The 72,089-nt window shown below is 34.5% G+C and overlaps 4 protein-coding genes and 1 pseudogene across 4 annotated transcripts; 2 read left to right on the top strand and 3 right to left on the bottom strand.

Annotated features, from left to right (window-relative positions):
* Positions 1-17,716: 17,716 nt before the first annotated feature.
* On the bottom strand, positions 17,717-18,479 carry LOC112785699 (uncharacterized). The gene is made up of 2 exons (XM_025829141.1): positions 18,462-18,479; positions 17,717-18,379 (listed from the first exon to the last, which is right to left on the bottom strand). The coding sequence occupies exons 1-2, from the start codon at positions 18,477-18,479 to the stop codon at positions 17,717-17,719; spliced, it is 681 nt and encodes a 226-aa protein (XP_025684926.1).
* Positions 18,480-20,429: 1,950 nt separating this feature from the next.
* On the top strand, positions 20,430-23,297 carry LOC112783725 (ferritin-3, chloroplastic). The gene is made up of 7 exons (XM_025826770.3): positions 20,430-21,072; positions 21,304-21,387; positions 21,475-21,535; positions 21,647-21,734; positions 22,464-22,525; positions 22,664-22,729; positions 22,937-23,297. The coding sequence occupies exons 1-7, from the start codon at positions 20,762-20,764 to the stop codon at positions 23,051-23,053; spliced, it is 789 nt and encodes a 262-aa protein (XP_025682555.1). The 5' UTR covers positions 20,430-20,761; the 3' UTR covers positions 23,054-23,297.
* A 26,640-nt stretch (positions 23,298-49,937) lies between these two features.
* Positions 49,938-50,632, top strand: LOC112784466 (transcription elongation factor 1 homolog; annotated as a pseudogene).
* Positions 50,633-56,455: 5,823 nt separating this feature from the next.
* Positions 56,456-58,195, bottom strand: LOC140183018 (uncharacterized). The gene is made up of 2 exons (XM_072231015.1): positions 57,416-58,195; positions 56,456-57,124 (listed from the first exon to the last, which is right to left on the bottom strand). Exons 1-2 carry the CDS (start codon positions 58,193-58,195, stop codon positions 56,456-56,458), a joined length of 1,449 nt encoding a protein of 482 aa, XP_072087116.1.
* A 2,758-nt stretch (positions 58,196-60,953) lies between these two features.
* On the bottom strand, positions 60,954-62,792 carry LOC112785698 (uncharacterized). Its single transcript, XM_025829139.1, has one exon. The coding sequence runs from the start codon at positions 62,790-62,792 to the stop codon at positions 60,954-60,956; it is 1,839 nt and encodes a 612-aa protein (XP_025684924.1).
* Positions 62,793-72,089: the final 9,297 nt, after the last annotated feature.

Below are 72,089 nucleotides of genomic sequence, written 5' to 3'. Positions count from 1 at the left end.
CACTGCCCGGCCACTTGAATCCTAATTGCATTTTCTCTTTGATTAATTTTCAAGACTGGTTTTGTCTCCCTGATCTTTGGTTTTTTCACAATTTGTTACACATTATTAGATGTTCTTGTTGCTGGATTAATTTGTTGTTGTTTCATAAACTTATAGTATGCTTCACAATTTGTTGTTGTTGCATTAAATGCTGAAAATAATATTTTTGAACAAATTTGAACCAAAACGAACCGATTACACTCTTAGTCATTAGTCTTCTTGAAACATGGTCTATTTTTGAAACTAATAATTTTATTTATTTTACATTTAAATTAGTACTAATCAATTTTTTTTTATTAAAAGTGCTGATTTTTCATTTCACCCTGAAAAGGATGAAAAAATAAATGGAAGTAACTTTAGAAAAAAATAAAAAAATAATATTATTCTTATAGCAAATACTTTTGATATTTATGTTAAAATAAGATTATTATTAACTAATTATGTTTTAGCAAAATAAAAAGAGTTCATGGAATGATTATCACAAAATACTAATATCAAAATAATGTATATTATAGAAAATGCATACACATTAAAATTTAGAATGTTTTATATAAATAAAATAAATATTTATTTATCAAAATATATAATTTTCAAATACATCGATTATACATAATAAATGCACAAATTTTAGACAATGTGCATCTGAGATAAGTAAGATTTGAAATTGACCAAATTTCGATTTCACCTGTAATGTATAATTAGGACTATGAAGATACAGAGACATCAACTGACTGAACGAGATGTGACATGTAAGAACTGGATTTTTTACGAATAAAATAATTTAAATGTCCAAATTAAATTTCGAAAAGTTAGGATGAGAATTTGGGGATTTAAATATGATTTTTTAACTCAGTAGGTTTTTCAGAGTCAGAAAATGTATTTTCTGCAAAAAATCGTAAAAAACTACAAACCGGCAGTTGAACCGTTGAACCGATTCAAGTCTACCCGTTACTGTGTGAGAAAAAATGAAAACAGTTGAAAACCTTAGAAAAATATTAGAAGTAAAAAACCGGGCGTTAATTTTAAAGGTTTGGTCCAAAGTTGGGCCGAACGGGCTAAAATTGATAACGGGTTGGACGGGGCCCAAGTTGGGCCAAGTCCAACATATATAAGGGTTCATTATTGAACCCTCATCTCATAAACGCGCACACACACATCAGAACTTGAAAAGGGAGAAGAGGAAGAAGAAAATACTATTCACCCATCACTTTAACTTACGATATCTCGAGCTACGGTGCTCCGATTTGCGTTCCGTCAGCGGCTATGCGTTCCTTGTGAAGAGCTCTACAAAACCCATATAAAAAACTGGTAAGAAAAGCTCGAAATCTTCCCAGTTCTTCTCCTCAAAATTTTGGGTTTATTAGGGCTTTGGGTTAAATGAATTTTTATGATTTTGGATGTTTAGGTTTGTTCTGATCCTTGCTTAGCATTGGATTTTGGCTATCAAATCTGTTGGAAAAGGTAAGAGACATTAAACATTTGTCATATTATGTTTATATGGAACCCTAGGTTGATTTGTGATGGTTTATGCATATATAGTTTGATTATTGTGAGTTTGGGGCTTGTTGGTGTTTGTTGGAGTTGCATTGGTGGCTTGCTTTTGGTGGAGAACTCAACTTGTGCAATTTTGGAGTTTTGGTTCATATAGAAAATTGGCCAAGGTATGGTTTCTGTTTCTCTATGTAGTATATAATATTCATGGACACTTAGGCTAGTGACCCATAGGATAGGTTTGAATTAAAAGTGGTTGATGAGTGCTGAATGTTGTTGTACTTTGATTTATGATGAATTGATGGTTGTTGAGTTTGATTATGATGATTGATAATGACATGATGAGGATGAATGAGTTGTGAAGTTGACAGGTGAATTGTGTTGACATATATGACATTGATGTTGATGAATTGGTAATGTAGTTGGAAAATTGTTAATGAGGTTTGATGTATGTGATATATTGATGTTGAGGTTGTGGATGAGGAAAGGTGAAGGAAAATGTGGTAAGCTTGGTGTAATATGATATAGAGGGTTGATTTTGATGAAAAATGGAGTTTGGAATGGGTTGGTTTGGTTTTGGTTGTGTTTTACAAAGGAATTGTGAAAGTTGTGATTTTGGGTAAAAGTTAGTTTTTGGTGAACTTTGTCTGATATAACTTTTGCCTCGGTTTTCAAAATTGGTTGAAAACTATTTAGAATTAAAGCTTATGGAAAACCCTTTAATTTGATATAAAGTTTGCAAAATTTGGAATTTTGTAGAGGAAGTTATGGTCATTCAAAGTTGGTGTTAAAAATCTAAAATTTGGCAAAGTTGTAGAATTTTATGATTTGCTGATATGTGCGCACGCACAGCCTTGTGCGCACTCACAATCCTGTGAAAATCTTAATCTGTGCGGACACACAGACCTGTGCGCACGCACACAAAGGGAAAGGCTCCCTGCTCGCAGCGTTAGCACAGCTTGTGCGCGCACACACCAACGAAGAATTGCAACCTGTGCGTACGCACAGCCCTGTGTGCACACACACGTTGGGAAGGCCAGTCTGTTGGGGCGCTAGCACACCTTGTGCGAGCACACAGACCTTATAAAATTTGGTACCTGTGCGTACACTCACCCCTGTGCGTACGCACACTTTTAAAATCTTCCTGGGCGTGTGCGCGCTCACCTCTGTGCGTACGCACACGCCCTGTTTCACAAATTTAAACTTTGTTTTCAAATATTTCACCTTCTCAACAAGGTTGTAAGCTTTTATAACACTATTTTAGGGCTTTTGGGCTAAATTTTGAGTATGGGAATATGGGAAATAAGCTAAGGGTTTTAGTTGATGATTATTATGAAAAACTAGAAAACGGAGGTTTAGGTTTCTGGTGTACTAGGGCTGGGCTTGGTGGAGTAAGAAAGAGGAATGGAGAGGCTGGATTGACACTGGTTGAGATGAGTTGAGGACTCGGAATGAGATGATGGATCCATGGTATACTGAAAATATTTTCTGAAAACCACTGATATATCATTTGTATATTGAGATTTTGAGACGCTATGCGCCCAGCAGGGACGGCGGTTGGATCCCGCCTGTCGAGGTAGCGACGGTGGCGTAAGGGCAGTGGTTCGTCCTGCTTGCGTTGAGATGTGAGATCGGTGGCAATAGTATCCAACTCGCATCCCTTCGGATCTCTAGAGCGTACAGGCGCAAAATCCTGGATAGTGATCCGAGCACTGTATCTTGGGGGTTCCCAATGATGATTCTGAAGAGCGACATCTCCATGGAGATGTGTCGGGTTGGCAGTTGAACCGACAATGTGATATCATAGCCAATAGGGCAAGCATTCATCATGAGCATTTTCTATCTGTTGGTATGCTTTGCCGACCTGTAATTGTATGCCTAATTGAATAACATGTCTATTTGCTTACTTGAGCTACTTGCCTTATATGCTTATACTTGTGTTTTACTTGCATTGCTATTAATTGTGTATTCTATTGGGATTGAGGAGGTTCAGAAGGAAGTGGCGATGGGATCACATGGAGGATAGGTTGGTGAAGGCTGTGGGACAGCGGTGTTTGGTTAGAATAGAAATCCTTTAAGATAGAGTACCCTGTTTATCTATGATAAGATTGGTGTAAATTATGCTTTATGGTCTTAGAATGCTTTATGTTGGATTCTTGTGATGGATATGGAGTCTAGGATTGCCTTCGGCGTCTCGGGGTCTTATATCCTACATCACTGGGCACTGTTACCATACTGAGAACCTCCGGTTCTCATACCATATTTCTGTTGTATTTTCAGATGCATGTCGGAACCCACCTCGGTGAGTTGCTTTGGATGGTGACACCAGCGGAGGATCTGTTACTCTTGAAGTTTTTTTGATTTATTTTATTTATATATATCTCACTCTTGTATTTTTGGATTTGCCTAAAGGCTTGTATTTGAGAGAACAAAATTTGTATAAGCTGTTTTTACTGTCTGACTCCTTCTTGGTCTGTATATAGCTAGTCGGCTTAAACTCCGTGAGCCGTGGCTAGTTTCTTATGATATTATATACTTATCCATTGTTATCTTGTATCTGATTCTTGTGCCTTAAGCTAGTAGCTTCGCGAGTACGTTTTGCGCTTTTAAAATCCTGTCTTTGAGCTATATTCTTCATCACGCTTCTAGATTATAATAATTCTTTCTATATATTATATGTACGAGCCTTAGAACTGTCATAATCTCTGATTAACCTTTGCTTTAGGGAGCGAGGTAAGGCTTAGGCTAATTAGGGTGTTACATTTAGTGGTATCAGAGCGGTTCGTCCTCGTAAGCCTGAGGGATGGACCGATTGTGCTTCATTGCATACTCTGTGTGTCTTTTCCTTGATACTATTAGGTTATATACTTGATATTGAATAGCATGCTTGTTTGTGAGTGCCTGTTTGGAATAATTGAAACACTAGGCTTTTGATATTGAGACTGATCACCTCGATATCGATTGTTTGGTGTAGACAGGAAACCCAATGGCCACTCACGGACGAGGTCGAGCACGTTCACGAGAGAGTAGGAATTAGCAACCGGCTGATAACCATGCCGAGTTCATAGCGGCGATGGCAAATCTGGTGAACACCATGGAAGCGAATGCTGCTGCGACTCTGCAAGCTGTGCAGAGGTTAGCCCAACCGGCCGGTAGCAGAAATGAAAATGGAGAAGGTGCTGGAGACAGCTTAGATGGTGTTCTGAGAACTCTAGCTGCTTTCCAGAAAACTGACCCGCCGGTTTTCAATGGTTCAACACACCATACTAAAGCAAACAACTGGTTCCAAGCTGTGGAGCGTGCATTGCTAACTCAACATGTATCGTATGACCAGTTCGTGGAGCATGCGGCTTATCAACTAGTGGGAGAAGTCAGCAATGGTGGCAAGGAGAGTGCCGACTACTACACCAACAGAACATGAACATTACTTGGGCGTTATTCGAGGAAGCCTTCTACAAGAAGTATTTTCTTGAGTCAATAAAGGAGGCCAGAGAGTTGGAGTTCTTACAGCTGAAGCAAGTGTCCATGACTATAGCTGAATACACCAGTAAATTTGAGGAATTCTGTAGGTTCTCAAAGATAAGTTAGGGTACTCCTGAGTCTTATGAGGGATGGAAATGCGTCAAATACGAAGTAAGGCTGAGGGAAGATATCCGGCGTGTTGTGGCTCCATTGGAGATTAGGAGGCTCTCTGAATTGGTGGACAAGGTGAGGATTGTTAAAGAACATGCAAAGACAGTAGTCTCGTCAAGAGACACCCATGGAGGAAACAGTAGTAGGGAACGCAATGATTACCTTGGACCAAGGGGACAGAACTTCAAGAAAGATGGACATACTCCTCAGCATCTGCAAGGTCAAGAGAACTCTAGAAGGGACAACAAAGCCCAGTTTCATCAAGTGAAAGGAAATGGTCGATGCTATACTTGTGGGAAGCCTGGACATATATCTAAGTATTGTCGCCACAGGAGGAACCGAGATGAGGGTCAGAATCAACAGTCAGGCCGTGTGTGTACCTTGGATACACGTGATGCGACGGGGTCGGATCCTCCGACGAGAGGTAAGTGTATGCTTGAGTATTAAATTGCTTGGATATAAGGGTAGCCTAGTTCTATCTCTGCAAGGTCGCCGTTAGGATTACAAGGGATTAGATTTGTGTTGGGAGTAAACCATGGGGAAAAGAATGATTCTCGTGGCAGTAGCCGAGGATTTCAGACTTGTGATGATGAACGATCAGAGTGGACGTGCCAGAATGGTTACCAGGCATGACTAGAAGTCTTGTCGGTACCCTGTATGGATGATGGTGTGGTTTAGCACTAGTGGCAATGGAAGTATTAACTAATGCCTTTGCGGTTTTTAAACTATGATTTTTGCGGTTTTAAGGTTTAGAATGATTTTCAAATCTGGTTTGGAACTTTGGTTAAATAATTTGGTTTTGAAACTAGGACTGGAACTTTTGATCAAATGATACAATTTAAAAAGGAAAAGTGAGTCCTAAGATTTTGTTAACTTGTGACTTTGGTTGTAATTTTTTTTAACTTAACAAAAGGGATTCAAATTGAAAGGTTCTGATTCAAGGATTCTAATGAATATAGGAAAATTCGTACTTCAAAATGATTGATTTACAAATAAAAAGTTTTTAACCCTTTTGATAAGGTTTTAACAATGGACTTATTTAGATTGAACTTGTTTTAAAGGTTTTGAAAAATATTACAAAATCGGTATTTGGTTTAAGAAAAAATCTCGGAGTCTTAACAACGATAATCAGAGTGACGCAGCAGAAGGCGAGAGAGTTTTCAGACTTTGAAGCAGAAGTTAACTTCAGCACCTGTTTTAATCTTGCCAGAACCGCATAGACCATTCGAAATGTACTATGATGCTTCTCTGAAGGATTTGGGTTGCGTGTTGATGCAACACCGGAACGTGGTAGTAGACGCATTGAGTCGAAGGTCCTTGACAATTGCTTGGATGAGGATCAAGGAGGAGGAGTTAGTGGATAAGTTTGTGGATCTTAAGTTGGATATTGGTGAAGTCACCAGAAGAGCTTGTTTGAATCAGTTGCAGATTTCAAATACATTTAAGACGGAGATTCAAAAGGCTCAACAAGATGAACAGAAGCTTCAGCAATTGTTCCAACTAGTTGGTGAGCAGAGGCTTGGAGAATACACCAAGGATGATGAAGGGTTGTGGAGATATAAGGGGAGAATTTGCATACCGGATGTCGGGGGTTTGAGGCAAGACTTATTGTCAGAGTCTCACATCAGTGGGTTTTCTATTCATCCAGGAAGCACGAAGATGTATTAAGACTTGAAGAAGATATTCTAATGGTCTGGGATGAAAGGTGATGTAGCTTCAACGGTATCCAAGTGTTTGACGTGTCAGAAGGTAAAGGTAGAGCATCAAAAACCGTCGGGGATGCTACAGTCTCTTGAAATTCATCAATGGAAGTGGGAAGGAATTGCGATGGACCTTGTGACCGGTTTACCTAGGACTAGGTCGGGATTTGATGCGGTTTGGATGATCGTGGATCACTTAACCAAATCCGCTCATTTTCTGCCTATTCGAGTAAACTGTTCTATGGAGGTATTAGAGAGGTTGTATATAAAGGAAATAGTAAGGTTGCATGGTGTGCCGTCGAGCATAGTGTCGGATCGTGATCCCCGATTCACTTCAAGATTTTGGGGAGCTTTCCAAAGAGCTTTCGGTACGAATCTGTGTTTCAGTACCGCATATCATCCGCAAACAGATGGACAGTCGGAAGGGACTATTCAGACGTTGGAGGATAAGCTCAGAGCGTGTGTATTGAATAAACCCGGAAGTTGGGACCGACACATGCCATTGGTGGATGTTTGCGTACACCAATAGCTTTCATGCGAGCATAGGGATGGCTCCGTATGAAGCCTTGTATGGACGGAAGTGCCAATCTCCACTTTGTTGGTATGAACCTGGTGAAGCAAGTGTTTTGGGCCCAGATTTGATAGCAGAGACTATTGAGAATATTAAGAAGATTCGTGCAAGAATCCTGACTGCTTAGAGTTGACAGAAGAGTTATGCAGATCAGAGAAGGAAACCGTTAGAGTTTGAAGTGGGAGAATATGTATTTCCGTGGGTAACACCGATGACTAGGATTGGAAGAACGATTAAGACCAAGAAGTTGAATCCGAGGTATATAGGGCCGTTTGAGATTCTAAGGCAATTCGGGCCGGTGGCGTATCAAGTAGCCTTGTCACCTCACCTATCTAACCTACATGATGTATTCCACGTGTCACAACTCCGTAAGTACACGTCGGATGCGACTCATGTGTTAGAGCCTGAGTCGGTCGAGTTGAGAGAGAACTTGACATTCCAAGTGACATTAGTGAGAATCGACGACACCAATGTAAAGAAGCTGTGAGGGAAGGAAGTTTCATTGGTTAAGGTTGTTTGGAAAAGAGCTGGAGTCGAAGAACACACTTGGGAATTGGAGAACGAGATGCTTTGGCAACTTGTTGGGTTGGTAACATTGAAAGTAGGATGCTTCGTGGAGAATATGTAATATATATCTATTACATCGCGTGAATCGGATTTTCGAGGGCGAAAATCTTTTTAAGGAGGGGAGAATGTAAGAACCGGATTTTTCACGAATAAAATCATTTAAATGCCCAAATTAAATTTCGGAAAGTTAGGATGATAATTTGGGATTTAAATATGATTTTTGGACTCAGTAGGTATTTCAGAGTCAGAAAATGTATTTTCTACGAAAAACTATGAAAACCGCAAATCGGCAGTTGAACCGGTTGAACCGGTTCAAGTCTGCCCGGTACTGTGCGAGAAAAAGTGAAAACAGTCGACAACTGATTGCAAGGATTTATATCGGTTCGAAATTCCACAAAATAATTCCGTTGTTAGTATAGTCCAAACCAATAGACAATCCTCAAATTAAATTAAATTTCGGTTTTGTCACAAATACAAACCCCAATAAGAATTAACCGAAGTATTGAGACTCCAGGTCGTCTCACAAGGAATTGCAATGAAATGGTCAATTATTGGCTATGAAAGGGCAAAGGGGTTTTGTTTATAAAAGGGAAAGAAAAGTAAATGGCACGAAAAGTAAATCAAACAAGCAATTAAAGAGGACAAGTAATAAAGAGAAACAATTATTAAAGAGAGACATTCATGGCAAGGATTGAGATCATAAGCTTTCCATCCTAGTCACTAATAATAATAATTAACAAGAATTTATCTTATTACGTCATCCCCGATGATGGAAGAAGATATAGGTTATCTTCCATGAGAGAAAGTCTAACAAGACTAGCTAATCTCAATCCAAATGTCCTAATCAACTCACTAATTGGATTAGCAAGAGATTAGAGTCAATGGAAATCATATTAACTAACAACTCTATATCACCAACATAGGTTGGGTTTTCATGACTCAAGATTGCCTAATTACTCTTTTCAAGCCAATAATGCTCAAAATCTACTCTAACATCCAACCAAGCATTTTGTCAAACACTTGGAAGGCATAAAAGGAAAGCATAATAAATGACAAGAAATAGTAAAATCTACCAACTACAAATTGCAAGGAGACATGATCAACAACTCAAATTCACAATAAAAGACATCAAACATCAATTACATTAATAGAAAATCCAAATCCAACAAGTGTTCATCAATCCTAAACAAAGAGGCATAAAAAGTAAAATTAACAAGAGGGAACAAGAAGATTACATCACTAGAGTATGAAAATGTAGAAGAAACAAGATGAAAGTAAGGAATTAAACATGGATCTATGATGCAATTAATCCTAGGAACCCTAATTCTAGAGAGAAAATGGGGCTTCTCTCTCTAGAAACTAAGCTACATGATGCAAAAAATTCAAACAATTACTCTCCCTTGCCCAAGTTTGAATTATGCATGAAATAGCATTAGAAATGAGTTGGATTGGGCCCAGAATGTTCTACAAATTGCTGGCCACGAGTTGCTTTTAGTAAATCACGTGCACCAATCAGTGCGCACGCGTACAGTGCGCGTGCACATCCCTAGACATCAGGCAAATATGGCAAATTTTATATCATTGAAGCCCCGGATGTTAGCTTTCTACCGCAACTGAAACCGCCTCATTTGGACCTTTGTAGCTCAAGTTATGGTCGATTGAGTGCGAAGAGGTCAGGCTTGACAGCTTTGCAGTTCCTTCATTTCTTTATGAGTTCTCCCACTTTGCATGCTTTTCTCCTCACTTCTTCCATCTAATACTTGCTTTATGAACCTGAAATCACTCAACAAACACATCAAGGCATTGAATGGAATTAAAGTGAATTAAAATCACCAATTTAAGGGCCTAAAAAGCATGTTTTTACACTTAAGCACAATTCAAGGGAGAATTACAAAACCATGCTATTTCATTGAATAAATGTGGGAAAAGGTGATAAAATCCCCCAAATTAAGCACAAGATAAACCACAAAATTTGGGTTTATCAACAACCTTAGAAAAATATTAGAAGTCGAAAACCGGGCGTTAATTTTAAAGGTTTGGCCCAAAGTTGGGTCGAACGGGCTAAAAACGCTAACGGGTTGGATCGGGCCCAAGTTGGGGCCAAGTCTAACATATATAAGGGTTCATTAATGAATCCTCATCTCAGAAACACACACACACATCAAAACTTGAAAGGGGAGAAGAGGAAGAAGAAAACACTATTCACCCATCACTTTAACTTGCGATATCTCGAGCTACGGTGCTCCGATTTGCGTGCCATCAGCAGCTATGTGATGCACCACTATTTCGTGGTACATTTTGTACTTAATTGAGTGGATTTTATCCACTAAACTCACACTTATTCATATAATTCGCATGTTTTACATTTTCCTTCCTAACTTTGTGCTATGATTGAAAATATGCTTTCTTGGCTTTAAATTTGCTATGTTTAATCCCTTCTTATTACCATTCGATGTCGTGATATGTGTGTTAAGTGTTTTTAAGGTTTATAGGGCAGGAATAGCTTAGAGGATGGAAAAGGAAGCGTGCAAAGTGGAAGGAATACAAGAAACTGAAGGAATTGCTAAGTTGTCCAGACTGACCTCTTCGTACTAATTCGACCATAACTTGAGCTACAGAGGTCCAAATGAGGTGGTTTTAGTTGCGTTGGAAAGCTAACATACGGGGCTTCGAAATGATATATAATTTTCATAGTTTCCCTGAAGATAGGTAACACGCACGTATGCATTACGCGCACACGTGCATCTGCGAAAATTCAGCGTATCAGAATTCGCCCCCAGCGATTTTTGGGCTATTTTTGACCCAGTTCTCAGCCCAGAAAACAAAGATTAGAGGCTACAGAGTGGAGGAATGAGGGGACACTTCTCATTATTCCCAATTTAGGTTTTAGATGTAGTTTTCTAGATAGAGAGGCTCTCTCCTCTCTAGGTTTTAGGATTTAGGATTTCTTCATTCAATTTCTTCTCAAATCCAGGTTCAATGTTCCTTTAATTTAGTTTTCTTATACTTTTATTTATTCTATTACTTTAGTTTATCTTCTTCTCTTGTTAATTTATTAATATAAAGAGTATTTTTCTATTTCATTTCTTTATTTGCTTGATTATCTCAATTCAATTCCAATTATTATGCCTTCTTTCTACCCCTTGTATGTGTATGTGAAATTGGCATCCATGTCAATGGAGTAGACTTCCAACTTGGCTTTGGAGTTGATTAATATTTAGTAGGAGACCCTTGAGTTGGAATACTCAAGAGTTAATTGGTAATTAGAAGTTGTTGGCTGGCTCTCTAGTTGATAACGCTAATCCTTCCCAAGGGAGAGGATTAGGACTTGTGAATAGAAGTTGGCTTAATTACTTGACTTTCCTTTATTCGGTAAGGGTTAACTAAGTAGAAACAACAACCTATTACTATTAATCTTAGAAAATCCAACAAGAATAGAACTTCCGATTAATCTTCTCCTAGTCAAGGCTTTTTATTGTTGTTATTTTATTTTCTCTGCAATTTACTTTCCCTGTTTCCTATTAAAAAAACCCAAAAAGATACTTTTCCACAACTAATAATAACTACACCTCCCTGAAATTCCTTGAGAGACGACCCGAGGTTTGAATACTTCGGTTTATTTTTATTGGGTTTGCTTTAGTGACAACCAAATTTTTGTATGAAAGGATTCTTTGTTGGTTTAGAAACTATACTAGCAACGAGAATTTATTGTGAATTCTTTACTAGCAAAAATCCGTTCATCACTATGCGTTCCTTGTGAATAGCTCTACAAAATCCATATAAGAAACTGGTAAGAAAAGCTCGAAATCTTCCCAATTCTTCTCCTCAAAATTTTCGGTTTATTAGGGCTTTGGGTTAAATGAGTTTTTATGATTTTGGATGTTTAGGTTTGATCTAATCCTTGCTTAGCATTGAATTTTGGCTATCAAAGCTGTTGGAAAAGGTAAGAGACATTAAACCTTTGTGATATTATGTTTATATGGAACCCTAGATTGATTTGTGATGGTTTATGCATATATAGTTTGATTATTGTGAGTTTGGAGCTTGTTGGTGTTTGTTGGAGTTGATTGGTGGCTTGCTTGTGGTGGAGAACTCAACTTGTGCCATTTTGGAGTTTTGGTTCATATAGGGAATCGGCCAAGGTATGGTTTCGGTTTTCTCTATGTAGTATATAATATTCATGGACACTTAGGCTAGTGACCCATAGGATAGGTTTGAATTAAAAGTGATTGATGAGTGTTGAATGTTGTTGTACTTTGATTTATGATGAATTGATAGTTGTTGAGTTTGATTATGATGATTGATAATGACATGATGAGGATGAATGAGTTGTGAAGTTGAGAGGTGAATTGTGTTGATATATATGACATTGATGTTGATGAATTGGTAATGTAGTTGGAAAATTGTTAATAAGGTTTGATGTATGTGATATATTGATGTTGAGGTTGTGGATGAAGAAAGGTGAAGGAAAATGTGGTAAGTTTGGTGTATTATGATATAGAGGGTTAATTTTGATGAAAAATAGAGTTTGGAATGAGTTGGTTTGGTTTTGGTTGTGTTTTACAAAGGAATTGTGAAAGTTGTGATTTTGGGTAAAAGTTAGTTTTTAGTGAAATTTGTCAGATCATAACTTTGCCTTGGCTTTCAAAATTGGTTGAAAATTGTTTAGAATTAAAGCTTATTGAAAACCCTTTAATTTGATATAAAGTTTGCAAAATTTGGAATTTTGTAGAGGAAGTAATGATCATTCAAAGTTGGTGTTAAAAATCTAAAATTTGACGAAGTTGTAAAATTTTATGATTCGCTGATATGTGCGCACGCACAACCCTGCGAAAATCTTAATCTGTGCGGACGCACAGATCTGTGCGCATGCACACGAAAGAAAAGGCTCCCTGCTCGCAGCGTTAGCACAACTTGTGCGTGCAGACACCAACGAAGAATTACAACCTGTGCGTACGCAAAACCCTATGCGCACGCACACGTTTGGAAGGCTAGTCTGTTGGGGGCGCTAGCACATCTTGTGTGAGCACACAGAGCTTATAAATTTTGGTACCTGTGTGTACGCTCACCCCTGTGCGTACGCACACTTTTAAAATCTTCCTGGGCGTGTGCGCTCACCTCTGTGCGTACGCATACGCCTTGTTTCACAAATTTAAACTTTGTTTTCAAATATTTCACCTTCTCAACAAGGTTGTAAGCTTTTATAACACCATTTTAGGGCTTTTGGGCTAAATTTTGAGTATGGGAATATGGGAAATAAGCTAAGGGTTTTAGTTGATGATTATTATGAAAAACTAGAAAACGGAGGTTTAGGTTTCTGGTGTACTAGGGCTGGGTTTGGTGGAGTGAGAAAGAGGAATGGAGATGCTAGATTGACAGTGGTTGAGATGAGTTGAGGACTCGGAATGAGATGATGGATCCATGGCATACTGAAAATATTTTCTGAAAACCACTGATATATCATTTGTATATTGAGATTATGAGACGCTATGCGCCCGGCAGGGACGGCGGTTGGATCCCGCCTGTCGAGGTAGCGGCGGTGGCGTAAGGGCGGTGGTTCATCCCGCTTGCGTTGAGATGTGAGGTCAGTGGCAATAGTATCCCGCTCGCATCCCTTCGGATCTCTAGAGCATACAGGCGCAAAATCCTAGATAGTGATCCGAGCACTATATCTCGGGGGTTCCCAATGATGATTCCAAAGGACGACATCTCCATGGAGATGTGTTGGGTTGGCAGTTGAACCAACAATGTGATATCACAGTCAATAGGGCAGGCATTCATTATGAGCATTTTCTATCTGTTGGTATGCTTTTCCGACCTGTAATTGTATGCCTAATTGAATAACATGCCTATTTGCTTACTTGAACTATTTGCCTTATATGCTTATACTTGTGTTTTACTTGCATTGCTATTAATTGTGTATTCTACTGGGATTGAGGAGGTTCGGAAGGCGGTGGTGATGGGATCGCATGGAGGATAGGTTGGTGAAGGCTGTGGGACAGCGGTGTTTGGTTAGAATAGAAATCCTTTAAGATAGAGTACCCTGTTTATCTATGATAAGATTGATGTAAATTATGCTTTATGGTCTTAGAATGCTTTAAGTTGGATTCTTGTGATGGATATGGAGTCTAGGATTGCCTTTGGCGTCCCATGGTCTTATATCCTACATCATTGGGCACTGTTACCATACTGAGAACCTCCGGTTCTCATACCATATTTCTGTTGTGTTTTTCAGATGCAGGTCGCAACCCACCTCGGTGAGTTGCTTTGGATGGTGACATCAACGGAGGATCTGTTACTCTTGAAGTTTTTTTATTTATTTTATTTATATATCTCTCACTCTTGTATTTTTGGATTTGCCTAGAGGCTTGTATTTGAGAGAACAAAATTTGTATAAGCTGTTTTTACTGTCTGACTTCTTCTTGGTCTGCATATAGCTAGCCGGATTAAATTCCGTGAGCCGTGGCTAGTTTCTTATGATATTATATACTTATCCATTCTTATCTTGTATCTGATTCTTGTACCTTAAGCTAGTAGCTTCGCGAGTACGTTTTGCGCTTTTGAAATCCTATCTTTGAGCTATACTCTTCATCAAGCTTCTAGACTATAATAATTCTTTCTATATATTATACGTACGAGCCTTAGAACTGTCGTAATCTCTAATTAACCTTTGATTTACGGCATGAGGTAAGGCTTAGGCTAATTAGAGTGTTACATTTAGTGGTATCAGAGCGGTTCGTCCTCGTGAGCCTGAGGGATGGACTGATTGTGCTTCATTGCATACTCTGTGTGTCTTTTCCTTGATGCTATTAGGTTATCTACTTGATATTGCATAGCATGCTTGTTTGTGAGTGCCTGTTTGGGATAATTGAAACACTAGGCTTTTGATATTGAGACTGATCACCTCGATATCAATTATTTGGTGTAGACAGAAAACCCAATGGCCACTCACGGACGAGGTCAAGCACATTCACGAGAGAGACACGGAGGAGAAGGAAGCGTGCAATGGAGAAGAGGAGGAAGGCTTTGTCCTCACTGTTTTTGTTCACCATCGTCGCTCGTGTAGTCGGCGAGCGGAGCTGTCATCGTCGTCGTCGCGATTGCAGATTTGGGGCTTCGAAGAGAGAGGAGTTTGCGAGAGAGAGAAACGTGAAGGAGGAGGAACCATCGACTGTTACCGTCGCCATCGCCGCCGTTGAGGCTCGCCATCACCGTTCGGGTGAACCTGAACCAAGCCATCGTCCTTTCTGCCAGAGCTGTTGGTGCCGCTGGAGCTGAACCGTTTCTGTCACTATTCCAGTCCAACTTTTTTTTCCTGATTCTGCTCTAGCATTCAAATCCTATTCTGCTACCATTTAATCTACCTTGTCTTTGTTTTAATTCGATTTTAGTCCTGCTTTGTTTTGGATTCCCAAAACTATCGCCAGCTCCACCTTGTCGGTGCCTTCGGTCCAAATTCTGCGATCATTCGTTCTATTCTACTTCAATCCTCCTCACCTTGAATTTGCCACTCCGAGTTCAGTATCTTCAGTCCCTTGGGACTAAGGCTTGGTTTGGTAAAGCTTTTCGAAGAGGTGCTTGTGCTTTTTAAAAGCTCAAGCTCCTCATTTTGTGTTTGGTAAATAAAAAAGATCATGTGCTTGTGCTTGCAGCTTTTAAAAGATCGGGGTACTTTTGAAAGCACCTAAGATAGAGCTTTTCAAAGTTGGCTTGTGCTTTTCAAAATTTAAAAGTCTAATATAACCTCATATGTTAACTAACTTTCAAATTTAATGCTTGCATTTATGTCTATTATAGTATTTTTAAATTTTAAAAGCTATTTTACCAAATGCAATTGTTGTTGCTTGTGATTATTAAAAGCAATTTTTAATTTGATTTACCAAACATAAATGCTAAAACTTTTAAAAAGCCATCTTTTAAAAGTTAGCTTTTATAAGCTACTTTTGAAAAGTAAAAGCTTTACCAAACTAAGCCTAAGTTGTGAGTAAGCTTTACGTTTATACTTATTTTGCTTTGCGTTTATAATTATTTTAATATACGGTACTTTGAACTTATGGTTATACTTACAAAAATTATTATCAAAATTACTATCAAAGGATTTTAATTTGGCTTGAATAATCGATTTATTAAAACTAAATATTTATTCTTTTTAATCTCATTTTAATATGCACATAAGATTATATGTTTTATGAGAGTATGTATGTTTGATGAAGTTTTATATTATTTTCAAACATTTGATTTTACTCGAATATATACTTTTTGAAGCATTGAAGTATTTGTTGGTCCTCACTTATTTTGAAATTGTGAAAAATATTTGAAATGCCTTAAGATTGAGAAAAATTTGGATGAGAAAATATTATTTGATTTGATTTGATACCTCATATATTTGAAAGACTGGAGAATTTGTTATATTTGAAATTTTATGTTTTTAATTGGTTTGGGAGGCTCGTATTAGAAAACCGTAGTTAACGGCAGTTATGACATTAACTTAGATGCATCTAACTTAGACCTCAACTAGCAGGGGCGTCGCTAGCCTAACATGTAGGCCACACGTTTGGATTTGTTATTCTGTTAAGACACACAAGAGGAAAGGGTTACCCATAGAGATGGAGCCATCTAAGTGTGAACTTTTGATTTGATTTCTGTATGAGAACTTTCTTATTGATTCATTTATTCATATAAATTATTATTTTCTAACTAAAATGATTTTTATAATAATATTTATATGGTCTTATGTGAATTATAGATATATTGTTTTGTCATTAGGTTGCAAAACTTACTTTGTTTTTTTTTAAAATATTTTTCAGAAATAAATACTTGATTATGTGAGTCTTTCTATTCAAGAGTAATGATATGCAATGGATACCTATTCTTTGTGAAGTTCTTAGACGTTGTCTGCTCCATATGTCACTGGCAGGATCCATCCATATTTATTTATTTTATCTTTTGTTTAAAAATATGTAATTATTCATTCTAAAAACTGTAAATTTATTAAAAACGGTAAATTTATTAAAATTATTTGTAACCTTCTTATTTATCTTATATTTGAATCTGTTAGGCTTGCTAGGATACTATTTTTCTGAACGCCATTCTTGACTCATTTTGAGCTGTGACAATAAAAAATATTTTTTTTCTAAAATAAGCTCAAAAAATATAACACCAATCCCAAAAATTCAGTACCTCGATAATGTGTCACATCCCGTTCAATCAATTGATATCTCCATATCTTATATAGTCTAAATTACACATTACAAGTGCAATCGAAATCTGTTCAATTCCAAATCTTACTTATCTCAGATGTGAGTTAAGCCTCAAAGTGGTCCCTGAAGTTGCACTTGAGCCTCATAGTAGTCCCTGAACTTAAAAGTTACTCATATTCATCCTTGAAGTTACACTCCGGGACTCAGACTCATCTTTCCAGCACATTCCGTCCATCTGGCGCTACCGGAAAGCTGAGTTGGCCTCCTTCATGACACGTTGGCAAAGAAACGGCTAGCTGACGTGGCAGAGAAACTTTTCTGATTCAATTTGGTCCCTCAATTCAAGTTAAAAACCCTAATCCTCAATTTTGAAGAACCATCTCCACAATACTCACACTTTTCTCTTCTCTTCGGTTTTCTTCTCTTGTCTTCTCCAACTTCAAAGCCAGACGGTTATGGCCAGCGTGAGCAACGCAACTGGGAGCTCGAATAACCCACGATGGACACCCCCATTCTTAATAGGTGCCTCTCGAAATAACCAAGCAGCATCCATCTGTTTCATAATCTGGAACTTTATTTTGTCTCTGTAAGAGATCAGGATCATTTGATTGAGAGCATTCATTAATAAATAGAATGACATTCAATAAACTCTCTTTTGCTATCCCAAGCATGTCATAAGCTTGTGCTATTCTCCAAAGACTTTTGGCATGATGGTTGAGAGGTTTATGAAGGCATAGTGTACGGGTAGCATCATTGATGGCAGCCAAAGGTTGTTGTAGTAAAAGATGGCATTGAACTCGATTACTATATAGAACAACTCTCTCCTTCTTGAATCTCATTGGACACAATGACAATGCTTCTGAGTATTTTAATGCAGCTCCAGAAATATTTCCAGATGAGAACAGAGAATTTCCTTCAAGCTTGACCACCAGAGCTGCAGCCTGCTTAATATGTAGATCTTCCTTGGGCATATTATTTTTCCATTTTAACCTTTGCTTTGAATTTAATAGGTTCTTAATTTGTTCACTAGTGCGACCACTAATTGAGCTTCTTCCTGACCCCTGTGACTGGATGTAGTCCTGAAGAACACTAACAATGGAATCACCAAGCTTTTTGTGGTCGCTAAGAGTTGTAATTTCGGCAAGGTCAACTAATGCAGGAACCACTTTATCAATCACCTACATAATACACGGGAAACTTTTAAGTCCAACATGGAAATCTACTTCTAATACCCAAATTATATAAACAGATAACTGGTACTTGAATAAATAAAAGCATTGTGGTAGTGATAGATTTTAGTCTGAAGGTGGACCATGGGTCAACTGTAGTATAATGATTATTAAAACCCGGAGTTTCATAAATATTACAAGACACAGATGTTTTTACTTGGTGTGTTTAATCCAAAAACAACACAAGGAGAGCAGTATAAGGAAGCATGGGCAGCAATGTATCTTAAGGATACTAATCTAAACGTGAAAGATTTATTTAGGGAAATCTGTGATGACAACAGAATGAAAAGATGGTTACTAAAACCTATGTGACAAAACTTATATGATGCACCTACTGTATACACAGATCATATCATAGTGGAGGCATGCTGTGTACTTCACTTGCTGGAAAAAATCAGAGAGCTCAGTTGATTCAGAGCAAGAGCTCAAGATTATCATTGACAAGCTTGTGAGGGTGCACCAGGATCTGCTTATCTTGGACAACCAAATTCCTTTCCAATCACTCAAGCTCTTGTGTCAAGATGAAGCCAGGCTTGAAAAATGCCTCTGCAACTTCCTTCAAGTTCATGGTTTTCATTTTGAGACGGCACCTAAACTTCTAAAAAAGAAAAGAGAGAATGAAGAGGTGAAGGTAGCAGTGGATGGAAATGATGATGAGAAAGAGAAAGAGGACCCTGTCCATCTTCTAGATTATGCGGAGGGCCCTCTTGATGAGAGACCAACACATATTCTACACAGATATTAACAACAACAAGATCAAGAGGAGATCCTTGCACCTCAGAAAGTATAGGATTGGGACCATCCGGGAACTCAATGCAGCCTGGATTCGTGTGAGAAAAAATTTCCACAATTCGGTGTACCCCAGCTTCAAAGATGGGATGCTGCAGCTTCCTGAACTCATTGTGGATTGCTCGCGCTGGCCATAACTGTCTGGCTTTGAAGTTGGAGAAGACAAGAGAAGAAAACCAAAGAGAAGAGAAGAGTGTGAGCACTGTGGAGATGGTTCTTCAAAATTGAGGATTAGGGTTTTTAACTTATTGAGGGACCAAATTGAATCAGAAAAGTTTCTTTGTCACGTCAGCTAGCCGTTTCTTTGCCAACGTGTGACGAAGGAGGCCAACTCAGCTTTCCGGTAGTGCCAGATGGATAGAATGTGCCGGAAGGACGAGTCTGAGTCCCGAAGTGCAACTTCAAAGATGAATATGAGTAACTTTTAAGTTCAAAGACTACTACGAAGCTCGAGTGCAACTTCAGGAACTATTTTGAGGTTTAAGTCTCTCATATGCACATCATTTGAAATTTGTGTATTTATTATGCATAATCGATATATTCGTCTATCTGAGAATTATATATATTAATAAATAAATATTTATTTTATTTATATAAAACATTCTAAAATTTAACGTGTATGCATTTTTTATAATACATATTATTTTAATATTAGTATTTTGTGATAATCATTACATGAACTCTTTTTGTTTTGCTAAAATATAATTAGTTAATAATAATAATAATTTTATTTTAACATAAATATCAAAAGTATTTGCTATAAGAATAATATTATTATTTTATTTTTATTTTTTTCTTAAGTTACTTCCATTTATATTTTCAGTCTTTTTAGGGCAAAATAAAAGATCAGCACTTTTAATAAAAAATAAAAATTAATTAATACTAATTTAAATATAAAATAAATAAAAATATTAGTTCTTGAACTAACGACAGTTATAAAGTCACGGTCTAATAAAAAATATTTAGTAACTTCCTAATAAAGATTCACACACTAATTTCTCCAAAATGTTCCAAAGAATCACAAATTAAAATATTCGTAAATCTGTATTATTTTGTATCATTTGCATCTTTATCCTAACACTCCCCATGCATTTTTATACGTAAAAAAATTAACCACATTGTGTAAAAATTAAAATTTTTAAGCGTTAGGCATTCCGAAAAATAAAATATTTAATAATTTAAATGAAAAAAAGTCCTATACTCTTGACTATTAAAACCCGAAGAAAGAAAACTCGAGATATTTCAGTTTCAGCGAATAAGCTGGAGAATCTCCCGGAAGACCACGAGGTCACCACGCGCCAACGCCAATCATCGAATCGTAACCGTCCAAGTGTCATAAAATCCAATGGCTGAGCCTTCTCGATCCCCTCCATTTCAGTCCCTTTCTCCACATCTCAATCACTCACACCTTCACCACACAAACACGCACAACACACACTCTCTCCCTCCATTAATATCTCTTTCCATTTCTCCATTCTCCATTCTCCATTTCTCTGTTCCCCTTTCTTTCAATCAAGAAACCAAAAAGAAACCCTAACGAAAATGCTTCTGGGAGCTGCACCCTCTTCTTGTTTCCCTTCCTTTTCTCCCCTCAACGGTGGCGGTGACCAGCTGGTCCCTCTCTTTTCTTCTGTTTCAACGTTGACTTCTTCTTCTTCGGGGAAGAGTGGTTTGGTTGTTATGTGTGCTGCGACGAAGGGAGGCTCTAACAGCAAGCCGTTAAGCGGCGTCATTTTCGAGCCGTTTGAAGAGGTGAAGAAGGAGCTCGACCTTGTCCCTACCTTACCTCAAGCTTCCCTCGCCAGACAGAAGTTCGTCGATCAGTGTGAAGCCGCCATTAATGAACAGATCAAGTGCGTTCTCCTACCTCTTCTCCTTTCTCTTTTCTCCTTATTTTAGATAAATTTGTTTTAATTAGTTGCTATTAATTCCAAATATAAATTTAGAAAAAAGTGTAAAAATAAATTATTACTGTTATGTTTGGTAGGCTTTTATTTTATTTTATTTTTATTCTGATTTTTTGGTTGCTATTGTTGTTATTATTAGGTATTTATTTATTTGTTTGTTTATTTCTGTTTATGCAGTGTGGAGTACAATGTTTCATACGTTTACCATGCGATGTTTGCTTACTTCGATAGGGATAACGTGGCGCTGAGGGGTCTTGCCAAGTAATGATTGTGATTTCGATTTTGAATGAATAGTGGAGTCTGTTTATTTTGTTATAGAGAATTTGATGATTGTGGTGCTGATTGCAGGTTTTTCAAGGAATCAAGTGCAGAGGAAAGGGAGCACGCTGAGAAATTGATGGAGTACCAGGTATAAATTACCTTCGATTGAATTCAAGAATGCAAGTTTTTTGGTTCTGTATTTGGAAAAGTGATGTTGAGTTCTTGTTATTTATATCTGTTGTTATCGTGATCTTTTCAGAATAAAAGGGGTGGAAGAGTGACGTTGCAATCTATAGTGATGCCACTCTCTGAGTTTGATCATGTGGAAAAGGGGGATGCACTTTATGGTTAGTGTTTCTAGTCACTTTTTACATTCTTTTCCCTCAATTTTTACGTGCTCTGTAATTGATAATAAATGAAGCTGTTTCCTATGTTGGATATGGATGATTTTAGTGGATTGAGCTTTGAATTTTACTATTGGACAACATTCCAACATTCTGTATAACAGATTCATAATGAAATGCGGAATATTTGTGGCAACTCCTCAATTTCGTGATTTCCATTTTGTTGTTCTTCATGTCTAGTTTCGAGCATGATCATCTACGTGAAGTATTTTATGATTAAAGCGAATTCTGATTGCATATTGTATTTATCTTATATGGATATGTTTAAGGAAAAATTACACTAACCTTCGCTAAGGTCGGGTCAAATTTACCATGATTTTCCTCTAATTGTCTGTGCTACACTGACCTTCACTAAATCCCTCTTCGAGAAAGGTTAATGTTATGCTTATGGAGGTAGTTAATATGACATTTCACCAAATACAAGGTCATTGTAATATTATCTAAACGTCAGCTGATGTCAATGATTGCTTTTATAAATTGAGGGGAATCACGATGAATTTACATAACTGTTTTGTAATATGTTTAATACTTCTGTTTGGAAGTACATTATTTCTTACCAACACATGATGGAAGCATTATTCAAAGTTTCAACTTTTTCCAGTGAACATCTTTTGTGAGTTCTCCAAGTGTTTGTCACTGAATATATTTTTTGCTTGTTTGTTTTTGTTGCAGCAATGGAACTTGCTCTTTCATTGGAGAAGCTAACAAACGAGAAGCTCCTTAATTTGCACAGTGTATGATAAATGATCTTATTTTTGGATTTGTGGCATTTATCCTCTTCCATTAATCTCATTTATGTTTAATTCTAATGTTATAAAATAGGAAATTCCTTTCTCTCCTAACGATATGCTTTTGTGCTTCTTGCTTCACAGGTTGCCACTAAGAACAATGACGTGCAGTTGGCAGATTTCATTGAAAGCGAGTTCTTGGGTGAACAGGTATATTATACTCCCTTCGTTTTCTTTGATTTATTACGTCACTTTGTGTACATTCTCAGATCAGTGTATCTAGATAGTGGATAAAATTTTGTATTGGTATTGGAAGCAGAAGGATTTCACATAATTACATCTTATGCGTTGCAATTAAGCCATTGTCAATACAAATTATGCGTTTCTTATTTGTGTTTTCTTTTGTGTTTTTGGCAGGTGGAAGCCATTAAGAAAATATCAGAGTATGTTGCTCAGCTCAGAAGAGTTGGCAAAGGACATGGTGTGTGGCACTTTGATCAGATGCTGCTCCATGGAGATGGAGTTGCTGCTTGAAGATATTGCACTGTTATGGTATATAGTTCGTTGAGGCATTTTCAAGTCTTTTAGGCTTTAGCTATCTAGAGTTGAAAAGAAAAGTTGCATTATATCTGGTCATGGTTTTCTTGTGGTTTAAATAGTGTTTTGTAGTGGACCCATGATATGATATTTTTGTCTGTCAATTTGAGTTGTGGCTATGGATGGAACCAAAGGGGTTATTGACCAAATGCTAGATAAAATTGCTTTGACTTTGACATTATGATGCTAGCGGACCCAACGTTAATATAGTAATCCATTACTTCTCTTTAAGCTGACATTTAGAAATTTAATGTGTCTGGATCTATTTGGATACAGTTCTATTTTAGGAGCACTCGTTGGGATATAATTCTTTGAACTTTTAAAATATTTTCAGGAACATTTGTTAATGTTACTGTTAATAAAAAAAATGGAATATTTTATTTTTAAAAATAAGAGGTTTTGTTAGCAACATCTTTGTATTATATAAGAAATGTAGTGATTATTAATTAGAACATTCAACTAACGGAGAATTAGTAGAGAATTCAAATGAAATCTATTATCGATGTTAAAATCGATTTTTTTTATTAATAGTACATGTTCTAAAACGTATTTTTTAATTTATTTTATTTGATTCTTTTAAATGCGGTAACTAATTAATTATTTATTTAATTTAATTGAAATAAATATTTAATTATTTAATATCTTATTTGACTATATTAATTATAATTAATTAATTACATTAATTATTTGAACTAAAATTAATTTTTAATTTGTATTAATTTTTTTTGTTTAATATATTGTACTTAATGGCTTTAAAGAAGTGGGACACATAAAGTTGGGCTCACTCACTATTATGAAGAAGCTTTTTCTTCCTCGATTAAAACTACAATCGTCGTTTTCTCTTCGCATTCCTCCTCCTCCTTTTTCTTTATATTTCTCCTCTTTTTTCTTTGCGTGTTTCATCTTCATCGTAGTTTTTTTTATTACTGTTGTTGTTGTATTTTTTCCTTATCTTTCTATTGATTTTGCAACATTATGTATTTTTTTTCTTTGTTTGATTTTTTCCTCCCAAAAAGAATTATGAGAATATGAAATAACAAAATGAAGAAGAAAATGAAGAATAAGGAGCAGAAGATGAAGAGGAGAAAGAGGAAGAGTTTTGAATTATGTAAAACTTATCAATACACATACATTGAAAATTCTTAAACATTTTTTTCTTCTTTTTTTCCTTATATCTTTCTTTCTTTTGGTTGAATAAATGTAAGTTCATCATCTTTCAAGTAATTTTGTACCATTATATATTTTTTCTTCTTCTTTGTTTCATTTTTTTTCTTTTTATTCTTGTTAAAAGAGTAAAATAAGAAGAAACTTGAGAAGATAAAATAAGAAAAAAAAAGATAAATAAGAAAAAAAAAGATGATGATGATGATGATGAAAAAGAAGAAGAAGAAGAAGAAGAAGAAGAAGAAGAAGAAGAAGAAGAAGAAGAAGAAGAAGAAGAAGAAGAAGCAACAGAAGATGAAGAGGAGGGAGAAGAAGAGTTTTGAATTATGCAGAATTTATCAGCACATATACACCGAAAATTCTTAAAGAATACACCCAAATGGTTTCATGTTACACCCAAATATCTTCATGTTACACCAAAATTTGCTACAAATACAGAAAAATATTTTCTTTAATGCAGAATTTTTACATTACATTTAATTTAAACTATCAACGATGAAATATTATTCACCTACAGAATCATAAACTACTAACGAAAAATTAACTTGAATCGAACCACACGCCAGCTACTTGATTGAATTCAAAATAATAATCAATTTCGTTTGGTTCAATTGACAATCTGAACTTGAATTATTCATTATCTTCAACAACGAGATATCTGATGATGGAGGAAAAAGAGGAAAAAGAAGGAGGAGAAGAAATTCTAATGAAAAAAAGAAGAGGAGGAGGAGGAGGTGTTGGTGAAAAGAAGAAGAACGTGTAGTAACGGTACGAAGACAAACGTGCGCGCGTGAATATAAATGACTTATATGACTTGTATAGGAAAAACGCTTGTATGTAGAGAATCATGGTTTTAAGAGTGTCATAATTAGTTATTTATTTTATTTGTTTGAGATAAATATCAAATTATCTAATTTTTTTTAACTACATTAATTATAACTAATCAATTATATTAATTATTTGATTTGATTGAAATAAATGAATTATTTTTTTAATTTGTATTAATTTTTTTTCGTGTATTTTGATTGATAATTTTTAAAAGTAGGGTAAAGTATACTTTTTGTTCCTGAAGTTTGGCAAAAATGTCAAAAATACCCCTAAGTTTTATTTTATTTCAATTTTGTCCCAAAAGTTTTCGATTTGCATCAAATATACCCTCGACGGCTAAATTTTTAAAAAATTTAAGACCAATTTAACAATAATGCATGAAAATTATGCTTGATTTGTTTGTGTTGAGGATTGTTCTTATGAAATTGTTGTTGAATTGGTCTTAAATTTTTTGAAAAATTAGCCGTCAGGGGTATATTTGATGCAAATCGAAAACTCCTGGGACAAAATTAAAACAAAATAAAACTTAGAGGTATTTTTAAAACTTTTATCAAACTTCAGAGACAAAAAATATACTTTACCCTTAAAAGTATTTATAAGATATTTTTTATTTATTTAACTTACTTTATCGAATCAAATAATTATAATCAATTTATTATATTAATTATTTAATTTAATTAATTTAAATTTATGTTATTTGATTTAATTTATTGTCATATTAATATTTGAGTTGTTATTTACTATTTTTTTATTTTCTTTCTTAATCTTAAATATTTTTATTTTAAATTTTAGATTTTTATTTATTGTTTATATTTTTTATTTTAGTATCAAATCTAGTATTTCTATCAATATTCCCACCATCAATTATATGATCGTGAATATTTTTTTAATTTATTATAAAAAACATAATTTCATTCCTTCCTTTTTTTGTTTCATGTATTTTTGTATTTCATAACTTGTTCACGGTAAAAATTATATATACTAGAAGAGAATCTCATTTTTTTACTAATTGCTCTTTTATTGGAGAATATTTTTTTTATGATGCATTATTTCTATTTTTTTAAATAAACTATAAAATATTATTATTCGTTATTACACTTTATCTCTTTTATTTCAATTAATTTAGCATAACTCTTTACATGTTGAGTCTTCTCAATGTTTAAATTATATTTCTTACGTGCTTAATTTTATTTTTACTTTGGGTGATTGAACGATGAAATAACATCAATGAAGGATGTTATGTGTCTTTTTTTTGTCTTTTTGGCTTACCTCCCGTTTTGTAGGGATCATAAGTAATTATATACAATGGTACTTATGCATGAAGGAGAAGTATAAATTATATCCTATCTTCTCTTAGTAAAATTTTTATCATCCATTTTAAAATAAGAAAAAATATTATAATTACTTTAAACTAATAGGTCTATCATTGTTGTGGACGACCATAAAATTTTGAAAAAAAAAAATAATTATTTGATGGTTATTTTATTTAGTCTAATTTATTAGTTCTTTTAATCGAATATTATTTTAGATTTATGTTGTACTCAAACATTTTAACAAAAGACATTTAAAAGGGTGTAACCCTTCTTAATTAAAGAATAGATAAATTTATATGCTTATTACACAATGGCTAACACCTTGGATTAATATAAAGAAATAGATTGAAGAATTAAATAAAAAAAATTATCATTTTGGTAGAGTTTGAAGATAATGCACTTGAATATTGGATAAATTTTTATTGTATATGATTTTATTATTTTATATTTTATTTTTTTTGTTTGAGATTTTTTAATATTATTTCTTTGTATCTTAGTATTTAAAAAAAATTGGTCTAAAATATATTTTTGCGGTCTAATAATATTTTTTATAAAAAATAATACTAAATTAAACATAAGTTAATCCCAATTAAAAGGTTGTGTTGATTAGTATAAGTATTATGTATTAAATTTAATTTTTTTATATATTAATATGATTGATTGAAAATAAATAATAAATAACTAAAATATTCGTAATTATTTTAAAATAAATAATGAAGTAAGTTATAAGGTATTACTTTATTTGATTTTTTTGATAATTTTAAAAATAAAATGTTAGTAATTATATTAAAATAGATACTGAAATAAATTTTATGGTACTTATTCATATCTGAGCCTACTAAATATAAGCCTACTTAACACATCCTTTAGCGGACAAGCTACTTTTAAAGCTGGGCCACACGAAGTTGGTCTAAAAGTGAGAAAACCAACCCGTGTAGCCTTATTCATATGGGTCGAACTTCACTTAGATGCGGGTTCCTACACCCACATCTGACCCAACTTGGGGAGCAAGTTAGACGCTCTCCTACTACTTCGGTTATCACCACTAAGAAGATAACCAAATCAAACTTGGGGGTAATTTGCCACACTATAAAGGAATAACTGCTCTTGATCTTCAGAAATCATGTCCAAGAAATGACTAAATCTTACTTTTCTATTCTATAAATACACCAAAATTCAGGTACTATTTTCATCCAATCTCATTTAAAACCTGCTTAAACTCTTGATGACTTTGGCATTGGAGTCCCTTGCAGGTACCCCCCATTACCTTCCAGGCAAGGACGTTAGATAAACCACCGTCCCGACAAGCAAGTCAAACCTCTCACCCAAAGGCGTTTGGAACTCATGTTCAGGCCCAAATCCACCTGGGTTTCAGGTAACACCTTGGAACATTGGCATCGCTGTCAAAAAGCTGTCAAAAAACTTGGAAAGTCACCTCTAAGATTGAAAACAAAGGTAAAAGGGACGGCGAAACGACATCAAATTCTGTTCTCACACTAGAAGTCGCAGCCAGAATTGTCGTACTCCATTCGTAGCACCCCTTCCATCTCCACACCCTCACAATCAGCTTTGCCAACCTTTACCTCAACCTCAAAACTCCCACAGCCTGAACTCCATTATTCACATACCTCATGCTGAAGTTGAAGGACGTAGCACCGACAAAATTCAAGGGCTGGTGCACAACCACTTTGGCCAACTCGAACCGTTGGAATATGCGTTGGCCTAACAGAAGGAACTAAGCATTAACTTAAGAAGGAGATGCAATGAAAGAGGGAGGCTAATGAGAAGATCAAGAAACTAGAGACAGAACTGAAACAGGAAGCAAATCTCCAATTGTTAGTATGACGACACCAACTAGTACCATGGTGGAGACGACACCTTCTCGGAGGCCATTATATGGGCAGAAATCCCCAAAAGCTTCAAAAGCCTAGAGATAACTCTATACCATGGGATTACCAATCCAAAGAACCAGCTCAGTAACTTCAAAAGTTGGATGTACCTCGCATGAGTATTAAATGAAACTCAGTGCAAGACTTTCTTGACCATTCTCACAAAGGCGACCCTCAAATGGTTTGATGGGCTACCACTTAGGTCAGTAACATATTTTGATGATATCGCTCATTATTTCTTAACTCACTTCTCCATTCAGAAGGACAAGATGAAGCATGCTCTAAGCTTATTCGGGATAAAACAAAAAGCACGGGATTCACTCTAAGCCTACATGGAGATATACAACAAATTCTGCTTGATATATAGCACTTGCTCGCTGAAGTAGCTATCATAGGCTTGATAAATAGATTGAGGGATAAACCATTCTCCCAATCCATCTAGAAGCGCCACCTGACCTCCATGGCTGACGTGCAAGTACGAGTTGGGAAGTATATCAACATGGAAGAAGCAGCACAACTAAGAAAGTCCTACCAAGCTCAAGACATTAAAGAAGTCTGGGATAGCAGCAACCACAAGGATAAAGACAAGAGAAAATAAGAAGACGAATTTTTTCATAACAAAAGATACCATTCCTAACCCCTAAAGAGTTTCGCTGGTGGAAGTTTATAGGGACATCTACAATGTTGAAAAGCTCCCACCACCTCGGTAGATCAAGAGCAAAAAAGGGGCAATAAGATAGAGTACTATGAGCATCATCGAATATATGGCCATTATACCAATAACTGTTACAACCTCAAAAACATAATAGAGAAATTGGGTCATGATGGTTGGCTAGATAAGCACATTGCCCCTACCAGGTCGAACAATCGCAGAAGACAGGACTCTGACAACAAATGGGGTTCTTGTGAGAAGGACAAGAGTGAAGACCAAGAAAGGACCCTGAAAAGGCACATCCATGTGATGGAGGATTTCTAAGTCGTCTCAGAAAAGACATCTCAAGGAGGTCTACCAGGTCAGGATAGGGAATCAAGAAACTGACATTCTCGGCCAAGATAACCTAGACGTGATCACTATGGTGCTAGCAAATGCCAACTTGTATTGAACCTTGATTCATCAGGGAAGCTCAAAAGATATTATATTCATGCCGGCTTTCGAGAAGCTCAAATTGGAGCCCAAAGATTTGAAGGACTATCCGAACACATTGTTCGAATTACGTGATACCTCGATTCAACCATTGGGATATATCACCCTCTACACGACCTTTGAAAAAGGGCCAAAGAGCACGACTATAAAGGTCGACTATGTGGTTGTGGATACCCCATGACCTACAATACTTTGATAGGTCAAAGCACCTTGAATCAACTTTCTACCGTGGTCTTAGGCCCCCACTTATGCATGAATTTTCTAACCAAGAACACGGTCACCACGATGAAAAGAAACCAAGCGCTTCGAAGGAGGTGCTACAATGAAATTTTAAACTTGAAAGGACAAAAAGATGGATGAAAAGTCTCTATTCTTGAGCTTAAGAGACTAATGAAAAAGGAGCAGCTTCAGCCATAACCCGAGGAAAAGATAGAGAAAGTACAATCAGAGACAACTTAGAGAAGACAACCAGCATTGGAAAAAACTTAGAAAACAAAACTTAAGTAGGAGCTCATTCAACTACTGCGCAACAATGGTGACCTCTTTGTATGGAAAGCCTCTGACATGCCAAGTATAAAAACCCGAACTCAAGACTCATAAACCAACAGTGTTTCTAGGATCCCAACCTATTCAAAAAAGAAGGAGACAGTTGAGTAAGGAACGAACCAAAGTCGAGAAAAAATAAGTACAAGCCTTGCTAAAAGCTGGGTTCATTAAAGAAGTCGAGTTCCCTCTATGGTTAGCCAATGTAATGTTGGTCAAAAACTAAAACAGTATGTGAAAGATGTGTGTGGACTACATCAACCTCATCAAAGCTTTTCCCAAAGACCCATACCCGTAATCAAGCATTGATGCTTTGGTGAATTCAAGGTTGGAGTATGAGTTCTTGTCTTTTATAGATGCCTACTCAGGATACAATCAAATCTCGATTTACAGTCCAAATAAAGAGAAGACCTCATTTGTCACTTCAAAGGTTAACTATTTCTATGTGGTTATACCTTTCGAAGTAAAGAATGCGCGGGCAAATTTTCAGCATCTGATGAATAAGGTTTTCTGACCTCTTTTTGGAAACCTTATAGAAGTCTACATGGACGACATGGTGGTAAAGACAAAGGAAGCCTCCTTGTTGACTTTTGACTTTTCGAAAGTATTTGCCATAATAAGATAACATGGGATGTGACTAAATTACACCAAGTGCACATTCGCTGTGGAAGCCAGGAAATTCCTCAAATTTATGTTAACCCAGAGAGGAATAGAGGCCAACCCCAAGAAGTCCTCAACCATCAGCAACATGAAGAGTCCAACTTCCATCAAAGAACTACAACAATTAAAGGAAATGCTTACTGCACTGTCTTGGTTTCTTGTAGGCTCAGCATTGAAGTTACCATTCTTCTCTATCTTAAGAAAGGACTCCGACTTCACATGGACAGAAGAATGTGAAAAGGCTTTCCAAAAATTCAAGGAATACCTAGCACAATCCCTGATTCTCTCAAAACCTAAGGAAAGAGAAAAACTCATCCTCTACTTGGCCATGGCAGAAAGAGTAGTAGCCTCTGCTCTTATCCGATAAAATGAGGAACGACAACATTCAGTATACTTTATAAGCAAAGTACTCTAGGGATCCGAGCTTCATACTGGAAGATAGAGAAGTTCGTATATGCCATCGACTTATCCTTAAAGAGGCTCCGACCTTACTTCCAGGCTCAAGCAATACGAGTCGACACCAACTAATCGATGAAGAGCATCCTGCAAAAAATAGACATCACTTAAAAGAATGCTACAATGAGCCATATAACTCTCTGAATTTGACCTGAGGTATGAAGGCCAGATCGTTATTAAATCTTAATGTCTAAATAACTTTGTGGCAAAGTATGCAGACAAACTCAATGAGTGGACCCGACCACCTGGCACATCTTCGCCCTCTAACAATCAGACAGACTTCGACATGTTGGGAAAGCAGAAGCTCAGAAGGTCGTGATCCACAGTGATTCACAAGTCGTCACCTCCTAGATTAATGTCATCTATAAAGCTAAAGATCCCTGAATAAAGAGATATCTAGAGGTAACCGTTAAACTTCTGTTTGCATTTTAGGAAGCCATAGTCCTACATATAGCCTGGGAAGAAAACAAAAGGGCAAATTTCTTGTCAAAAGTTGCAAGCACCAAACCCGAAGGCAACAATAGAATCCTGATATAGAAGACCTTGCAAGAATCTTCCATCTCAAAAAGAGAAAGGAACTTCAAAATTCATGGCAATATTGGGACAAAATTTAGGATGGATAACATTATACATCGATGTCCTCAAGTTTGACATACTCCCGAGTTATCCAAAGAAAGCTAGAAGACTTGTCTGAGAAGCGCAACACTACACGATGGTCAAAGGAACTCTTTATCGATGAGGTATATCCACCTTGCTACTTAAATGTCTTCTGACTTATAAAACAGGAAAAGTACTAGAAGAAGTAGATAGCAAAATCTACGGCAACCATCTCGCTTGGTACCAAATCTCTTACCAAGAAGTTGTTAAGAGTTGGGTTCTATTAGCCGACTTTGGAGAAGGATACCACAACCTACTTACCAAAAATCCTACCATGCCATAAGCATGCAAACTTCTATATGGTACCACCTGAGGAAATGATTAGCATCATTTCCCATGACCATTCTCTAAATGGAGAATGTACCTACTCAGACCTTTTCTGCAAGCACCAAGTTAAGTAAAGTACTTGATAGTTGGAGTCAACTACTTCATAAAGTGGATATAAGTCGAACCACTATCCTCCATTATAGCTCGACAAAGTCGTAGGTTCTTATGGCAAAACATCATAACTAGGTTCAGAGTCTCCTACTCAATTGTTACATACAACGGGACCCAATTCATCAACTCTTGTTTCAGAAACTTGGGCTCCGAGCTAAAGATTAAACATCATTTCACCTCAAACAAGCACTCGCAAGCAAATAGATACGCCAAGGCTGCTAATAAAGTTATCATCAACGGGTTCAAGCGACGACTCTACTCGGCGAAGGGGACATGGGCATAACAACTCCCACATCTACTCTGGGTATATAAAAAACTCCCCAGTCTACTATTGGAGAATCACTAATGAAGACTAAATACCGGTTTAAAAATTCGCAAATTGAAAGTTTAAGTTCGTTATGAGTATAGTTCCAAACTAGCAAATAACCCTAATCAAAGTTTAGTAAAGTTTTCACAATTTAAATCAAATAACCGGGAGTTTTAAATCCTGAGTTGTTCTTCCACGGAATTATAATTGGGTGTGCATATTATTGGCTATGAGAAAAAAGGGGTTTGGATCACAATAAACAGAAATTTAAATGGAAAGAAATTAAAAGAGCAAGAAAGAGATTAAACTAAGAACGATTAAAGCAATTAACTAGTAAAAGAACGAAAATTCAAGTGCTAAAAGGATCTTGGCAAGGGTTGAGAGTCAAGATTTTCTATCCCACTTAGTCAACCCCTAACATCGGGGGTAAGTCAAATAGGCATAATTGATCTTAATCCACAAATCCTAACCAACTCACTAATTAGGCTTAGTGAAAGAATAACGTTAGTGGAAATTAAATCAACTAACAACCTTAAATCACTAATCAATATCGGACATCAATGACTCAAGGTCACCTAACTACCTAAGTCCTCAATGAAACAAAAACATCACAATGAAAGAACAAAAATAAGTAAAAGGGAAAGAAACACCAACCTGAAAGTAGAATGCTTGGAAGTTGGAAAAAAAAAGCGACAGTAAGAGAACCAGAAAGGAGAGAAATAATAGAAGTTATGAGAAGGGAAAAAGCCCAAGTGAATTTGAAGAAGAAGAAAATGAAGTGACAAAAAAGTTATTTATAAGCTATTAAGAATAAAAGCATTTTGGCATTCTATTTTAAATGATTTTAAACACTGACATAGTAACCGATGGAAATTGAAAAGACGCGAAAAACTACGAAGTGTCATGCGTCTTTCAAAAATCACGTCAAGCTCCAATCTAACTATGATTACAACAGTATAACTCTTTCCACGATTTTTGAGGAGTTGCATAAATTCTTACCCGAGCTCCAACCTGAGGATCAAAACTCGAGTAAGGGCACCGTTCACATTTGGGCATACTAAATATAAGCTCAATCCACGTACCCTTTAGCAGACAATCTACCTTTAATGATGGGCCATACAAAGTCGGCCCATCATTAGCAAAACCAACCTATGTGGCCTCATTCATATGGGTCGGACTCACTTAGATGCAGGTTCCTATACCCGTATCCGGCCCGACTTGGAGAGCAAGTCAAATACTCCCGTCACTACTTCGGTTATCACCACTAAGGAGATAACCACCTCAAACATGGGGTAACTTTTCACTCTGTAAGGAATAACCACCCACTATCTTCAAAGGTCTTTTTCAAGAAATGACTAAGTCATGCTTTACTGTTCTACAAATACCCTAACACTCAGGTATATTCCTCAATCTAATCCCACTTAAAATCTGCTTAAATCCTTATTGACTTAGGTATCGGAGTCCCTTGCAAGTATTTTCCACCATCGTTCAGGCATGAACGTCGGATAAACTACCATCTCGACAAATTAAACAAGTTGGACCTCACACTCAAATGCATTTGGACCTCACAATCCTCATTGATTTTTCACCTGTAAATAATACTAAATATATTTGGATTGTTAATATAGTTTTATAAATAACAACTTTATATAACGAGATTGTTAATAAAATTTTTAAAAAAGTTGAGACTTGCCTTTTTTTAATTAATTATTTAAAAAAATTAGTGAAATGAGTTATACCAACTATGTAATATTTTTTACTTTTTATTTGAGTGATGAAACATCATTGTTGTTGCACTCATACACAATATTGTGATGTAATATTAAAAGAAAATTATTAGGTGCTATCAGTACAAATTATAATTCTTACACTGATATATAATAAAATGATAAGTTATGAATGAGTGTCTATAACAAAGTCACTTTATCCGTATGTGGCATAAATTGATTAGAGACAGTAAATCATTTTATTCTACTCTTAGAGTACCTAATAATGACTTTAATATTAGTTGTATTTTATATTAAAATTATCTATTATAAACTATATAATTTAATAATAATGTAATTTTTTTAAATTCAATAATTATTTCCATGCTTGTATAGAAATTCCAATCAAGTATTATTAGAACTTTTTAATTACTAATTTGTTAAAATTTTTAAATATTGAAAATAACTTATTAAATTTGACTTTTGCAAAATATCTTTTTAAAAATTGTAGCACCTATGTTTGATAAACAAACTAAAAATAAATTATTTTCAATAAGTATAAAAAAAATTATCTGATAAAACAATTTTTAAAATTAAAAAAATCATAAAAAACATAAATATAAGAATAAATTTAAATTTTATCAATATATGAAGTTATATTAAATTTTTTAATTTTGACAAGTATAAATTAACTTTAAAAAACACTCTACCTTTTAAAAGTGTGTAAGCACATACAAATAATTTTATTAAACTAAATTAATTATAATTTGTCTAATATATCAGTTACTTGATTTGGTTAGAAAAAATATCAAACTATTTTAATTAATATAATGATTTGTAATATAATTTATGTTGTTCAATTGAGTCATTTATTTATTATCATATTGAGAATAATATTAAAAATAAAATTCCAATCAGCTAAAGTAATAATTATCGAATTTGTTTCTTTTTATAAAATCTTGAGAGGTTTTAATTTTTCACCTGTATAAGAATGTGTTTTATTTTTATCGAAAATTAAATTAGTATATTTACAATATTTCGATAACTTCGTGTATTAATGCATCTTCTTAATGAATTTTTTTTGGACCCTCTTGATCCTTTTTTTTTTCCGTTCCTCTACCACCAATCACATCTCTGACCTACTCATGTTAACATAGCATAGATACATAATCAAACAATATTATTTGATGGATAATACTAAGGAAAAGAGTGAAATTTTGGTGAATAGTGAATTTTTTTATGATAGAAAAAGATTCACCAAATAAATTTACTATGTGCAATGCACATGTTCAATCTAAATTTCATAAAAATCTTCACTTTTCACCTAGTTTTTCTTTTCACTAGAGAAATTTTTTTATTTAACTTTAATCTTATAATGTGAAAGATTGAAGCCACGATAGAGAAAAAAACATAAGATCTAATATTATATCGTTTTGCTTTTATATTCAACCAAAACACAAGAAAAAATATTAATTTTTTCTTTCTACCATTTATGATACCATATGTTCATTAATTCATTCTTTTATTTCAAATATGTGTTTTTATGTTATTATATTATTGACTATTTTTAAGCTAAATAAATCTTAACATCATTGATGTATAATTAATAGTTATCATTTCTCATCTATTATTTGTACAATCTTTTTTTATGGAACTTTCTTATTTCTCAATCACTAATCACATTTGTTTATAGACAATTTTTTTCCTTTACTTTTCTTTTTTATTTTGATTAGAGTAAATTACATGTATAATTTTATTTGTGCATTTATTTAGGCATAGATGTATGAGATTAGATGTAAAGAACTATTTAGGTTAATAAAATTGTGAGATACAACTATTTTTGTAATTTAGAGTATGCGATAATGATTTCATTTTCAATTATATTTTTATAAATAATTTAGTGAGACATATATTCATCAAGTATATAACGTGGTTCTGAAAATCGAACTGGTCAGAAATTGGTGATGCCAATAATTCGGTTCTACACTCAAACTGCTCATGCCAAAACCGAATACAAACCACTGAACCGGCCTGGAATCGGCCAGTTGAATTGATGGGGAACCGATCGGTTTTCCTAAAACGACGCCATTTCGTTAATTAAAAAAAATAAAAGAAGAACGCGTTGCTCTGCCCCTAGGGCTGCACATGGATCGGATAATATCCACATATCCGCGGTAATTATCCGCATCCGATCCGAATTTTGCGGATATTATCCGATCCGCAGAGCCATCGGATCGGATCAGATCCAAGCCGCACTATGGTAGGATCGAATTGCGGATTTAGCAGTGATATCCGCAGATCCGATCCGCAAATCCGCATATCCGCATGTCTCATATAAATAGCATAGTTTAAGAAAGTAAACCTTAATGTGATATGAATTTTATGATATCTTTTTTTTAATTTTTTATGTTGTACTTCAACTTAGAATAATTAAACTTAAATCTTGTGTTATTATTTTTTTTTTTGTTATTCAAGAGAACTTTTATTGATAATATTTTAGGAGTAAATAGGCTCAAACAGGTGAAAAATGAATTTTATGGATATTTTTTTGTAAAAATAGCCAAATAGAATTTTAAAATAGTTTTTTTTAAATTATGCGGATATACCCGATATCCGATCCGATCCGATCCGCAAGTATGCAGATCGAATCGGATCGGATCTGGCCTGAAAAAATGCGGATATCGTATCCGATCCGATCCGATGAGTACAGTGCGGATCGGATAGAATTTTAGGCTATATCCGATTCGATCCGATCCGTGTGCAGCCCTATCTGCCCCAACCCCATCCTTCGTTCAATTTCGTTTAATCCTTCCTCAACTCAAAGAAGAGAAGGTGAACTGAAAACCCTAGTTTACTTCCACAGTTCCATGACAGCCGAACGAAGTGAGCGACTGCTGCCGTCCGTGGTTGTCTGAGGCTTCTTTGTTCGTCCTGTCCTCAACCCTCTGTTTGCTCTCTTCTTTCTTGCTCGGCGTCCATCCTCCATCGTCTTCGTCATGCTCGCCGTCGTCTTGTCGCTGTCGTCTTGTCGCCTTCGTGTCGTCACTGTCGTCTTGTCGTCCAGCTCTCCGTCGCACTCAACCCCTTTCGAAGGTTAGTGGCAATGCTCAGAACAATTCATTTTTCTTTTTATTCTATGTTCTGAAAGTGAAATCCTTGATATGATTATAGGGATTTTGTGTTTTTGTTGAAATTATTGATAAGCTCTGGCTTTGTTATGCTGTTGTGTTATGTTTTTGACTTTTACTTTATTATTTGATTTCTAGCTCTGTTGTGTTGTTGTTTTTGACTGTGTTGATGATTTATTAATTTCAGATATGGATGATTTTTTGTTGAATAATATTTGATATATGGCTATGCTGTGCTACTGCTATTTTTGACTGTGTTGATGAGTTATTGATTTTAGTTATGGATGATTATTTGTTGAATGATTATTTAATTTCTGGTTCTACTATGCTGTTGCTATTTTTGGCTGTGTTGATTTATTTATTTTACTTATGGATAATAGTATTAATCAAGAAGCAATTGCTAATTATAATACATTTGTGGATAATAATTTGCCTACCAATCCTCCTATTTTGAATGATGCTGATAATCCTAATTCTCCTAGTTCAAACGATAGTCAGTCACAAGCTTTTTCTAATTTAAGGAGCAAAACAGATCTAGCTTGAAAATATGTTGCTTTATAAGCAGTGAATGAAAAGCTATAGTATCAATGCTTATTTTGTCTACATGTTTTTAATGAAGGTGAGATTCACAGAATGAAGAAACACTTGGCAAAGATTATTGGAGAAGTTAAAAAATGTCCTAAAATTTCATATAATATGGAAAAATAGATGGAAAACTTATTGAAAAAAATTCAGAGCAACAAAATAAAGAAAAAAAGTAAGCTTTAGTGAAGAGGGTGGTGATGAGATAGAGGATGCAATTAATGAAGGAATAGCTCAAGAAGAGCATAAACGTAATTGGAGTTAGCAAGTGGTTGGAGGCGATCCAAAAAAGAAAGCCAAAATCATTCCTCCTATGTTTGCACCAAGAACAACTCTAGGAGCTCAAACAAGTTTTAAAAGTGTTTTTCAAAAGAAAGAGGCGATACACGAGATTGATAAGCAGTTTGCTCGGTGGCTTTTGGATTGTAGAATTTTCTTTAATGCAGTTATGTCATCATTTTTTCAAGTATGCTGGATAGTGTTACTGGTGTTGGACCTGGTTATAAGGGTCCTTCTTATGATAAATTAAGGGTTCACTTGTTGGATGATCTTAAAAGAGAATGTCAAATGCTAGTTGATAGTTATAGGAGTGCATGGAGAGAAATTGGATGTACCCTCATGGCTGATGGTTGGACAGATCAAAGACAAAGAACATTGATTAACTTCTTGGTGTATTTTTCTAAAAGTTTGTACTTTGTGAAATCTGTAGATACTTCAAGTATGGTAAAAGAAATGCTTCAATGTTGTGTCACTTGTTTTTTGAGGTGATTGAATGGATTGGCCTTAATAATATTGTGCATGTTGTGACTGATAATGCAACCAATTATATTGTTGCTGGTAGGCTTATCAGTCAGAAATATGAGAATATCTATTGGTCACCATGTGCTACTCATTGCCTTAATCTTATTCTGAAAGATATAAGTAGCATGGCGCATATTTCTAACCTTGCATCACATGCTTCAAAAATTACAGTATTTGTGTATAATCGTATGATTTTCTTATCTTGTCTTAGAAAAAGACTTGCTTGAAAAGAAATTGTATGTCCTAGTGCAACTCGTTTTATTGTATTTATCACATTGAAGAGTGTCTTTGAACATAAAGCTGATTTGCAATCATTTATTGTAGATTCATACTTTACTGGTCACAAATTAAGAAGTGCTAATGGTAGAGCTGTGAGTGCTATTATTTTGGATAGTAAATTTTGGGATGATTGCTTTACTGCATGTAAACTTGTTAGCCCTTTGATTAAATTGTTGAGGATTGTTGATGCTAATGATAAACCATCTTTGGGATATGTATATGAAGAAATGCTAAGGATAGAAGATGCAATTAAAGAGATGTTTAAGTAAAATAAGACTGCATATCAGCCGTACACATATATTGTCAACTCAAGATTGGACAAGCATTTGAAGAAAGATCTTCATGATGCAGCTTATTTCTTGAATCTTGCCTTCTTTTTTTATGAAAATTATAAAGAAGCAGCTGATGTTATGCAAGGTTTACTTGACTCTTGTTACCTTGTATTTCAAGTATAACAATTTGAATTCAGTTGAGGCAATGAAAGAAATACATTTATATAAAGATCGAAAAGAAAGCTTTGATAGACCAAAAACTATTTGAGCTAAAAAAAACGTAAGCATGGTAAGAATATTTGTTTCAGAATAACTTGTTTTTATGCTTTCATTTTCTTAATTAATAACTAATAATATGTTATGGTTTTATAATTGGTAGATAATAGTGGAGGTTGTTCGGTAGTTCTGCTCCATGTTTACAAAGGATAGTTGTTCGCATTCTTAGCCAAGCATCTGTTTTCTCTAGGTGTGAGAGGAATTGAAGTCTTTTTTTATTAGATTCGTACAAAAAGAAGAAATAGATTGAAACATGATAGACTAAATGATATTATTTATGTTACTTATAATTTTCATTTTAAATCCAGGTAATATATATTTCATTTCATATCATATTATTTCATATGTAAACTTTATGAAAACAAATTTGTAAATTATTAATTTTTCATATGTTGTATTTCATATCATCATATTATTTCATCTGTAAACTTTATGAAAACAAATGTGTAAATTATTAATTTTTCATATGTTGTATTTATTTTTTAGGAAGGAAAAAGAAAAGAGAAAGCAAAAGATATAATATGATCCAAATATCCAATTGATTATGAAAGCATCAATTTGATTAACTTTTGGGTAGCGGAAGAGGTTGTAAAGAAAGAGCATGATCTTTTTCCTAATATAGAAGACTTATTGCCTGAGTATTATAGTTTATTTTCTAATAATTTAGTAGAATATTGTTAGTTTTTAATATAATGATAACATGTATATTTTATTAGATAATATTAATGCTGATTTATATCAGAGTGGTGGTGGTAGTAGTGGTCTTTATGCTGCATCGATCTTTTGATTCTTCTATTCAAGAAGGTGGAAATGAAGGTGAATATGATCCCAACGAAGCAAATCTGTAACAAGTTCTTACGGATTTGATTGATTGATGACAAATTTTCATGTTAGCACTTAATATTTAGATTTTTTTTATTATTTAACTTTTGAGTTTGTACTTTGATAAGGTCATATGGCTTTGGTTGATGACATTTCATGTAGTTTTAAATTTAAAAATATTTTAAAGTTTATATTAGACTATAATTATATTTTAGGGTGTTTATTTATAATTTATTTATTATTTTATTTTAAAATAATTTTTTCAATTAAACCACGATTAGATCAGTTGGACTAATAAACTAGTTACTAAAACGGTTTGATAACCGGTCAAATTCTCATAATCTTGATTTATAGTTTCACATCATAACTCATAGAATCAAGATTTTGGATTAATTTAAATATTTAATTTTTATTTTTTTAAAAATTAGTTCTAATGCATATTAAAAATACTTTTATATGAAAAACAAAATAAGGAAACATGAAAGAAGAAATTTTAAAAATTCAGTAACGATTGAATAATCAATTTAAGATAGGAAAAAATTTTAAAAATAATATTTTTTATTTTTATTAATTTATTTTTAGTTTTAAAAATTATATTGATTGTGTATTATGGTTATTTTCTACTCTAAAATTAGGAGTAGTAGGCGGGCTAGTCCTCCCCCTTAATGAAGCGGTCCTAAATTTCTATCCCTCGCCCTCTTAATGGCAGGTTGACGGGTTAAGCCTGCCAATTCCCTCCTTTTTCTTTTTTGAAAAAATTATTAAACTATTAAATATTAAAAATATATAATTTCACAAATATTTGAATAATCTTATAATTTTTAAAGACATAAAAAAAATTATAATTTCTAAATTTGTAAACACTAAAATTTTTATAATTTTAAATATCTAATAAACATAATCATCAACCAAATTCTTTGAAACAAAATAATGAAACCAACATTGTCCAAAATAAATATTATTGTCCAAAACATATAATTAAACATTGTCCATTTTTTTTGTTAAGATTGTCTAAATTTTTAATCAATAAAATACAGTCTAAATTATAATTTAAAGTAAAACAAACAAACATTTCAAATACAATCAAGCACATAAGTAACGTTCTAAATTTAATTATCATTTTAAAGCTAAAAATTTGTCTCTTCCCGTCAAAATCTATCAAAAATCCATGAATTAAGCGATGCGGGTTAAACAAACTTTTCTATTATAACTACCTCCTATTTCTAACCTGGTCTATCTTTTTTGGTGAGTTAACGAGAGATAGTCTGGCAGATTTTGGCCTTTTTCCAAAATAATAACACTAAAAAAAGTTAAGACAAATGTTTAACCACATGGGATGGAAGAAACCCAAGACAAAGAATCATGAAATAAAATATTATTAGTTTTTTTTCTTATTTTGTGTTTATGCAAATTAAAATTATACTCAAAATGTTCAATATTATATTTATGAATTATATGTATGGTTATAATATATGACTATTAATTGATATATAAATAAATTATAATTTATAAATTATGAATTATAAATTCTAAAATACTTCTATTGTTAATTTATTAGATTTTTTAAATTTATTGTTTTAAATTATAATTCTTAAAATAATTTTTTTTAAATAAATCTATGAATTTATCGGACTTTAAGCAGGTTGGATTCAAACCTTAAAAAAAAAAAATTACAAGAGATAACCGATATAAACTTAGATTATATACTTAAAATCAGTGGTGGAATTTGAATAATATTACTAAGGGGTAAAACTTTTTAACATAAAATTATATAATATTATTTATATTAATTATTTTTAAATTTGTTATTAGAACAAAAGATATATAAAAAAGTTATAATTGTACAAACATTTAAATATTATAGCGGTGAAATATATAAAAAAATTATAATTAGAACAATAAATATTAAAACTTGTAACATTTGTTGAAGGTTGGAATTAAAAAAAATCAATTAAAAAATTGATTAAATATAAAATGATACTAAATTCAATAAATAAAAAATTATTAGACTACGAATACAATTAAATTAATATAATTGAATGCGGTTTATTGTGGTTAGAAACATACGATGGTAGTCAATTGAGCAAATTTCATTTTCGGTAAAAATGCTACTAATACTTTTGTAAAATATTTGGGAGTCATAGTCTCCCATTGCCAGAGAAAAGTTTCGCTTCTACTTGTAACACGGACAAAATTCGTCTAAAATAAGTCCATGGATTCTTTACTCTCATTTTTATGTGGAAGTACTGTTAATCCAACTAAAAATATTTATAAATTGAAGTTCATTTTTTTTATTTTTAAAAAAATTAATAATTAAAATTCTGCTCTTCTAATTTTATTTTTCATACTTTTTTTCTTTTTCTTTTAACCATAATTTCAGAGATGAGAGATATTTTTGTTAGGTTTTTTTCACTTTTTTCATTAATGCTCATGTTGTTTTTCCATTTTTGCAGCTATCATGCTGCCTGCACTCGGCACCACCACCACCACTTCTACTGCCGCCACACCACATTTTTCGGTCCCTCTGTATTATTGTGCTTCGTCTCTACCCCTGCGAACTACTCAGGTCATTTTACTTTATTTTGTTTTAATGCTTTTTTTATGGCAATTTTTGTGAATTTGGAGATTTTTCTAATGTCTTTGCACCACAGTTTTTATTTAATTTTATCCCTCCGCCCTGCTTTTTTGCTTTTTCAAAAAGAAATTGCGGTAAGTCGCTAAAGCAATCTTAAGTATGTGAGACATGAGTGCGAGAGATATATCATGCAGAATTGATCTTTCTTTATTAATTAGAAGTTAAATCTTGTTGTCTACAGAATTGTTAGACTTAATAATTGATTAATTATTGTTTTGTAATGTGTTTGCATAATCTTGTTCAACTTCATATGGATACTTTCTCACTTGCTTCTATCTTTATTGGGTAAGAGCAAATTCTCTCCGCCTACAAAAAAATTTTCAGAGATGGTTCTCCTGTGGCCATCAGAAGTATTAATGTGACATGCTGCATACCTGAGAAAGTTGAATTCTTGAAGGGATTGAGCCTGCTAACCTCACTGAGACATAAAAATATTGTAAAGATGAGAGGTTTTGTTGCTCAAGTAGTAGAGGTGAATGTTACCTTGTCTACGATTTTGTAACCAGTGGCACTCTATATATCTTGATATGGAAGATGGAAGTGAAAATGTGCTTGAGTCGTCTAAGAGGGTTTCCATCAGCAAGGACAATGCAAAAGGTTAGTTTTTTTTCTGACACCCAATATTTTCTAAGAAACTCATTATAGATCAGAAAATTTGCCTCTTTCTTACAACAAGGTATTTTTCTACTATTTAGTATTTAACATTGGTTACATGAATTAAGACGACTATTATGACCCTATTGTAAAGATTAAACTATAATCATTATGCAGAATGAACATAAGTATCTATCTGGTTGATATTGAGTATTTGCTAATCCTTTTTAACTAGGTTTTGGATATCTGCACAGCAATGAAGCAAGCAAACCTACAATAGTTCACCAAAATATTTCAGTCGAAAAAGTTCTTCTTGACAATCAGTTTAACCCATTGATCTGGATGCTGGGATCCCTAAGTTTCTAGCAGACGACATTGTTTACTTGGCACTGAAAGTTGGTGCTGCCATGGGATACCTAGCTCCTGAATACATTACCGCTGGATGCATCACCGAGAAGAGTGATGTTTTTGCATTTGGTGTCATTGTTCTTCAAGTCCTGTCTGGGAAGACAACAGTAGGGGATTCAATCAGAATGACAGTTGAGTTTTTCAGATTTGATGATTTCGTGGACACAAATCTAAAGTGAAAATATTTGAAACCAGAAGTAGCAATTCTTTCAAAGATTGCAGTGATGTGCACTCATGAGCTTTTTGAGCAAAGACCAAACATGGTAGAAGTGATTCAGGAACTAAGCATGTATTCTTCTCATTCTTCATGATCTAGAACTTTCAGTGAGTTTCATAAGTTCCTAACACATTTGATTCATTCATGACCATGGTTTTCTTTAGCATATTCACTGAATTATCCATTGCTAAATTGCTGTGAACTTCAATAGAATCATGCTGCTTCATTTCTACACACAATTGAAATTGTTGAAGAATGTTCCTTTATTGAAAATCAAATAGCTTCCAAATAATGAATTAAATTGTTAATAATCTTGGTGGAAGCAATTTAACTGTTTCCAAAATAAGAGCATGAATATACCAACGTCAGATAGAGGCAAGAATCTGCACTATAAGCATACGAATCATAGTGGTATAAGCCACAAATTCTTTGTTGACAATTTTCATCAAACACCTTATACACATCATCCATTCTCCCATATTTTGTATGATAGAAGAGTCCTACAGAAAGTATCCACTAATTATAATAGTTTAGTAGTATGGAATTGTGCAAGTAAATGGTTTAGTGGTTTACAACTGTTCAGTTTGCTGCAAATTTTTTTCCCTTATGCTCTTTTGCCGAGGGAGCAACCACCTCTTCTAAACTAAAACATTGAATTCTTAAAGAATAACTTAACTTCGGTTTAAGTTATTAGTGATTTATATATTATCGTAACTAATTATTGCTGCGTATAATAGATACAATATAACTTAATCCAAAGAATGAATAATAACAAATTTTAAACATATCCTGAATTTATAAGATATAATTGATCTATTTTAAGTTATATAATACAATATAACTTATTACAAATAATTCTATAAAGTTACAAAGTACAACATCAGTCATAAAATAAAGTCACACAATTATTACACCAGAATATTATTCCAATTTTTGAGAACCAATTGCACTTTTCCCTAGTCAAAGTTATTGTGTGCCAGTCAGCTTCAAGTTCATAAAGCAATTATGAATAAACTTATTTTTCAAGACCATTCTACTTGAAATACTCTAGAGCTTTATATTTAGAATACAATTATCTATTGTTGGTTCAATAATAACTCCTGCTTTCATCTTGCACTTGTAAAAATGCAAAACTTCTTTTCTGCAAATAAAAGAACAAACAAAGGGGGTAAGATGAATGCCAATACAGTGAAGTAATATTTAGGTCATTCACCAGATAAATGAATTTAAATGAGAAAGCACTAACAGATAAATATTTTTTGTTATATAATTCAGATTGTGAGACTATCCTTATTACACCAGTGAATCACTTTTTTTGTTTCCATACTTCAAAACCAAAAGATCCTAAAAATCACAGCATGTCACAAACTAAGCACAACAAGAAAATAATGATGGAATAAATCAGAGATTATCTATAACATCAATGTCGAGGCAATGATCACTCTATGAAATCTTCTAATGCTTTAGACCAAATTTGACAAAAGATAGTGGTACCAAAGAAGTAAAAAATGCATTCAATAACATTTGGTCTCCATCACAATCTATTCGGCATGTATAAACAGAAGAAAAATGTCGCTTAAATGATATATAATACACAAGCTCATAATTCTGTTTTTCAAAACAATCTAGAGATGATTATTTACAATGACAAAAACATGGAACAATTGAACACCAACTCCAAAGGAAGACACAAAAAGCTGCTACTATTAGTTTCTTAATGGTTCAAGTTATTATATGTTAAAATATTTGGAATGGTTGGGGAACCTGAGCAGTCTGTGGTGGAACACATAAAATTAGGCTGTTGAGATTGTTGGTGTGGTGTAGGAACACCATATCCTCTTCCATATCTAGGATCAAATTGGTGTTGATAGTTTTCAGAATATTGAACACCAGAAATTCTATGTGGCGCTTGAGCATATATTGACTCCTAAAGAATAAAAAGAGGAGCAATTTTCAAGTAAGTCAAGAATCTACTTTGAACAAAATATAAAATGCCAAATAGCATAGTTAATTAAAGTTACTACCTGATAGTAAGTTCTATTATAACTAGAGTTATCAGCACCATAAAAGAATCCACTGTATCATTGAGAATTATCAAAAGCAGTAATTTTGATATCTTTCTCTGCAGCAATGATTTAAAGGGGGAAAGATAAGAACACTGAGATGTGCAGAAAATTTCAAATCTTGCACAAAAAATGAAAATGCTAGATGATTGAAGAACAAAAAGAAAATTAAGGAAAATTTGGTAAATTTTTTATCAGAAACTTTGTAAACTTGCACTTCACAATTAGCATGACTATAATTAAACCAGAAAGTTAATGTTAAGAAATTTAAACTATATACGTCACAACTTTATACTAGTAGATTTGATATTGTGACTCCTAGTGCTTCCTAAGTATCAAGATTATCAATTCTACCAAGATGAGTGTTGGGAAAAAACTCAACCAAGGTTCAAAACAGGAACCTGTCTAACAGCGGAAGCACCAAAAATAATTTTCCCACAACCTGTGCGATTAAATAGGCAATACAAAGATACTCCAAGCAACAATTATAATGGCAGAAATTAAATAATCAGACACCAGAATTTTAACGTGGGAAAACCCCCAAAAGAGGGACAAAAAACCCATGGGACCTAGTCCAGAAAAATCTTCCACTATCAGAATAATGGGTACACAAACAGTCTTTCTAGTGACACTAGGGCATCTCAACAATCAACAAAATACATCACCAAAACTGGTGGAATCAACATAAACCCTCCACAAAAGTGGGTATCTCAAATCAGACAAAAGAGAAGGCAATACAACTAGCAAGTTATATCCTAATGTTCATCTCTACACCAGGAATAACATACTAAAATTTCATAAGAAATGGATCAAGTTTACCAAGTCAATGTGATCAAGATTGACATGCCATTTTCCCCCAATTTCTCTTCTCCTTCGACGGCGTGCTTTCTGTTTCCTTCTTTCTTTTCTTTTGAAAGAATGAAAAGGTCCAACTCTCTCTAACTCTCTCACCGTGGCTTAGCCACTTTATCTCTTTATTTCTTTTTTTTTTTTTAAAAACTTGTGGGCCCCACTTGGTTGGGGACCCACTAACAATGAGGAAGCTATTAAGAGAAGAGAAGACTTAGAAAGTGGTGAGAGAGGCATAAATCATGGTCTCACCCATAGCAAGAAAATTGCTCAGGTATCTATTTCACTCTACACTGTATTTTAGGCACAAAATTTAAGATTGATGACCAACGAACACAAACATGGATTATTACGTTGTGCACATTCTAGAGATATATGGATACATCTAATCTAACCATGTTACATGTCATCAAATTTACAGCTTTCTTTTGGTTGTGATATGTATTCTATGTGGAAGGCTATGGTCAAAGGTAGTGCAAACTATCATGATTCTCACAAATGCAAAATATCATCACCGACATATAAGGATGAGAAACTTTTAATTGAAAACTGGTTTACTATACAATTCTTTTGAAATCAAAACAACATTCATGTAAAACTATTAAACTCAAATAAATTTATTGCCAATCAAAATTATACATTTGTACACTTCTCAAAAGGCATACTCTGGCAAATAATTTTATAAAGATTATTATGGGATCCTACCAGAACAAGAACTTTCAAATTCCGTTAAATAACAAACAGTGAATTAGGAATGCAGAAGATGAACAGGGCCTATTCTCCTTGCTCACAACTGAAGCCTGTTTTCTTCTTTACTAACACTGAATACTGAACACAACTCTACTACATTAGGATGACAGGAAGTACATTTGATTGTGTATAACTAAAATTAAATGCTACGAAACGAATCCAAAATTAATTAAGATAGTTCTTTGTTAGAAAAGATTAAGATTTTCAATTCTCATGGGACATGTTTGATCAATTAATTCTTTATGCAAACACATTACAAAATAATAATTAATCAATTATTAAGTCTAACAATCCTATAGGCAACAAGATTTAACTTCTAATTGATAAAGAAAGACCAATTTTGCATGATGTATATCTCTCAGACTCATGTCTCACATAATTAAGATTGTTTCAACGACTTACCGCAATCTTTTTTCGAAAATGAAAAAAGCAGGGCACATGGATAAAATAAAATAAAAACTGTGGTGCAAAGATAATAGAAAAACCTCCAAATTCACAAGAATTGCCATAGAAAAAATATTAAAACAAAATAAAGTAAAATAAAAATTGGATAGTTTGCAGGGGCAGAGACGAAGCACAACAACACAGAGGGACCGGAAAGTGTGGTGTGACGGCAGTAGAAATGGTAGTGGCAGTGCTGAGTGCAGGTAGTAATAGCGATAATAGTAGCAGAGATGAGAGAAGAACATAAACATTAATAAAAAAATCCTAATAGAGACATCTTTCATTTCTGAAATTATGGTTAAAAGTAAAGAAAAAAATGTAAAAAATAAAATTAGAGAAGCAAAATTTTAATTATTAATTTTTTCAAAAATTAAAAAATAGAATTCAATTTATAAATATTTTTAGATGAGTTAATAGTACTCCCACATAAAAGTGGGAGTAAAGAATCCATGGCCCTAAAATAAAACTCCGCCTATTTTCACCACTAATCACGTACTCCTCTTTTGACACTGAGTATACCACGTGTCCGAAACTTGGATTAACAACAATCCAAAAAGAATAAGGTGTGCCAACAACCTCAAGTAGACTACAAGCAACTTACTGAAAACTTAATACTTGTTTAGCGTCGTTAAATCGATAATTTTTTTTTTAATATTTTTTAATTTTTAGTATGTTTAATAAATTTTTAATAATAAAAATAAAAATATTAAAAAAATATTTTTTAAAAAAATTATAATTTTAAAAATATTATAATTTACATCTTTTTAAAAGATTATTTTTTTTAAAAAATATATTTTTTACCTAATAAATAAATAAATAAATATTTTTATCTTATTTTATTTAAATATAATTAATAAATAAAAAATATTTTTACATTAAATATTTAAATATAAAATTACTTTTATTTTTATAAATTTTTTTTAAAAAAATATCATTTAAAAAAACATCTTTTAAACAAACCCTTAATATAAAACCCTTAATAATATTGGAAGAATTTCAAGGGTGGCAAGTACTTGGTGTACCTATCTGGTTGCCTTGGTCCATTAATCTGTTGCAAAAATAAATTAATTTCATGTAAATAAGATTCACTTCTCCATGTGAAAGACGATATTAAAGAACCATTCTGTTACAAATCAGATTCACTTATTTTAAAGTCCAAAATAAACTTCCATGAGAGTGAACTTGTGGTCCAATAGTGAGTGAGTGCACTTGTTAGCTACTATTGGCTGATATTGCCTTGTTAGCTACTATTCACGCTCTCTTTCTCTCATTGCCTGCGAGAACTTGTTTTGTCTTCCACTTCTGTATGTTATCTATTCCCTTTTTGCTTAAGTTTTCCTTTCATCTTGCTTTTCTATTCGCCTTTCCATTGCTTGTACTTGTAGATTCGGATCATTGATTCAATATGTGCATTCTAGGATTCATTGAATGAACAAGTTTCAATTTTCAACCTTTTGGGTTTAATAATGTGTTTTCTGGAGGAGAAATAAAAAAGATCTTGAATTTTGGTGGTTAGATAGTTTGAATAATGTTGTAAAAAAAATTTGAGAGATTGATTGAAGTTTCTAGCTTTAATTGTGTAAAAATCAGGATTTGAGCCATGGGAAAGAGGAAATCATCAACAAAGCCACCTTCAAAGAAGCGAATGGCTAAACTTGACACTGTCTTCAGCTGCCCTTTCTGCAATCACGGCAACAGTGTCTAATGCCGAATGTAAGTGATTTCGATTAGCGTTTGTAGAGGATTCCATGCTTTGTATTTCCTTGGAGGATTAATTGTTGGGATTCTTTTGAACAGTGATATGAAGAACTTGATAGGGGAGGCTTCTTGCAGGATTTGCCAAGAGAGCTTTAGCACTACTGTCACAGGTTTATTTCTGAAAACATCAAAGTTTTAACCGATCATCTGAATTCATATTCAAGTTTGTTTTTTATATCTGCTGATGATCCTAGAATGTTTGTTGTCTTTTGCAGCTTTATCTGAATCAATAGACATGTAAGTTAAATATTTCTATAGAAAATCTCTCCCTTTCCCCCTTCTTTCTTCGCTTAGTCTTACAAACACAACCACTTGATTGACTCAAGAAGCTTCATTTGAACAATGCAGATACAGTGAATGGATTGATGAATGTGAACGGGTGAACAACCCGGAGGATGATAGTGGTTTTTGGCTAATTTTCTTTGGTTACTAAACATTTTTGAATGAGGAGTGCTAACGACCAGTAATTTTTGTGTTTTGTAACTATTAATTGGCCATCAATAATCTTTTTAATGGTATGAAATTACATCCAATAGTAGAAGATCACTCACTTTTTTTTTAATAGTTAAGTACTGGACACAAAACACAAAAATTGCTAGTCCCTAGATTTTTTTTTTCCGAATAGTTAATTATATTTTTCATTAAAGAAAGACAAGGTCTTACGTGTTAGGATTGTTTAATAAAACGTAGTTCTAAAAGTGTATCATTACGGACGAGGTTTTCAGTATTATCCTTGTCTTTTGAATGAGATTGGTTATATAAATTAAGGATCATTCTAGTGTACAGATTTTCTTTGTATAAATCTTATACAGAGTTTTTTAGATTTTTTTTTTTGTTATAACTATTTTTTGTTGAACATTGACTACGGTTTTAAAAAAAAGCTATAATTCAAGTGTTTAGCGGTTAGCATACCAAATTAAACTACGTCCTTCAGATTAGAATGAGTTAAAATTTGTGACATGTTTTTAGTTGGTTGACGAAAAACTTAAATGTGCATACAAGTGAAAATAAATAAATAAATAAATTTTATATTTATTTATTTTTTAATTATTTATATTTTCACTTAATAACTTCAAATTTTAATGGGTTATAACTGGATTCAAGTTTTGAATTTTAAGATCTTTTGTAATTTAAATTATATCTTATTTAATTTTAAATTTTTTATTTTGTAATTTAAAAATCTTTCAAATGGTTATATTTCTTCAATCAAATTATAATAATTTAAATTAGATTAGATTAAAAAATAAATTTAATCCATACAATGTAAATTACAATCGTTTTAATCAATTAGATTATATTGAAATACAACATTAAATCGATACAATTTAAATCGTAATAATTGTATCAATTTTATCTTATAAATCGATCTAAATAGTATTATAAATATTTTTTATTTTTCAATAATTTGATATTTTTGCCACTATAATAATATTTTTGTTAGATATACATTAAAATTAGTCTTTAAAATTAGCCACTAGCATAATATTACATGTTAGAATATAAAATACACATTACAAATTAGTTAAATAACACATATATTTAAATATAAATAATACATATTAATACCTGATTTTTGTGGTTAAATTTAGTGTAAATATAGCATTTTTGTTATAATAAAATACATATCAATCGTTTAAGAAATGCAAGTAAGTATAAATATAAATATAAATTTTTTTATTTTTTAAAGTTGTTTAATGGCACATTTATAAAGCTATTTTCTTTATTATATTCCACATTCATAATACTATAAAATTCATGTTTTACATATAGGAAAACATATGCTCATATGCCAAAAAATGTAATTTGATCGTTGCTCTCTTTTTATATTTATTTCTATTTCAAATTATTAAATTTTATACGATAGACCTTTGTTCTTTAAAAATAACACAACTAATATAAGAGAGTGCATTGCATATTTAGTCAGCTATCCAATTGTTTGATTGAGTTTTTAATTTTTTGATTAAGGTGATCAATTATCAAACGTTTGGATTTACAAATAAAAGAAAAGAAGTAAAATAGAAAAAGAATGAATAATAAAAGACGTTGTAATAATTGAAATAAAAATAAAGAAATTTAACTTTCTAAAAATTTTGAAATTAAAGAATATAACCAAAGTGATAAAGAAAAAGAAAATGAAAGTAAACTAAAAAATAAGACTTAAGTCAGTAAGAATTTTAACATATTAAAATGAATTTTGATTGAAAAAAATATTTGAATATTAGAGTATTTATAGAATTGTAGATTAAACTTAGATTTTTTTTTTTTTTTGGAAATAACTTTAGATAATCATGAGTGATATTTTTTTATAGAGTAAAAAATTATCCTTATGTTTAAGGCCGTTATTACGTTAATAGTGGTAATTGAAATAGTTGATCATCTAATCTGTTTTTTAAATTGGATCACACATAAATTGTGGTAATCCATATCTAAATCGGTCCGATCTGTATAAATATTAAATAACATCATACAATTAAGATTTGTTATTTGAACGAATAAGAAATGACTCAATTTGAGAGTTACTTATTTCTTAACATATTTTTTTGGGCCGAAAAATTCTTGAGTCTAAATATGTATTTCATTTATTTAAAAAAAATAAAAATAATATTTTAAATTATTATTTAATATTTATTTTAGATTAATTATTTTTTAAAAATAATAAATTTGTCCTTAATGTTTTAGAATATATATATATATATATATATTGGAATACCTTTTTGAAATATGACAAATTTCATATTTTTTTAAATAATATGATAAAATAATTAAATTACCTAAAATTTGAAAAGATAAAAAATTAATTTATCTTCTTATATTATTTAAAATTAATTTATCTAATTTGTACAAGATGTCTATGGTACGGGTTGAGAGATGGATCGGGAACCTGCGGGTCGAGGCGGATGCCGGATCGCTTGACTGGAGCAATGGAGGGGAGGTACCTGCAAAGACACTCCGACGTTCAAGTCAGAATGGATCTGAGAGGTATAAGGTGTGAGGAATGAATGAATACCTGGAGGGATTTGGATCCTCTATTTATAGGTGATGATGGACATCTTATCTTATCTTATTTGACTAAGATAAGGGAGACGTTTTGAATTCGAAAGTTGGTTAGGAGTTCCAGAGGGCCGGCTTCGGGCCTTCTAGAAGAGCGGGGCGGGTCAGACCCGGGTATCCGGGTCTGGGTTTGATCCCGGGTCATGGATCCGTGGATCCGTAACAGTTGCCCCGCAGCGGGAGAGCGAGCAAAAGTCGGTTTCTCGCTGGAAGATGTGGTTTTGACCGCGAGCTAGGTCTTTAGTTCTTTTTCGGATAGTCGTTTGCTTTTCGGTTCCGGGATTATTAGGATCCGTGGGTTGGATCCATAATAGTTGCCTCCGCAGCAGAAGGACGATCGAGGTCGGTCTTTGTTGCTGGGAGGTACGGTCTTGGTCGTTTCCTCGGTGCCTCGGTGATGGTTTGTGTTTTGGGGCTCGGTTCGTTTTCTGCACCGTTTGTTTGGTGCGATCCTTTCGTTTCCTTGTGCCCGTTTAATTATTCGAGGCGTATTTTTTGGTTTCCCGAAGGAGCATTTATTGCAGGGGATACATTTCTGTTTTTGCCCTTCTGTGCCATGCTTATTCCTTGGGTAATTTTGTCTTTTCCCTTTCGGGGTTTAAAACCATTTTGGTTCCCATTTTCCTTTTTCTTGTTGCTTTTTCTGATGCTAAGTGTACAAGAGTACTTTCCCTCTGTTCTGGCGCTGTTCTGTGTTCCTGGTTGTGCTTTTGGTTGTGCTCTTGTCTTCCTGCCTCCCAAGGATATTTTTGAGTTTCGCTCCGCATTGTCAGGTTAGTCTTCTTCTTTCTTTACTTGTTTTGTTGTCATTTTGTTCCTGTTTGCTTTTGCATTTCTGTGTTAGTGGATTGGGGTTGTCTTTCCTTTTTTTGGGTGGTGGGTTTCATAGGAGGGATGAGCACCGCAGTGGGTTAGTGGTATTCCTTGTAGTTCCCCCTTTTCATTTTCTTCCGTGTAGTTTGGGCTGATTGGTGGTGCTCATCGATGTTTTAGGTATGGCGCGTCGAAGGTCCGAGGGTGTGAGGACTCCGGTGATGCCAGCGGGGGGTGTCCCTGCCCTATACTCCTGGGTGACTAGTGATGTGTGGGGGACGCCGTCGCGGATGACGGAGGCGGACCTCCAACGGCTTCGTGATGAAGGGGCCGTTTGCGGGGGTGGTGACGTCGAGCGTCATTATGAGTTTTCCGTCCCGGGGTTGACGAGAGAGTTTGTTACACTAACTTGGACTCGCCGACCGTTCCGGATTGGCTGTGGGTGTATGAGGCAATGTTCACCCGTCTTGGCGTACGGCTGCCCTTTTCCCCTTTCGTTCAACAATTGTTGAGCTGATGTTTCGTGGCGCCGTCCCAGCTTCATCCGAACAGTTGGGCGGCGATCTGGACCTTTGAGCTTGTTTGCGAGTTTTTGGAGCTTCCGGTGTCTGTGAATGTGTTCCTTTTCCTCTTCTTGTGCACCCTTCCTACTAAGGAGGGAAAGCACAAGAAGGGGTATATGTCTTTTAGGGCTCAGCCTTATCGTCGGGTTTTCGGCCTATATGAAGATTCTTTCCATGGGTTTAAGAGTGGGTATTTCAAGGTTCGTCCTGCAGCGGGGCATCATCCATTCTGGCTGACTTTGGAGGGTGGGAGGCAGTTCCCCACGTATTGGAATTTTGGGGCGGGGACGTCCGTTCTTACCCGGATGACACAGGATTTTTTTACTGCGGAAGATCGGGATGTTGCTCTCGTTTAATGGCAGTTGTTTGGGGAGCGTCCTCTGAATCCCAGGGATGTGATAGGGGACCCGGTTGCTTGTCGGGCATATGTCGGTGTGTGATTTTTTTTTTTTGCGTTCCGAGTTTGGTACTTATTCTTTCTTCTTCTTTTAATTATTTTGTAGTTGAGATGGCTGGAGGTTTGACAACTCTTGCTCGGTTGAAGGCTCAATTGTCTCAGGAGACTTCTTCTGACGGTACTTTCTCCACACCGAACTCACGACCTACTGATGATACGAGAGCCGTTGCAGAGGATCTCGTGTTGACCGAAGGTGGTACCGACGGGTCAGGTCGGGGTGTGGAGGCTGATGATGATGTGGTTGTGGTATCGCCGGAGGGTGCTTCCCGGAAGCGGAAGCGGTCGGAGGACGTTGATAGCAGAATATGGTGGAGGGGGAGGGTGCGGTCCCGTCCGTGATGGATCGCCGCTTTGAAGCTCCTGCTTTCATTGATGAGTACCTAATGCCGGGCACAGAGGATTTTTTTCGTGAGTGTGATGTGACTTTCCAGGCTAAGTCCCTCTATCGTTCTCTCCTCCGCTCCGCTGTGATTGTTCGGAAGGCCGAGCCTGTGATGGCTCAGGTAGGCCTTCTGGATAAGAAGTTTCGCCAATCCCAGGCCAAGGTGGTGAGGTTGAAGGGGTTGCTTGCTGACGCCGAGTCGGCGAGGGAGCGGGCAGTGAAATCTTCCGAGGAGTCTGGTGCCGAGATCCTTCGCCTTTCCGAGGTTGAGACTTCTCTTTTGTCTCAGCTTGGGGAAGAGCGGAGGAAGGCTTCGGATGCCGAGTCCCGGGCAGCCGTGCTCTTGGCTGATGTTGGTACGCTGAAGGGTGAGGTGGATGGTTTAAAGGCGGAGGTCGTGGTTTTGAAAGAGGAAAAAGCTGTGTTGCTTGCCGATGTGAAGGAAGCTATTGCTGCTACCGAGGAGACAATGAGAGCTCAAGCTTTGGTGTTGGTGCCTGGTGCGGACGTGTCTGTGATGGGAGCTTTCAAGACTGTCCTTGATGGCGAGATTGTTGACCTTGAGTAGTTGTAATTATGAACTTTTTGGTTTTTGTTTTTATGGATTTTGGCCGTGTGGCCGTGTAATCGTGACTTGAAGTTCGTTTTATGTTTTTATGGATTTTGGCCGTGTGGCCGTGTGATCGAGACTTGAAGTTCATTTTACGTTGCTTGGGCCGTTTGGGCCTTTTTGTATATTCCGTTTTAAGCCGTTCTTTCTTTATCTCCTTTGTTTGGGTTAGCAGACCGTCGTGAGGTCAAATTTTTGTGGATATCCGTATCTAGGGCCCGGGGGGTGATCGGTCCCCCAGTTTTGGCCGTGTGTTTATTTCGTTGTTTAGGAAAATAGCTTTGATGTAATTTTATTGATGGTTGGGCCTCGTTAAAACCCTCCGTTTACGGCGGGAAAGAGTACCCGGGATCAATACTTAAAAGAAAAAATAGGAAAATTTGCTGTACAGAAGACTAAGGTAAATAAAATAAAGCAGGAAACAAATAGGGAAAGTACAAAGTTAAGGGATGACCTAGGGGGGTCAGCCTAAGTATGGTATCATCGCAAGTTGGCGGCATTCCATGTCCTCGGGACTTCGTCGCCATTTAGCCGTTCGAGCTTATATGCTCCCTTTCCGATTACCGCCTTGATTTTGTATGGTCCTTCCCAGTTGGGGGTGAGTTTTCCTTCACCCAGGGTTGGAGCTCCAATGTCGTTTCGTCGTAGGATGAGGTCGTCGGGTACGAATTCTCTTCGGACGACGCCGTGATTGTACCTTAGACTGATTCTTTGTTTTAGGGCTAGTTCCCTGATGTGGGCTATGCTTCTTACGTCGTTGGTGAGGTCCCGCTCTGCTTCTTCGTCGTGACCCCCGAACGTTCTCCTTGTGCTAGGGTCTCCTATCTCTACCGGGATGTCGGCTTCCACGCCGTATGTTAGTTGAAAAGGGGTTTCCCCGGTGGCCGTTTGGGGGGTTGTTCGATACGACCATAAGACTGATCCGAGTTCATCGGCCCATAGCCCCTTGGCTCCATCGAGTCGTTTCTTTAGTCCTTTGACAATTATTTTATTTGCGGATTCCACTTGCCCATTTGTTTGGGGGTGCTCTACCGAGCTAAAACGGTGGGATACATGCAAACCTTCTAGGAATTCTCTGAATTTCTTATCAGTGAATTGGGTTCTGTTATCTGAGATGACGATCTCGGGGATCCCGAACCGGGTTATGATCTGTCACCAAAGGAATTTTTGGCATTGGGTCACCGTGATGGAGGCCAGGGGTTCGGCCTCGATCCATTTAGTGTAATAGTCTATGGCGACGATGAGATACCGGAGTTGACCGGGTGCCGTAGGGAAAGGCCCAACGAGGTCGATCCCCCAGGTGCCGAAGGGACGCTCTGCCGATATGATGCTGAGCTGGTGCGGGGCGGCCTGGTGGATGTTGGCGTGCCTTTGGCATTTATCGCAGTTTTTTACCAACTGCATGGAGTCTCGGATAACCGTGGGCCAGAAGTAACCTACCCTGATGATTCTTTGGGCTAGGGTTTTACCTCCGATGTGGTGGCCGCAACAACCTTCATGGATTTTGCGGAGTATGTACTCTGTGTCCCCGAGTTCGACGCATTTGAGCAGGGGTTGCGAGAATCCGCGCTTGTATATGTGTCCTGCGATAACTGTGTAGTTGGCGGCTTCCCTTTTTATCCGTTTTTCCTCTTTGGGGTCTTCTGGTAGTGTTCCGTCGAGGAGGTACTGCAGGATAGGGTAGGTCCATGATCCTTGGCTGGAGAGTGTCAGATAAGCGTTAGTCGTTGTCAATATGGACGGCGACTTGACGACTTTCTGAATTAGTGATTTGTTGCCGTGTCCTGGTTTGGTATTGGCTAGTTTGGAAAGTAGGTCTGCCCTGGCATTTCGTTCCCTAGGGACGTGTTGTATGGTAACGTGTTCGAACCCTTCTTTTAGTTCGTTTACCTTGGCGAGGTATTGTTGGAGTAGGGGATCTCGTGTCTGGTAGTCTCCGTTAATTTGGGAACTGACTACCTGTGAGTCGGTACTCACTTTCAGGACCTTTGCTCCGACTTCCTTGGCTAGGGCTAGGCCTGCCAGGAGGGTCTCATATTCTGCCTGGTTGTTTGAAACTAAGAACTCGTATCGTACTGATTTTTCGATCGTGACCCTGTTTTGACTTTCGAGTATGACTCCGGCGCCTCCATAGGTGACGTTTGATGAGCCGTCGACGTGTAGTTTCCATGATTCGGGGGTGGAATTTCCCGGGGTCATCTCGGCGATGAAATCGGCCATGGCTTGTGCTTTGATTGCATTTCGGGGTTTGATAAACCACTATTTCATGGTTTATCTTGTGCTCAATTGAGTGATTTTTATCAACACTTTACCCACTTATTCATACTATTTGCATGGTTTTATATTTGCCTTCCTAATTATGTGCTTTGATTGAAAACATGCTTCTTTGATCTTATATTTGCTTATTATTAATCCTCTCTTATTACCATTAGATGCCTTGATATGTGTGTTAAGTGTTTCAGATATTATAAGGCATGACTGGCTTGGAGGATAGAAAGGAAGCATGCAAAAGTGGAAGGAATACAAGAAGTTGGAGAAATTGCTAAGCTGTCCAGCCTGACCTCTTCGCACTCAAACGGCTATAACTTTTGCTACAGAGGTCCAAATGATGTTGTTCCAGTTGCGTTGGAAAGCTAACGTTCAGGGCTTCGATTTGATATATAATATGCTATAGTTCCCCTGACGCTAGGTGACGCGACCGCGTGATCCATGCGGCCGCGTCGCAGTGACGGAAATCAGCGCGTTTTGAATTCGCAACCAGCGAATTCTGGACTGTTTCTGACCCAGTTTGCGGCCCAAAAAACACAGATTAGAGGCTATAAAGTGGGGGACTGCATTCATTCATGAGGAGGCTCTCATATTCATAATTTTAGGAGTAGATGTAGTTTTAGAGAGAGAGGTTCTCCCCTCTCTCTTAGGATTAGGATTTAGGATTTCTCTTAGTTTTAGGAGTGCCTCTAAATCCCAGGTTCAATGTTCCTTTAATTTATGTTTCTCTTTTATTTTGATACTTTTATTTGCATTTGATTTATGTTGCCCAATTAGCTTATGAACTTTTCATGATTAAGATTTGAATGTTCTATTTATTATAATTCGAGGTATTTCAGATTCAAGATTTCTTTCTTTTATTTATGTTACTGTTGCTTCCCATCTGAAGGCATTTTTATTCCAGTAAATTTACTTTTCCTCTTTTGGTCTTGGTTAAGGAATTAGTAACTCAGGAGTTATCCAACTCAATATCATAATTGTTATCTTGCCAATTGGCTTGAACTTCAATAATCCCAATCTTTTCTTAGGAAATAAATAGGATTCGAAGATCAAACCAATTTGTCCCTTGATCTTCCTTTGCTTTAGTAAAGGTTAACTAAGTGGAATTAAGATTCAACCTCCATTGTTATTGATAAGGATAACTAAGTCTGGACTTCCAATTTCTTATACCTTGCCAAGAGATTTTATTATTATTATTTTATTTTACTTATCATATAACATATTCCCACCTTACTTCCAAACCCCCCAATTTACAATCTTCATAACCAATAATAAGAACATACTTCCCTGCAATTCCTTGAGAAGACGACCCGAGGTTTAAATACTCGGTTATCAATTTTAAAAAGGGGTTTGTTACTTGTGACAACCAAAACGTTTGTAAGAAAGGTTGATTGCTTGGTTTAGTAACTATACTTACAACGAGAGTTTGCTATAACCTCTAAACCATCAATCTTCAGTTCTTCAGGGTTCGAACTTGATCTGGAATTAGGATAGTTCGATGGACCACGCTAGCATTCTTCCCACTAGGTCGGGTTTTTGTAGTACCTGTTTGACCGCTTGGTCAGTTCGGACTGTCACTGGGTGAGCCTAGAAGTATTGTCGCAGGCGCTGAGAGGCCGTGAGGAGTGCGAAAGCTAACTTTTCTAGGCGCGAGTAGTGAGTTTCCGCATCTTGCAAGACTTTACTTATAAAGTATATGGGTTTTTGTTCTTTCTTCTTGTTTTCGCGGATGAGTGCCGTTGCGAGTGTTTCTTCCATTATGGAGAGGTATAAGTAGAGGGTCTCCCCCGTTTGGGGTTTGGCGAGAACTGGCGGTTCCGCTAGGACTTTCTTGAAATGTTAGAATGCTTCCTCGCATTCCGTTCCCTATTTGAAGGGGGCTCCTTTCTTTATCAGTCTGAAGAAGGGGATTGCTTTTTGAGCCGATGCTCCGAGAAAGCGGGATAGCGCCGTCAGTCGGCCGGTGAGCTTTTGGATGTCGTTAAGGTTTTTTGAGTTTGTCATCTCAAGGACAGCGCGACATTTCTCCGGGTTTGCTTCAACTCCGCGTTGTGTGATCATAAAGCCGAGGAACTTCCCTGCCTCCATCCTGAAGGCGCATTTTGCCGGGTTGAGTCGCATTTGGTGCTTTCGTAGGGTGTTCATTATGACCTTGAGGTCGCTGATGAGTTGTTCGCCGGATTCGGTCTTGGCGAGCATGTCGTCTATGTAGACTTCTAATTTTGTTCCCGACAGGTTTTGGAATATCTTGTTGACGAGCCGTTGGTACGTGGCTCCGGCGTTCTTTAGGCCGAAGGGCATGACTGTGTAGCAGTATGTCCCTTCGGGGGTGATGAATGCTATTTTTTCCTCGTCGGGTCGGTGCATAGGTATTTGACTATACCCGGAGTATGCGTCCATGAAGCTGAGGTACCGGTGTTCGGATGCGGCGTCTACCAATCCGTCGATATTTGGCAGGGGGAAGGCGTCTTTTGGACAGACTTTATTGAGGTCCGTGTAATCGACGCACATTCACCATTTCCCGTTGGATTTCTTAACTAGCATGACATTCGCCAGCCACGTTGTGTAGGGTAGTTCCCTGATGAAGTTTGCTTCGAGCAGGGCTTTTACTTGTCTTTTGACCGCGGCTGCTCGGTCTGGGGACATTTTTCGTCTCCTTTGTGCCACAGGTTTGGCTTTGGGATCTACGGTTAGTCGGTGGGACATTAGGTTAGGGTCTATTCCGGGCATGTTGGCTGGTGTGAACGCGAACAAGTCCCTGTTTTGTCTTAGGAACTGGGAGATTCCTGTTGATGAAAGTGTATTCGTCCTTGGTTTGCCCTATTTGTAGCTTTTCCATGTCGCCTTCGGGTTCTGGCCTAGGTTGGCCGTCTTGCCGGGCGTCCAGGTCGGTTAGGAATATCCCAGCTGTGTCGCGAGATTTTTTCCGTAAAGCTAAGCTGGTGTTGTCGCATTCTGCCGCGATTTCCCGGTCTCCATGGATGGTGCCGATGGAGCCATCTTCCGTTGTGAACTTCATAAGGAGGTATTTGGTAAAGATGACGGCGGGGAAGTCGTTCGTTGTTTTTCTTCCGAGGATGACGTTGTAGGCAGTGGAGTCTTTTAGGACCACGAACTCGAATAGAATCGTCTTTCTTTGGTTTCCGGACCCTATGGTAAGGGGGAGGGTAATGGAACCGTCTGGTCTGAGGAAGTTGTCACCGAGTCCCGTGACGCCGTTACGGTGCGTTTGAAGATTGTTGTTGTGGAGCCCGAGTTTGTCGAAGGCTCCTCGGAAGAGGATATTGGAGTCTACGCCGGTATCCACCAGTATTCTTCGTACCAGTCCTGTTCCGATTCTTGCCGAGATGACAAAGGGTGCGTCATCGGCTGAGGTGCCGTGCTGGCAGTCCTCGGGTAGGAAGGTTATCGTGTTGTCGGCGGTGTTAGTTGAGGTTTGGTTTTTGACGGCCAGAATTTTGAGGTCCTTTTTTAGTGTTGATTTTGACTTACCTGATACATCTTTACCCGTGATAATGTTTACTATTATGGTTGGGTCGTCATCCATGCTTTCCCTAGGCGGGTGTTTTTGCGATCTCGAGTTGCGTCCTTCTCTATCCGGTGACCTGTCTCTTTCTGCTCGTTTTGGTTCTCTGATGATTTTGGCGAACTCTGGTAGCTTGCCGTCTCTGATGGCTTGTTCGAGGGCGTCTTTAAGGTCGAAACAGTCTTGTGTCCGGTGTCCGAAACCTCGGTGGTAGTCGCAGTAGAGGGTTTTATTGCCGCCCGTTCTTTCTTTAAGTTGCCGGGCTTTTGAGATGATACCTCGGTCTGCAATTTGGTGGTATATTTCGGTAATTGGGGATGTTAGGGGTGTGTAATTAGAGAACTTGCCGATTCTGGGTGGTCGGTTTGTGTTTGTTGTTTTGGGGTGGTCCCTTTGAATTTCTCTGTGTGGTGGGTTATGCCGGGGTGCGGGGTTGCCGTGTTGGGCGTTGTTATGCTGCCGCTTGTTGGCCGCGACGACCTGGCTGACCTCCTCATCGTTGATGTAATTTTTGGTGACGTTCTGGATCTCGTGCATTGTCCATACTGGTTTGGTAGTAAGGTGCTTGCGAAAATCTTCGTTCATGAGCCCGTTGGTTAGACAGAGGCTTGCGACGGAGTCCGTGAGTCCATCGACCGTTAAGCATTCGTCATTGAAGCGGTCGAGGTATTTTCTTGTGGACTCGTCTTGTTTCTGTGTGACCCCTAGTAGGCTGATGGGGTGTTTAGCTTTAGTAATTCTGGTTGTAAATTGGGCCATGAACTTTCGCGAGATATCGTGGAAACTGGTTATGGATCCGTTAGGGAGGGCGTTGAACCATTTGATTGCCGACCCGGCTAGGGTTACCGGAAAAGCTGTGCATCGGACAGCGTTAGCCGCGCCTTCTAAGTTCATCCTGGCCTCGAAGGCCGTTAGGTGTTCCTGAGGATCTTTGGTTTCGTCATACTTCATGTCCGTGAGTTTGTCGAAACCTTTGGGGAGTTTTGCTTTTAAGATTCTTGCCGTGAAGGGGGTGGCTCCCATTATTGTGTGATCGTTCCTTGTACGCTTGGTTTCTCGGTGTCGTTGGTCGTTGTCCGTGTGAACAGGGTCACGGGAGGTACTGCGGTCGTATCTTTTGCTGTGTCGCCGTTCTGGCGATCTGTCGTGTCTTTGGTATTGCGAGGTGCTTCTATTGTGTCTTTTGGCGTGTCGCCGTTCTGGCGATCTGCCGTGGCGAGATCTGGATCTGGAGGTCGCGTGACTTCCATATTCGGCATTGTGCTTTTCCTTGGTGGCGATTCATCCCTCGAGTTCCTGTACTCGATGGTAGAGTTCTTGGATTATTTGGGCTGACCTGTCCTCTAGGTTCTCGAGATGTCAAGTTTTGGTGACGACGGGGCCGTCTTCTTTGTTATGGATGACGCTTGCTATCCTTCCGTGGGGTATGGCTTCTTGGTGTTCGGGAGTAGGGTTTCGTGTTCTGGAGTCGTCTTGGCAGCTGATGGAGTGCTCTTCAAATCCGTCCATCATTCCGGCTCGACCGGTGCCGGTCCCCACAGACGGCTCCAATGTACAAGATGTCTCTGGTACGGGTTGAGAGATGGATCGGGAACCTGCGGGTCGAGGCGGATGCCGAATCGCTTGACTGGAGCAATGGGGGGGGGAGGTACCTGCAAAGACACTCCGACGCTCAAGTCAGAATGGATCTGAGAGGTATAAGGTGTGAGGAATGAATGAATACCTGGAGGGATTTGGATCCTCTCTTTATAGGTGATGATGGACATCTTATCTTATCTTATCTGACTAAGATAAGGGAGACGTTTTGAATTCAAAAATTGGTTAGGAGTTCCAGAGGACCGGCTTCGGGCCTTCTAGAAGAGCTGGGCAGATCAGACCCGGGTAGCCGGATCTGGGTTTGATCCCGGGTCATGGATCCGTAGATCTGTAACATAATTTTATTATAAAATATTATGAATTATTATGTCATCAATATTATTTATTTATTAACTACTAATTTGTTTGAAGCAAAATTATTACATACTAATTTGGAGTATTAATATTGCATGTTCATCTGCTAGTTAAGATAAAATAAATTCAATTAACATTATAGTAATATTATTCAATTATTCCTTTTAAGTTGTTCAAATAAATTTAAACAATGTCTTAATTATTTTTTAAAAAATATATTTAAATTATGTGTACAGTTACTTTGTTCTAAAAATACAAAGTATTTGATTTATTTTTTTAATGCAATAAATAATAATTGACTTTGTAAAGAAAAAAATACAATAAACAATATTTTAATAAAAAATTTCACATTTTAGATACAATACCAACAATAATTTTAACATAAAAAGATAACATAAAATATGAAAAGTGCATCTAATAATAATATGAGACACGGTCTCACTTTTTTCTTTAAGAAAAGGATAAATAGGTCCCTGACCTTTTGTTCTGCGGATATTTTTGTCCCTAATCATTGAAAAATACTTTTAAGTCCCTAACCTTCACAAAATTTGAACGAATCAATCCCTGACGGAGGCATTTGGAGTTTTGGACGGATCAGTCTCTGACGGAGGTATTTGGACGGAGGGTCTGATCCGTCCAAGTTTTATGAAGGTCAAAGACTTAAAAGTATTTTTCAATGATCAGAGACGAAAATGTCCACAGGACAAAAGGTCAGGACCTATTTGTCCTTTTCTCTTTTTCTTTTACTGATTCATCCTCAACATGAGAGTGAGTTCTTATTCTTCCGTTTTCTTTTTTCTTAATAAAAACAACTATCCGTAATACACATCAATTATAAATTTTATTTTTCTTTCTTACGTTATGGTTACAACACTTATGCCAAGTGTTGTTTAGCTTGTGAATAAAATAGTATCTCTACAAATATATATGTATTTATATATGTACCTTATAATTTTTCATAAATTAAACGATATTATTGTATCTTATAATGCTCGTTATTTTCATAATAAGCACACTTACACTTAATTATCTTCTTATCATCTTATACAAAATCTTCTTAGGTTCCTTTTTGCCCATAACTATTAATCTATCATCATGACCAAATGTTCTACAATCTCTTACGGTTCACATCACGTCTAAATTACTTAACACAAAATTTCACCATCATTTTAATAATAAACCCCATTACACAATAAATATTATCGTCTCGAATGTTTATTCTTTACCGTTCGATCTTCTATTCCATTCAACATAACTAATTCAACTATAATGAGATAACATTTAATGATAATCAGGTACCCTTTTTATCTGTCAACTTTAGTCTCTATTTTTTTTTTTTTTGTCTCAAACCTATTTTTAAAAATAGACTTTTAAACAACAAATTTATAAAACCTAAAATGTTTCATAATAAAAGCCAGAACAAATTGGCGAAAATTGCCAGAGAGATTTTCATAAAATAACTTATGTACTAACAATAATACAAGAATACAAAAATACAGTACATGATTTAGTGTTATTCATTATTTTAAGCCCACAAATATGATATATGTTAAAAGGAAAAAAAGGACTAATAATAACAATGGGATTTTTTATCAACCAATGTCTAAGAACTATTACAAGAAAATTGAGTATTTGTAATAAAATTCTTTACAATAATTTCATTCAATTTATACTCATTTTAATAAAATTACAAGAAAATAATTGAAATAAAATGTCTTTAAGTATAAGAGCTCAAGTATAAAATGAATACAAGATTATAAAGACTAAATTGAGTATAACAACTTCTACGGAGGACTTGATCACAAACATCTTAAACTCTTACTAACATAATTACAAAATTTTATATCATAAGAACCTATAAAAAATTAGAAGAAATTATAAATAGAATTAACTACTATTTATACTAAAAAAATTGTAACTAATCTTATATACATAAAAGAAAAAATAGATTTTAATGGACAAAATTATCAAATTTTAAAAAATCATCCAAAATTCTTAAATTATTATTAACACCATCTCAACCCTCAACTTCCAACACTTTACCACCATATTCGAAGACAATATAGTGGTAGCATGTATTCATAGAAAATTCTTTCAAAAATAATAAAACAATCTTGCGAGGACCCCAATATTTGTACCTGCGGTGTTTAAAACTGTAATTTTATTGTTGAAAAACTTCAACGAGCATCAAGTATATATATATATATATATATATATATATATATATATATATATATATATATATATATATATATATAATAATCACAAATCTAATTTCTATCTTCTTATAAATAAAAAAGCATTAGTATATTAAATTGAAATAGCTAGTAGGACGGAGCATGCAAGATCTGATTAATTAATCTATTGTAAATTGTAATTAGGAGTTTTAAGTGCTTCCTTAATCTTAGTGAGATTAATTTTTTTAATAGAAAAAGGCTATAAATTTAGATTGTTCAATAAAATAGATCCAAGAATCAAGAGAAGGATGTTCACAGAGGAGGAAGAAGAGTGGTTATTAGCGAAAAAAAAAATCAAATGAATCTTCATAGCGAGACTGTTCTCAGAAAGAATAAATAATGTCCTTAAGAATTACCGGCATATCATAACGGCATGAAAATAAAGAGAGCATCTAAGTTTTGTGGGAAAACAACTTTTAAAAGACATGATTTTCAATAACAAAGGCGGAATCACATGAAGTGGGGTGGTATCACTTCTTTGTGCAATGCGTGATTAAAACTAGTGAACACAATATAACATCAGTTTAATGGAATAAGACAGCAATAATACTTTTCTAAAATTATTTTGTCTTTGATTTATTAGTGCTAATGAGACCTGCCTAATAAAAGTGTTAGTTTAATGTTTTTGCTAATGAGCTTAACGTGAAATATGAACAGTTTGGATCTAATAAATTTTAACAATTTTACCCTTTTAAACATTAATTTAAGTTAAATATTAATTATAATATTAAAGAATATATATAGCGCATATAACCAAAAAATAATCTGTTACTATTCACGTGGATTATATAGTTGACAAAAAAAAGTTTTTATTAGGCCCTAAGCTTCATATGGAATAAATTCAAATAACTTTGTCGCTAATAAAAAAACATTCGAATTTTATTATTAATAAAAATACTCTTAAATAATAAAAAAAATACTATAAAAATATTCAAAAAAATATTTTTTTGTAAATGACAAATGATTTTTATATTTAATCTCTATATATATTTTTATTTTATTTTTTAAAAATATTATTAATTATTGACAAAAAATCACTATATATATATATATATATATAGCTTTAGTGACCAAATAAATTAATTTCATGTAAATAAGATTCACTTTTCCATGGGATTTTTTATTTTAATAAATAAATTAATTATAATAATTACGGAAATAAATAATTTAAAAAATATTTACCAAAAAAATACTTTTTTCTACAGAGATAATTTTGTATGTATCTCATTTAAAATGAGATAAGAGAGGTGGATGCGACACGTATATATACGGCAAACGAGATAAGATAGGTGGACGCGACATGTATATATCTCGTTTACACGGTAAATGAGATACATGTATTTTAAAAAAAATGAAAATAATAAAAAAATATTAATAATATCAATAATCCAAATTTTTAGCATACAAATAGTACATAAAAAGGTTGGTAGAAAAAATTAAAATGGATATGTTTAATCAATTAGTACTAAAAAAGAGTACACAAAAGATTTTAGATTAAATTATAATTCAATTGGATTGATTTAAATTTGAAAAATAAAAATAACTGTTTGCCAATTGTTAGGAGAGATTGATGATATAGTGGAAAGAGAATTGAACTGTTATCTCCCACGTTGATAGTGGGACTATTTTTTTTTATCTTACGTTATCTCCCACTATCTCCATCAACCTCTTCTAACAATTGGCAAATGATTATTTTTATTTTTAAATTTAAATTAATCCAATTGGACTAATTTAATCTAAAATTTTTTATATATATTTAAATATAGGAGAGATGAATTGTCCATCTAAAATAAACATGTTAACACGTTCACGTGAAAGTACGTAAGTGCACGTAAGCACGTAAGCATGTTTTCTAACTACCCACTATTAATCCTATTGCTTTTAACCGACAAATTTTTAAATTTTTCATATACTCTCTTGAGTATTAATTTTTAAATTCAAATTATATATATTTTAAATTTTGTTTGTTGCATAGAAGTACATAAAAGTTTGAAATATAATTTAAATATAATTATATTTCAAATTTCGTTTATTGTATGGGAGTATATAAAAATTTAAAATATATTTTAAATTTCGTTTTTTTTTATGGGAGTATATTTAAATTATATTTTAAATTTTTATTTACTTTTATGCAACAAATGAAATTTAAAATATATATAATTTGAATTTAAAAATTAATATTCAAGAGAGAGTACATAAAAAATTTAAAAATTTTATCAGTTAGAAACAATAGTATTAATAGTAAGTCACCAAAAAAAAATAGTATTAATAGTGGACAGTTAGAAAAAGATAACCGTCTTAATAGTTGGATGGTGCACTTACGTGTTTTCATATAAACGTGTTAACGTGTTTAGTTTAAATGAATAATCAATCTTTCCTGTTAGAGAAAAATCCAAATAAACCCCTGACAATTACCTCGAAAGACAACGAGGCCCTTGACAAAAAAAATTTAACCCGGTCCCTGACAAAAAAAACCCAACCCGGCCCCTGAAAATTACTTCGAAAGGACAACGAGGCCCCTGTGCCAAAAAAAATCAATGTTATTTTTTTTGGCACAGGGACTAATCAGTCCCAAAAAAAATTATCAGGGGCCGGATTGGGTGTTTTTTTTTTCTTGGGGGCCTCGTTGTCCTTTCGAGATAATTGTCAGGTCGGATGGGGTATTCACTCTTCCTATTATTTAAAATAGACGGTTTATTTTCCTTATTATTTAAAATCGTCCATCTTCTCTAAAATATTCTATTTTTAATAATATTTTTTATTATTTTTTAAAAATTATATTTAATTATTTATAAATACATATATCTCATTTACAATATAAACGAGATAATATATATCTCATTTACAGTATAAACGAGATAATTATCTCCTTTACACTGTAAACGAGATATGTGTAAAATTATCTCATTTACCGTGTAAACAAGATAAAAGAGGTGTATTTATTTCGGTAAATATTTTTTAAATTATTTATTTCGATAATTATTATATTTATTTAATTTATAAAAATAAAAAATTCCTTCTCCATGTGAAAGATGATATTAAAGAACCATTCTCAAATCAGATTCACTTATTTTAAAGTCCAAAATACGTTGTTTAGCTTGTAAATAAAATAGTATCTCTGTAAATCTATATATATTTACATCTGCACCTTATAATTCTCTATAAATTAAATGATATTATTGTATCTTATAATGCTCATCATGTCCAAAATAAGCACACTTACACTTAATTATCTTCTGGTCATCTCATACAAAATCTTTTTAAGTTTCTTTTTGCCCATGACTACTGATCTATTATCTTGACCAAATGTTCTACAATCTCTTGCGGTTCACATCACGTCTAAATTACCTCACACGAAATTCCACCATCATTTTGACAATAAATCCCATTACACAATAAATATTATCATCTAGAATATCATTTTTTACTATTCGATCTTCTGTTTTCATTCAACATAACTAATTTAACTATAATAAGATAACATTTAATGATAATCAGATACCCCTCTTATCTGTCAACTTTAGTCTCCATTTTTTTTGTCTCAAACCTATTGTTAAAAATGGACTTTTAAACAACAAATTTATAAAACCTAAAATGTTTCATAATAAAAGCCAAAGCAAATTGACGAAAATTGCCAGAGAGATTTTCATGAAATAACTTATGTACCAACAATAATATAAGAATACAAAAAATACAGTACATGATTTAGTGTTATTCATTATTTTAATCCCACAAATATAATATATGTTAAAAGAAAAAAAAAAGACTAATAATAACAATGGATTTTGTTTATCAACCAAAGTCTAAGAAGCATTACAAGAAAATTGAGTATTTGTAATAAAATTCTTTACAATAATTTCATTCAGTTTATACTCATTTTAATAAAATTACAAGAAAATAATTGAAATAAAATGTCTTTCAGTATAAGAGCTAAAGTATAAAATGAATACAAAATATAAAGACTAAATTGAGTATAACAACTTCTACGAGGACTTGATCACAAACATCTTAAACTCTTACCAACATAATTACAAAATTTTATATCATAAGAACTTATAAAAAATTAGATAAAATTATAAATAAGATTAACTACTATTTATACTCACAAAAAATTGTAACTAATCTTATATACATAAAAGAAAAAATAGATTTTAATAGACAAAACTATTAAATTTTAAAAAATTATCCAAAATTTCTAAACTATTATTAACACCACCTCAGCCCTTAACTTCCAACACTTTACACTATGGAAAGCTAAATTTATTGATCGGACAGTGTTAAAAAAAATAAAATTGAACCATCTCTTCATCAATTTTTATATTCGAAGACAATATAGTGGTAACATTCATAGAAAATTCTTTCAATAATAGTAAAAAAATCTTGCGAAGACACCAATATTTATACTTGCGGCGTTTAGAACTCTAATTTCATTGCTGAAAAACTTCAAACGAGGATCAAGTATATATATATACATATATTATAATCACAAATCTAATTTCTATCTTCTTATCAATAAAAAAGCATTAGTATATTAAATTGAAATAGCTAGTAGGATGGAGCATGCAAGATCTGATTAATTAATCTATGTAAATTGTAATTAGGAGTTTTATGTGCTTTTTTAATTTTAGTGAGGTTAATTTTTTTTAATAGAAAAAGGCTGTAAATTCAGATTGTTCAATAAAATAGATCCAAGAATCAAGAGAAGGCTATTCACAGGGGAGGAAGAAGAGTGCTTATTAGTTGCGCATTACATTCATAACAATAAATGAGTCTTCATAGCGAGACTGTTATTAATAAGAATCACTGGCATATCATAACGGCATGAAAACAAAGAGAGCATCTAAGTTTTGTATAGGATGAGAGTTAGATGAGGAAGAATTTGAGTAGCAATAATAAAATGTTGGAGTTTGAAATTAAAAGTGAAGTAAGTTATACAGAATAGTTTAAAAATTTTGAATAATTCTTTAGAATTTGAATATTTTATTTATTAAAATTTATTTTTTATAAATATATAATTAATTATTATTTTTTATGAATAGATATTTAATATTCATACGTAAAAATAGTAGTTTATTTTTATAAATATTTTTAAAATATAATTCAGGTTAACAAAGACAAGATGAATGAAACAATAAGGATTTAAATAAACGGGAGATTCAATATTATAGGTGGTATAAAATATCCATATTTATGGATTCTAGGTGTATCACCTTTTTGTGCAATGCCTGATTAAAACTGGGGAACACAATATAATATCAGTCTGATGGAATAAGACAGCAATAATACTTTTCTAAAACCATTTTGTCTTAAATTTATTAGTACTAATGAGACCTGCCTAATAAAAGTGTTAGTTTAATGGGCTTAATATGAAGTACGAACAGTTTGGAGGCTCATCCTTAAACGCTCCTTGTTAAGTATGGAGTGCTGCACACCTTGTAAATTCGTAAATCTAAACTCTTCATTTATTATATTTTATTTGAATGGTCTGAATTTAAAAAGGTAATCTGTTAATCAGGTTAATCATTTTTTGATAAGTTTTAGATTTTTTTTAAGTCTCAGGTATTGGGCTGAAATTCAAAATAAAAAAATAGTATATAAATATTAAAAACAACATGTCTGAACAAAAATTATTGGACTTTAGAATTAAAATAAATAATACATAAAAATAAGTTGAAAATTCATGTAATAAATCTAGAAAAAAAGATATATTAGAATCTTAAGAAAAATAATATTAAATATATATTATGTATATAATATTAAAATTTAAATAAATTTTGTTTTGTGTGAAATAAAATTATAATATTAAATATAAACACAATGCTAAAAAATTTTGTGTTATATATATATATTATGTATATAATATTAAAATTTAAATAAATTTTGTTTTATGTGAAATAAAATTATAATATTAAATATAAACACAATGATAAAAAATTTTGTGTTATATATATATAATTTTATTTTCTGAGAAACAAAATTAAAACATTAAATATGAACAGAATGATAAAAGATTTTGTATTATACTAATTTAATTAAAAAAACATATATACAACGTAAAAAGCAAACAAACATATAATAATTTTATTTTGTGCGAAACAAAAATTCATATAAGTTTTTATTAACAATTTTTTTA

The sequence above is a fragment of the Arachis hypogaea genome, chromosome 20, assembly GCF_003086295.3.
Source record: "Arachis hypogaea cultivar Tifrunner chromosome 20, arahy.Tifrunner.gnm2.J5K5, whole genome shotgun sequence".
In the NCBI taxonomy this organism is placed as follows: Eukaryota; Viridiplantae; Streptophyta; class Magnoliopsida; order Fabales; family Fabaceae; genus Arachis; species Arachis hypogaea.
The sequence above is the reverse complement of the archived record's forward strand: the minus strand, read 5'-3'. Positions and strand labels throughout refer to the sequence as shown.

Bases quoted from the DNA above. Each gene is read 5' to 3' on its own strand.
- LOC140183018 (XM_072231015.1), bottom strand. From the start codon at position 58,195: ATGGCCGATTTCATCGCCGAGATGACCCCGGGAAATTCCACCCCCGAA. The intron at 57,125-57,415 runs GTAGGTTACTTC...CTTTGGTGACAG, and splicing joins TAGCCCAAAGAATCATCAGG to ATCATAACCCGGTTCGGGAT.
- LOC112783725 (XM_025826770.3), top strand. From the start codon at position 20,762: ATGCTTCTGGGAGCTGCACCCTCTTCTTGTTTCCCTTCCTTTTCTCCC. The intron at 21,536-21,646 runs GTATAAATTACC...TGATCTTTTCAG, and splicing joins AGAAATTGATGGAGTACCAG to AATAAAAGGGGTGGAAGAGT. The intron at 22,730-22,936 runs GTATATTATACT...TGTTTTTGGCAG, and splicing joins GCGAGTTCTTGGGTGAACAG to GTGGAAGCCATTAAGAAAAT.
- LOC112785698 (XM_025829139.1), bottom strand. From the start codon at position 62,792: ATGGGAGCCACCCCCTTCACGGCAAGAATCTTAAAAGCAAAACTCCCC.